The sequence below is a fragment of the Abrus precatorius genome, unplaced genomic scaffold (assembly GCF_003935025.1).
Source record: "Abrus precatorius isolate BTA unplaced genomic scaffold, Abrus_2018 Scaffold2, whole genome shotgun sequence".
In the NCBI taxonomy this organism is placed as follows: Eukaryota; Viridiplantae; Streptophyta; class Magnoliopsida; order Fabales; family Fabaceae; genus Abrus; species Abrus precatorius.
In genome coordinates, this window is record NW_020874362.1 from 18,386,494 (window position 1) to 18,458,582 (window position 72,089).

At 38.0% G+C, this 72,089-nt stretch overlaps 3 non-coding genes across 3 annotated transcripts; 1 reads left to right on the forward strand and 2 right to left on the reverse strand.

Annotated features, from left to right (window-relative positions):
• Positions 1 to 6,027: 6,027 nt before the first annotated feature.
• Positions 6,028 to 6,134, reverse strand: LOC113860366. Its single transcript, XR_003503819.1, has one exon. It is a non-coding gene; the product is annotated as a small nucleolar RNA R71 (small nucleolar RNA).
• Positions 6,135 to 35,750: 29,616 nt separating this feature from the next.
• On the forward strand, positions 35,751 to 35,857 carry LOC113860267. Its single transcript, XR_003503723.1, has one exon. It is a non-coding gene; the product is annotated as a small nucleolar RNA R71 (small nucleolar RNA).
• Positions 35,858 to 52,624: 16,767 nt separating this feature from the next.
• On the reverse strand, positions 52,625 to 52,731 carry LOC113860300. The gene has a single exon (XR_003503755.1). It is a non-coding gene; the product is annotated as a small nucleolar RNA R71 (small nucleolar RNA).
• Between the last annotated feature and the right edge of the window lie 19,358 nt (positions 52,732 to 72,089).

Genomic DNA, 72,089 nt, shown 5'->3' on the forward strand with positions numbered 1-72,089 from the left:
TACAAACATATGGAGAGTATGTGAAAACTATAAACAACAGATTGGAAATTTGGTGTCCATCATTCATTCATTCTCAAAGGGTATCTATACAAATATATGGCTGCATTATTTCCGCTATTTCCTACCTTCAAATCTACTAAGAAATTATATACATAACTGAATTCCATGATTCTTGCTCAATCACAACAAATTGTCTCAAGATAATAGGCTGATGCCACAATACTCGGCAAACTATCAGCAATCAGCCTAACACCCCTCTCAAGTTGGCGTATGCAAATTTTGGATGCACCACTTGGGAAGAAAGAAATCAATTTGACGTTTTTTGAGTGCCTTGGTGAAAATATCAGCAAGTTGGGTAGAAGTAGGAATATAACGAGTTGCAATAGTGCCAATCAAAATTGCATCACTATGAAATGACAATCAATATCGATGTGCTTGGTGCGCTTATGAAAGACAAGATTGGCAGCGATATGCAGTGCTTCTTGACTATCATAGGAAAGCATCATAGGACGTAGGTGACCAATGCCGAGGGAGTGTAGAAGTCCTTTCAGCCACGTAAGTTCACACGTGGTGGTGGCCATTGAGCGATATTCCGCTTCAGAAGAGGGACCGGATACCGTATATTGCTTCTTAGTTTTCTAAGAGATAGGTGAAATCCTAAGAAAAATGATCCACCCCATAAGAGAATGCCATGTTAAGGGGCAAGTAGCCCAATTTGCATCACACCAACCGTAGAGTTGAAGATCATAATCTGCATTGAGCATGATCCCTTGGCCAGGAGTACCCTTTAGATAACGAACCATGCGAAGAGCAGCGTCCTAATGTTCCTAAACAGGAGCTTGCATGAATTGAGCGAGGATGTGGACACTATAAGAGATATTAGGTCGAGTAACTGAAAGATAGATCAAATGACCAACCAGTCTTCGGTATGGGGCTGCATCATATAGAGGACTCTTGTGGCAAGGGGAAGATGGTGATTTTGATCAAGGGGAGAGCAAGCAGGCTTGGCATCCAAGAGACCAATTTCGATAATGATATAAAGAGTGTATTTTTGTTGGCATAAGAAGATACCGGTGGGACTTCTAGCCACTTCAATACCTAAAAAATACTCTAAGAGTCCGAGATCTTTCATGTGAAAGCAGTTACTTAAGTAGGCTTTGAAAAATTGAATAATTTCTTCATTATTACTCGAGATTACAAGATCATCAACATAAATCAAGACATTAAGGTGAATCATCACAGTGAAGACTAAAGAGGGAATAGTCTGAATAGGATTGGGTGAATCCATACTACTGCAAAGCACTTTTTAACTTGTCAAACCAGCAACGAGGGACTTGTTTCAACCCATATAGAGATTTACATAACTGGAAAACTTTAGTGAGATCACGAGACTTGAAACTAGGAGGCAGCTTTATATATACTTCCTCATCAAGCTCACCATGTAAGAAAGCATTGTGAACATCCATTTGATGGATTGTCCAACGCTTAGTAGTTGTAATAACGAGGAAAGTATGAATTGTGACCATCTTTGCAACTGGTGCAAAGGTCTTGCAAAAATCCAAGCGTTCAACCTGGTTATTTTCCAAAACAACAAGGCGAGCTTTAAAGCTTTCAATAGATCCATCTGCATGGTAGTTGATCCGATAAATCCACTTACATCCGATAGCCTTTTCCCAGGAGGCAGAGGCACGACAAACCAGGTCTCATTATCTTCAACTTCTATATCTCTTTCTTAGGCCATTAGCCTTGCAAAACTTTAGGAGGACAAAGTAGCAAACATGACCAGTATGAATTGGTTCCGACCACAAAGTTTTCCATCCTCGAAACAGTCCTCCACCACAAAACTCACCTTACCAACAACATCTAACCCTTGACCTTTAACCTAACCCATTTCAACCTAAAAACTTATAAACCCTTCAACGTCTCATGTCATTAAGAAATTAACCTCAGCTGAACTACAAGCCAAACATGACCAAGGATTATGATACTACTATGACGAGCAATATCGACCAGGTCATCAATGCAGATTCCAATTCATGTTGCTAATTGCTGAAACTAAACAACTAGAGCTGACTAAGGAAGAATTAACTCATATGTTGCAATCACAAACCTAGACCCCACCAGAGCTACCTGACTTATCAAAAAGTCAATCACCCTAAATCAGCCTTCACGCTTTAATAGGCCATCCCATTTTGTAGACATTAAGGGTCCAGCGCTCCATTGGTAATTCTACTGTTTCAATTCTAGTAGATAGAAGAAGTACACATAATTTCATTCAAGATGGCATAACAAGGTTTTTGTGCTTGAAAATCATTCCAACCCAAGGATTCCATGTTTTCGCGGGAAGTGTGGAGCTTTTTTACTCCTTAGTTTATCAAGCGCCACTACAACTAGGAATTAAAAAATTCATGGTTGATGTTTTTGTCCTACCCCCTTAATGGAGCTGAGTTGGTTTTGAGAATTCAATGGCTCAAAACATTGTAGCCTGTTCTCACTGACTATGGCCAATTGACTATGAATTTATTAAGCAAGAGAAGTTGGTTCAATTTTCTCAACAAACTCATGTTGCACCACAAGAAGCCAATATGCATCAGCTTAAAAGAATGCTCTCTAATGAAGGTATCATTGAGTAGTTTCAATTGCACACGGCCAACAATGGCTACATCGACAAACCAACTTTTTCTCGTACCTGAGATCAAAGATACGTTAGCTCATTATTCCCAATTGTTTGATATCCCCCAAGGTATCCCTCCTGCAAGACCAATGTTATACAATCTCTAACACTAGCAAGTGCACTAGGAATTGCAGCAAGTAATGAGTAATTTTTAAGATCAGAATATTGTCTCCACATGGAATTAGGAAATCATTTATCACTTCACAGAACAATAACCATTTGAGCCATACAAAATTGGAAGATTTGTAACATTCAGAAGTCAAGAACAGGAACAATTAAAAGGTAAGAAACTTGCAGTAAAAATAGAGTATGAAAGTTGTGATGAAATGAGATAGGAATAAAGAATAGTTAGGAATTTACTTCACTAGAATATTAATATTGATTCAATTAAACTTCTGTACATTCAAGCAATTGGTTAATTGACAATCAGTTTCACATATAACTAGTCAAAGGTTAATCCCTTAACTCATTACCCTAACAATCCATTAAACCCCCCCTAATCCCTTAGGTGAAGTTCAATTTCACGTTGCATTAAGACTTAGAATCGTAGAATTACAGAATTAAGTGTACTTATCTCTAAGAAACCACTAATTCTGGTAGTTAATTCAAATCTGAGAATCAATTTCAATTTCCATTAGGAAAAGTTCATCTCTTATTAATTAATTGAATTTCCATTCAAAGATCACATAGAAAGCAGAATTAACAACTCAATTAATCCAAGAACTCAAAGTTTAGAAGCAAAAATTGAATCAATACATCAATTCAAGTTTCATCAACTCCTAACTGATGAATCCATATTTTGACTGATATTTTAGCATAATTCTAACACAAATTTATAAGAAAAATATATAAAGAAAGCAGAAAAACTTAGAAAAAGAGAAGGAATTGAATTTTGTTTACATATGTAGTTATTTTAGCAATTGTGAAATTTTTGCTTAGGAATTAAGTTTTTAATCTTGTTTTTGTAGGAATAAATTGAGCAAGGATCATATTCTTGGAAGTTGGATGACAAGGAAGAGGAAAGAAGCAAGTCTAGACTCCAAAAACTCAAGAATAAGAAATTGCAGACTGGGCGTGATCACTATTGTCAGTGAAAGTGATCACTTCAGAGCTCAAAGAAGAAGTGAAGTCTGGGCGTTACCACTTTTATCATTAAAAGTGATAGTTCCAGAGAGGCAAAATATCAGGAAAGCTCTGCGTAACCACTATTGTCATCAAAAGTGATCGTTCTAGAGAGTCTTCAACTTGGCGAACTGCGCGTAGTCACTTTTATCAGAAAAAGTGATAACGCGCAACTACCTTGGCTCTGCGTTGTCACTTTTATCATCAAGAGTGATAGTTCCAGAGAGCTCTCAATATCAGAAAAATGCGCGTGGCCACTATTTCTGGGAAAAGTGTTAACGCGCAACCAAAAACTCTCTGCGTAACTACTATTTCTCATAAAAGTGATAACGTGAAAATCTGGGAAATTTTATAAATACCAGAAGCGATCCGAAAAAAAGGGATTCTGTTCATTTTCAGTTTTTTTTAGTTAGTTTCTGGTTAGAGGAAGTGAGAGAGAGGAGTGGGGATTCAGATCTTGGAGCTTCACGAAGAGGAATTTAGGTGGAGCAAGCTTCCATGGCGTTTCTGAGTTTCTTCTTCTCTTCTTCTCTTTCTTTTTCTTCTTCTGCTGCCATGGCTGTGTAATTCGTTCATAGTTAGGGATTGTAGATCTGAAATGAACATGCTGAATTGATTTGGATCTGGATTTCAAGCTTTGGAATATATTGAGTGATTGATTCTGAACTTCACGTGTGAATTGAATGGAAATTTGATTAACTAAATTCAGAGGAACCTTTGTCAATGGAAATTGAATTTGTTCTTCAGATCTGAACTCATCACCGAGATTTTAGTTTTCTTAGGGATAAGGAACTTTGATCTTGCAATCTTTTGGTTTCTTACACTTAAAGCAACATTGAATTGAATTAGATCTAAGGAATTAGAATGGTTTAATTGAATGTTAGGTACACTGAGTTAAGGAATTAACCTCTGAATAGTATAAAGTGAAACTGATTGTCATTCTTTTCCAATTGCTTGTTAATTCAAAACTTTATTGATTAAACATTGGAGTTTTGGTGAAGCAATTCCCTACTATGGTTTCTCCCTCTGTTATCACATAAACTGTGTGCATTGTCTTGTTTGCTCAAGTTCATTTTACTTTTAATTGTTTCCAGTTTGTGTTATTAGTGTTACCACTCTCCTTACAATTTTGAAAAAGGTTAAATGGTTATAATTCTATGAAGTGATACTTGAATCTAAATTCCCTGTGGAGACGATATTTGGATCTTAATTTTACTCATCACTTGCTGCAATCCTAGTGCACTTGCTAGTGTAGAGCAACAACAAGTTTTTGGCGCCGTTGCCGGGGAATTTTGCATTTCAATATCATTAGTAGTAGAAAAGTAACTAGATTGAGCATTTATTTTGTTGCTTTGCTTTCAAATTGCTTTCTGCATAATTTTACTGCACCTTGTGTAATATTCTGCATAATATTTCTGTCTGCTGCATAGAATTTTTACACCATTGTTATCTTCATAATTTCTGTTTTCATTGTTCTTCATAGTTGTAATTGCCATTCTGCATATTTGTACATGATTTTACAATTCTGCAACTGCTAAATTTAAGTTTCTTTATGCTTTTACTGATAGAATTTGCATGAATTCTGTTGTACATTTCTAAATATCAATTGTGGTTTAATTTTGCTTTAAACTGATTTGTATATGCATGGTAAAAACAAGAATAAATCAATTCTGGTCTTTGATCCTGACATAGACATAACTTTGAGAAGATTGAGAAAAGAGTCTAGAGCAGAAAAAGCCATAGGAAGTGATAGTGAGTTAGAAGCTGTCCATTCTCCAGAATCTCAGAGTAATTCTAGAGTGAAAAGAACATCTACACCCTTGAGACAACCAAATCCAGCAATAGAAATGGCAAAACAGAACAGATTTAGAACATTAGGGGATTATGCTATTCCTAACATGCAAGGTTTTAACTCTTCTATAATTAGGCCAACTATTCAAGTCAACCATTTTGAGATTAAACCTGCCCTATTACATTTAGTCCAACAGGACCAGTTTGCTGGAGGAAATTCTGATGATCCTAACCTGCATATTTCAAATTTTCTGCAGCTATGTGACACCATAAGAATGAATGGAGTTAGTGAAAAAGCTATCAAATTAAGACTATTTCCTTTTTCCTTGAGAGATAGAGAAAAATGTTGGTTACAAGCTCAACCACAAGGAAGCATCACAACCTGGACAGAACTTGTGAATAAGTTTTTAACTAAGTACTTCCCTCCATCTAAAGCTGTTAAGTTGAGAGGAGAAATTACATCCTTTGTGAAGCAAGAAGGAGAATCATTGTATGAAGCATGGGAAAGATACAAAGAACTGCTTAGAAGGTGTCCACATCATTGTATTCCAGATTGGATGCAATTAGAGACTTTTTATAATGGGATGAATGCAGTAACAAGAACAATGGTTGATGCTGCTGCTGGAGGTTCATTAAATACAAAGTCCTTGGAAGAAGCTCAGAGGATTATTGACATGATGGCATCTTCAATGTATCAGAATTCAAACTCAAGGAATCAAGGAAGAAACTCTGGTCATGAAGCTAAAGTTCTGGAAACTTTTCTTGCACAAAATCAGCTACAAAATCAAATGTTTTCAGAACAATTAGCTGCCTTAACACAACAAATCAACAATCTGCAAACAGGGAGTATGCCTACCAGTCAGCTAAGTTGTGACTTTTGTGGAGGAAATCATGCAAATGGTGCATGTGAGGCATCCACAAGTGAACCACAAGAGCAAGTGAATTATATGAATAATTTTCAGAGACAACAGCTATTATATCCCCCTGGATTTCAATTTTCAAATAATAGAACTCAGCAGTATTCTAATTGGAATAATCAATATTCTGCTGCAAAGAATTCTAATTCAAATTTGCCTTTTTCTAATGCAGGTCCAGCAACACAACAGCATTATTTTCAGAGAAATTCGTCCACTCAACCTCAAGGAAATCAAAAATTTTCCAGACCTATGAATGAGAGGTTGATTGAGATGGAAGAGACTATGCTGCAATTCATGAAGGTGACTCAAACAAGCTTCAAAAACCAGGAAGCTTCCATGAAGAAACTAGAGACACAGATTGGACAATTAGCTGAACAATTATCCAGCAGGGATGAAGGAAGATTTCCAAGCAATACAGTAATCAATCCTAAAGAGCAATGTCAAGCCATAACTACAAGGAGTGGAACTGTAGTTGCAAGCCCTAAACCAGCAGAAAAGAAAGTAAATGATGTAGCAGAAAGAAACATTAAACAAGATCTGCAACAAGGAAATTTTAAGCTATTGAAGAAAGACCATTCAGAAGAAAAAGAAAAAGTTCCCATGAATTCTGAAAGGAAAACCAAAAAGCAACTCTTTGAGGAAGCTTGTAAGCCAATAGATCCAGAAAAATACAAGAGGCTGCCCTATCCTCAAAGAGTTCAGAATCCTAAACAAGAGGAACAATTTGAAAGGTTTATGAATGTCTTTAAGAAATTACAAATTAACATTCCTTTTGCAGAAGCTTTGGAGCAAATGCCCTCATATGCAAAGTTTATGAAAGAATTACTTTCCAGAAAAAGAAAGCTAGAGCATGATAAAACAGTACCTTTGACAGAGGAGTGCAGTGCCATTCTCAAGAGAAAGCTTCCTCAAAAGCTGAAAGATCCTGGATCATTTAGCATTCCTTGTGAAATAGGAAACTGTACTATGGAAAGAGCATTGTGTGACTTGGGAGCAAGCATAAATTTGATGCCATTGGCTGTTCTGTAGAAACTTGGCATAGAGGAAGTGAAGCCCACCAACATTACACTGCAGCTAGCTGATAGATCATACACTTATCCATATGGAGTTGTTGAAGATTTATTAGTTAAAGTTGACAAGTTCATTTTTCCTGCTGATTTTGTAATTCTGGACATGGAGGTGGATTCTTGATGAATCCACTTTTTATTATATTTTTACTTGCCTTTTTGGTGCTCCTTAATAGAAGAAATGGACTTAGATAGTGCAAATAATATAGAAATTACATTTGAGTAAATATCATAGGTTTATTAATTTTGGTTAATTTGCATTTAATTACATAGATATAGATTGCAATTTTAATTATCTTGATGATTTTGCAGAATGCCCAAGTTAAATTTGAGAAATATTGGTCCTTGGATGAAAGTTGCCCCCAAAGTAGCCACTTTTGGGAGCAAAAGTGGCAACTACAGCAAGTCTGGGCATTAAAGTTCCAAAGTAGCCACTTCCAAGACCAAAAGTGGCAACTCCAGAAGCTCCAGGGATGCTAAATTGGAAGCATGATGCGCGTGGCCACTATTGCCTCTCAAAGTGGCTACGCGCATCCAAAGTAGCCACTTTCAAGACCAAAAGTGGGAACTTCAGAAGCTTCAGGATGCTGATTTGAAGCCTTCCTGGCGTGGCCACTATTGGCTCTCATAGTAGCCACGCGCACCAAAGTAGCTACTTTCAGCACAAATAGTGGCAACTCCAGAGAAGCGGCATTCCTTCCATCCTGCGCGTGGACACTTTCAAGGCCCAAAGTGGACACTTTCAAAGGCAAAAGTGGACACTTTGTGACATGTCATCCACTATAAATAGATTTTAGGAATTAGGGTACGGGACTTTTGACACTTTACACAATTTTTCTTTGCCAAATTGGGATATTTCTTACGACATTGGAGTCTTGGGTGACAGCCAAGGGTCCTCTATAGGTTTTAATTTCCAATTTCTCCTTTGATTGTTGTTGAATTTACATTAATGATGTTTACGTTCTTGCATTTCTTTCTCTCATTTGTGAAGCCCATCCATATGGAGGGCTAAACTTTCTTGTAATTCCTAGTCAATGCACATGAATCTTGAATTCTTGGGATTAATTGCAATACAAATCTTTCTTTCCTTGAATTTATTAACCCAATCTCTGAATGAAATGGAATTTGCATGAAGGGAACATTGCTTAATGAACCCTAATTTACCTAACGAAATTCTAATTCAAAATTGCTTAATTTTGATTAATCCTTGAGGTTGCTTAATCTTAGAGATAGAGATTGGAGCCCATTAAGATGCTTAATTTTAATTGGGATGTTAGAGTTAGTCTTCGCTTGTTAGATTAACTTAATTCAAGGGAAAGAAAGGGGATTATTGAATCATTTGAAAGAATAATGATAGAACTCATTGCTTGACTAGGGATTACCCATTTTAATTTATTGAGTTTCACTAGTTTACACTTTGCTCTTGATTAAAATTTGGAAATTGACAAACCTTCCCCCAATTTACTTGCTTTAAAATATATGTTCACACTTGTTCGATGTATGTTCCCAACCAAAAATTCCTTGGAGACGACCTAGGATAACACCCTAGTACTGCATTCATTTCTTTACATATTTGATGAGGATTAACGACAATCTTTTGCATGACGAATAGCTCAAATATCGTTTCATCAAATTGGCGCCGTTGCCGGGGAATTATTGGTGCTGAACTTATGTTGAACATGATTGGTGCTCTGTTTTTGTGTTTTGCATGTTAGTACGTTTGCTTCATTTTGAGTTTTTGTATTGTGTTGATAGTCATACGAATTTTATGGTCTGTTTCTGTATTATCATTGCATGATTTTCTGCATCATTCCCTTCATTGTAGTGCCGCAATTTTTCTATTACTCACTTTCAATTTTCTGCACTCATTTTGCTGCATATTTCTCTGTTTTTTTTTCTGCACTTTATGCTGCATAATTCTGCAGAGAGATTTTTAAATTGCTCTTGTTATTTCATTTACTTAATTTGCTTTCAATTTAGTTAGTTGATATCTAGTGCATGACCCGATCAAACCCTGGAGATTTGTATCCATTGGACCAGGAGATTGATAGGACTTTTTATAGGAACCTTAGGACACATAGGGATCACTCTGAACACTCTGAATCATTATCATCACCTACTGCATCTTTGCAATCTGTGACACCAAATTCTATTTACTCTTCTCCATTTTCACTTAACTCTAGTTTTGGAGCAATGGCAGGTGACGAGAGGACTCCTAAGGAGCTAGCTGCACCGGATGTCACATACCAAACATTATGCATCCAATATCCAGATGTGGACGCTCCTTTTGTTTTGAAAACTGGATTAATTCACCTTCTACCTAAATTCCACGGTTTTGCAGGTGAAGACCCTCACAAACACTTGAAGGAGTTTCATATTCTGTGCTCCACCATGCGACCTCAAGGTGTCCCAGAGGAGCATGTCAAATTGAAGGCCTTCCCTTTCTCATTAATGGACACTGCAAAGGACTGGTTGTACTACCTTCCACCGGGATCAATAACAAGTTGGGACAACCTCAAAAGACTTTTTCTAGAGAAGTTATTTCCGACCTCCCGAGCTGCATCCATAAGAAAAGAAATTTGTGGAATTAGACAACTAGAAAGAGAAACTCTCTATGAATACTGAGAGAGGTTTAAAAGACTATGTGCCAGCTGCCCCCACCACCAAATTAGCGATCAATTGCTGATCCAGTACTTCTATGAGGGATTACACCCAATGGATAGGAGCATGATCGATGCAGCGAGTGGAGTAGCTTTGGTAGATAAGACCCCTATGGCAGCCAGGAACTTGATAGAAAACATGGCTGCCAACTCCCAGCAATTAGCAACTAGACAGAATTCCTGTGTTACTAGAGGTGTGCATGAAATTCAAGCTACTGAACCAAACAAATTGGAGCACAAGATTGATGAGCTTGCCTCCATGGTAAAGCAATTGGCTGCAATGCAAAAGAGTGCTGTCTCTGCAACACCTCCACCACCAATTCCAGCTACACTTTGTGGAATATGCTCAGCTGTAGATCATTACACAGACAGCTGCCCTACATTGCAGGAGTCAGACACTCCTGAAGGTAACCCCCAGGCCTATGCTGCAAATATTTACACTAACAAATTTCCTTTTCAGCAGCAGCAGCAACAACAACCAAACTGGGATCTTTCTTCAAACCGGTACAACCCGGGCTGGAGAAATCATCCAAACTTGAGGTGGGGAGGAAATTCCAACCAGCAAAATCAGCAAAGCAACAATTACCAAGCTGGTCAAGGTAGGCCACATCAGCCACGCCAATGGAATGATCAACAACATGGGTAACAACCTCACCAACAGCAGCAAGCATCCTCATCCCAAGCCTCTTCTTGTCAGAAGAATGAGCCATCATTGGTGGAGCTTGTAAAGCAAATGGCCATGAGCAACATTAATTTTCAACAGCGAACAGAGGCCAGTATCAGAACAATTGAGAACCAGATGGGACAGTTGGCTTCCTCTATAAATCAAATTCAGTCCCAAGGTTCAGGCAACCTCCCAGCACAAACAGTCACAAACCCAAAGAATGTCAGTGCAATTACTCTGCGGTCTGGAAAGGTAATGCAAGAGCCTGAAATGCCTAGGGAGAACGAGATCCCAAGCCCCTTGGTTGATGAAAGGGAGGAAGAAAATGCACCCACCACTCAAGAAGTGGTAGAAGAAGCTGAAAGGGCAATTCCACCACCTTTCCCTCAAAGGGTTATGATTGCCAAACCAAGTAAAAAAGCTGAGGAGAGTGACAAAGAAATCTTGGAGACTTTCAGAAAAGTTGAGGTAAACATACCCTTGCTGGAGGCAATTAAACAAATACCCAAGTACGCCAAGTTCTTGACAGATTTGTGTACACATAGAAGGCGTCTGAAGGGTAATGAAAGAATCAACATGGGTAGGAATGTTTCTGCACTTTTTGAGAAACAAAGAACCACAATGCCTGAGAAGTGTAAAGACCCAGGAACATTTACTATTCCATGCATCATTGGTAATAATAGGATAGACAATGCAATGCTAGATCTAGGAGCATCCATTAATGTTTTGCCATTGTCTATTTTTTCGTCTCTATCTCTTGGTCCCTTGCAGCCCACAGGTGTAGTGATTCAGTTGGCCAATAGAAGCACAACACACCCAGCTGGACTTGTTGAAGATGTGTTGGTGAAGGTAAATGACCTCATATTTCCAGCTGACTTCTACATCCTTGACATGCAAGAAGAAGAGTCACTCAAAAATTCTGCACCTATCATTTTGGGAAGACCGTTCTTGAAGACTGCAAGAACGAAGATTGATGTACATGCCGGTTCACTCACCATGGAATTTGGGGATAACATTGTGCGCTTCAACATATTGGATGCCATGAAACATCCGATTGAAGAACATTCTGTCTTCCATATTGACGTATTTGATGCATTAGTGGATGAGAGCTGGACCGAAATTTTGAGAAACTCTTTTCTTAATTTTTCCCATTATGTAGATGCTTTTGTTTGTGAATCTTATGAAAATTCTTTGTATGATACTTGTGCTGAAAATTCTGATTATTTGAATGAAAGTTCTAAAAGTTTTAGTGTTGATGAAGTTGATAGTTCTATAGGGGTGGAATGTGAAGTATTGGATTTAGCAAATACAGTTGAATCTAACCCCTTTGATTTGAATGTTGCAGAAATTTTGTCAAATGAAAATGCTAAATCACTTCCCTCTATAGAGCAACCTCCCACATTGGAGTTAAAGCCTCTACCGGAGCATTTGAAATATGTCTATTTGGAACCAAATGAAAAGCTCCCAGTTATCATCTCCACCAAGCTTGATAGTGATCAAGAGGAGAAGTTGCTAGAAGTGATCAAAAAGCACAAAAGAGCCATTGGGTGGACACTTGCTAATATACCAGGAATTAGTCCCTCCATGTGCATGCATAGAATTTTGTTGGAAGAAGATGCTAAACTGGTGAGACAACCTCAAAGAAGGGTGAATCCCATCATCCTAGATGTGGTGAAGAAGGAGGTCACAAAGTTGCTTCAAGCTGGGATCATATACCCAATCTCTGATAGCACTTGGGTTAGCCCTGTGCAAGTGGTCCCCAAGAAATCTGGACTTACACTGGTCAGGAATGAGAAGAATGAACTGATACCTACCAGAGTCCAGAACAGCTGGAGAGTCTGCATAGACTACCGGCGGCTGAACCAGGCCACAAGGAACGACCACTTTCCACTACCTTTCATTGATCAAATGCTTGAAAGATTGGCAGTTAAATCCCACTATTGCTTTCTAGATGGTTACTCTGGTTATTTTCAAATTTGTATTGCCCCTCAAGACCAGGAGAAAACCACATTTACATGTCCCTTTGGCACCTTCGTTTATCGAAGAATGCCTTTTTGCCTATGTAATGCTCCTGGCACATTCCAGAGATGAATGTTAAGTATTTTTTTTGATTTAGTGGAGCATTGCATAGAGGTCTTCATGGATGATTTCACAGTTTATGGCACCTCCTTTCATGCATGTTTAGTCAATTTAGAAAAAGTCTTGAAGAGGTGTATTGAAACTAACCTTGTACTTAACTTTGAGAAATGCCATTTCATGGTAGAGCAGGGTGTAGTTCTAGGACACATAATCTCTGAAAAAGGTATTGAGGTTGATCCTGCAAAATTGGATGTTATTTCACACCTTCCTTACCCCTCATGCGTGAGGGAGGTTCGTTCTTTTTTGGGCCATGCAGGATTTTACAGGAGGTTTATCCAGAATTTTTCCAAGATTGCAATTCCTCTTTCAAAGCTGCTGCAAAAAAATGTTGAATTCGACTTTGATGAGGACTGCAAGGAGGCTTTCAACTTCCTTAAAAAAGCCTTAACCACCACACCAATTATCCAACCTCCAGATTGGTCAATACCCTTTGAGCTGATGTGTGATGCCTCAAATTATGCAGTGGGAGTTGTCCTTGCACAGCGGGTTGGTAAGGTCCCTCATGTCATTTATTATGCTTCTAGGACCTTAGACACTGCACAATCCAATTACACCACAACTGAAAAGGAATTGTTGGCCATCGTATTTGCATTAGATAAATTCAGATCATATCTGTTAGGATCAAAAGTTGTGGTGTTCACTGATCATTCTGCTTTGAAGTTTTTGCTAAAAAAGACAGATTCTAAACCCAGGCTAATAAGGTGGATGCTCTTACTTCAAGAATTTGACTTGGAGATTAAAGATAGAAGTGGAGCACAAAACTTGGTAGCAGACCACTTAAGCAGAATAGAGGGAGTCCCTAAACTCATTCCCCTCAAGGATGATTTTCCTGATGAACAACTCTTAGAGTTGTGCACATCACATGTACCTTAGTATGCTGATTTGGTTAATTTTTTGGTTTCAGGGATTTTCCCTATAAATGCATCAAAAATTAAAAGGGACAAAATTAAGAGCGATGCCAAACATTATGTGTGGGATGACCCTTATTTATGGAAGTTCTGTAATGATCAAGTGATCAGAAGATGCGTCCCTGATGAGGAAATCCCATCCATACTGCAGTTTTGCCACAATTCAGTTGTGGGAGGACACCTTGGACCTCAAAGAACAGCAAGAAAGGTGTTGGACTCAGGATTTTACTGGCCCTCCATTTTCAAAGACTCTTGGCAAACATATTCTGTCTGTGAGAGCTGCCAGAGGTCAGGAGGAATGATCACCAAGAGACAGGAAATGCCTCAGCAACCTATCTTATATTGTGACATCTTTGATGTCTGGGGTATTGACTTCATGGGTCCCTTTCCCTTTTCTTTTGGTTTCTTATACATTTTACTTGCTGTTGACTATGTTTCAAAATGGGTAGAAGCTAAAGCTACCAAGACTAATGATGCTAGAGTTGTTGCAGAATTTGTTCGCTCCAACCTATTTTGCAGGTTTGGCATCCCATGTGCCATCATTAGTGACCAAGGGAGTCATTTTTGCAACAAGACAATGGAGGTCCTGCTGAGAAAATATGGAGTTCTGCACAAAGTTTCCACAGCCTACCACCCGCAAACGAATGGCCAAGCAGAACTTTCCAACAGAGAAATAAAGAAAATACTTGAAAGAGTTGTACAGCCCCACAGAAAAGATTGGAGTCGCAGGCTAGATGATGCCTTGTGGGCACACAGGACTGCATTCAAAGCACCCTTGGGCATGTCTCATTACAGAATAATCTTTGGCAAGGCTTGCCATTTACCAGTGGAGATAGAGCACAAGGCATATTGGGCAGTGAAGGCTTGTAATATGCACTATGACTTAGCTGGAGAGCAAAGAAAGCTTCAATTACAAGAGTTGGAAGAGTTACGTCTAGAGGCATATGAAAATTACAGAATTTATAAGGAGAGAACCAAGAGATACCATGACAAATTGATAGCCAGGAAAGAATTTTGTGTTGGTCAAAAGGTGCTCTTGTTCAACTCCCGCCTCAAATTCATGCCTGGAAAGCTTCGTTCAAGGTGGATTGGTCCATTTATAGTCACACAAGTGTTTCCTAATGGTGCAGTGGAAATCAAGAGTGAATCCACTACCAAATGTTTCACAGTGAATGGACATCGCGTAAAACATTTAGAGAACTCAGCTCCTTTGGAGGAGATTGAAGAGGTGGATGTGTACTCCCCCATCATTCCCTCCAACCAAGACCCTTGCCATGAGTAAATCACTTCACACGTCGAGCTAATGACGTTAAAGAAGCGCTCTGTGAGAGGCAACTCATAAGTGAATAAGCAATTTTGTCTTTTCATTATTTCTACTTTGCATTCTTTCAATTACATTTTTGTCTTCATTTGAGGTGTAATGAGCTAAGCAACTTCTGATATGCTTCAATTTTGTGTAAATAATTCTTTATGGATGCACAATTTTGTAGGAATTCTAACAGAAGCACCACTTTAGGCACTCATTCTTGCTAGGTGTAATTCATCCTTCATGAAAGTGGCCACTCTCGTAGACTATAGTGACTACTTTAGCTCAAGGTAAGCAAATCCTTCTCTGTAGTTCCTACTTTTAAGAGTGGGAGTGACCACTTTGGCGCCCAGGAGCTCAATCATTTGCGCGTGGACACTTTGAAGCTCCAAAGTAACCACGCGCAAATCTCCTTGCATTGTAGCCTCTCTGGAGTTCCCACTTTGAAGCTCCAAAGTAACCACGCGCACTTGTCTTACAAAATAACTCTCTGGAGTTCCCACTTTGAAGCTCCAAAGTAACCACGCGCAAATGACATGCCACACACCTCCACTGTAGTTCCCACTTTGAAGCTTTATAGTGGCTACGCGCAAATTGGAGTCAAATTTTAGCCTTCCCCACGTTACTTGTTTAAAGTAGGCACATACACCATTTGCACTATTCCCCTTGGGCCCAACCCATAGTAGGCACTAATTCCCTTCAAAGTGAACACGCTCACTATTTCACACACACTCCTCCCACTTCACGATGCATTCGCACCGCCCAACGTCCAGCACGCACTATTTTCATGTCACCCACTCACACCCACTCACACCCACTCACTCCTAAACCCAAAACGCACCTTCCCTCACCACACCCAAGGCTTCAAACAAGGTAATTCTCTCAATTTCTCTCCATTTATGGTTAGGGTTCATAAATTCCCCAATTTGGGGCTTTTCAATTTTACTTGTTTTTTCTTGAAATTGAGGTGTAATTCTTGTATAATTGAGCATTCTTACTTGAATTAGAGAGGGAGAGGTCACTAAAATACACCCAAAGGGGCGTATTAATCCCATTCAAGTGAGCGTTCCCACTTTTGGCCCCAATAGTGGCCACGCCCACTTCCTCTTTGCCGTGACTCTCATTTGTTGTTTTTATTATGCTCCCCTCCCTCATTTTTATGCTCTAAACATGCCAATAATGCTTTTAAACTTCTTGTTCATGTGTGTTAATGCCTAAATTTGGTTCGTGCCTATTTCCATTTAGTTTTGACCCCTCCATTTTGCTGTTTTGCTTTTCAATTCCATGCCATTTTACTTTTGCTGCACTTGATTCTCATGCATATTCCAAAATTAACCATAATTGTTGCTCTTTCTGGGTGTTGAACATGCTTTTCGTGACTTTAATTTCACTAATTGCTGCATTATGATCCTTGAGCTTCAAAGCCTTAATAGTCATATTCTACTATCCATTGGATTGCTATACATAGTGTACGTATATCACACCATTCTTTGTGCTTAATTGCTCTTGTCTATACCATTTGAGCTCTATGTTTGTAGGCTATGATTGAAATTGATTGCCCTCTGGGTCATATGTAGCACTATACACCCTTTTGCACACAAATCACTTAAGATGATATCAAATTATTTTGCAGCCCCTGCACTATTCATTCACATATTCTCTCTTCTCTGCAGAAAATGTCGGGCAATCCTAGAAGGAACACACCTAGAACCAAGAGGAGTAGGACAGCTGAAGCCTCTTCATCTCAGCCCCCTCCTACTCATGACCCAAGGTTTAGGTACCCAGAGCATGAACAATATTTCATAGAGAACATCCTGCGGCGCCAGATCTTCTAGGACAGGAATTTTGAAATCCAGCAGGGGACATTTCCACAGTTTCAGGAGGAGATAGACAGACGTAGCTGGGGACTTTTCACTTCTTGTGCAGGCAATGGGTGGAAGGACATCACCCAGGAATTCTATGCTAATGCCCTATGCCTGGAAGATGACACTTACCCTCCCAGGCACACCATGGTCAGGGGTAAGCAAGTTAGTTTCACTCCAGCCACCATCCAGAGGGTTTTAAACATCCCTCCTCTGCAGAAACAACCTGACCAATTGGATTTCACTGCATTCTGCAAACAAAAGGAAAAGGATTACCAGCCTATACTTCAAGCAATCTGTATTGAAGGAGAAAATTGGGAATTTGATTGTAAAATGCAGCCCAAGAATCTGACTACTAAACACCTTCTCCCTCCTGCCAAGGTATGGAGTATCTTTGTTGTCAGCTCATTCATGCCAGTCATCCACACCTCCACCATTGCAATAAAGAGGGCAGAACTCATCTATGCTATTCTCACTGGCATGCCAATCCATGTTGGGGAGGTCATCAGCAGCGCCATGCTGGAAGTCCTTAAAAGGAGCAGAGATTCTTTAGCTTTTCCCTCTCTAATCACTATGTTGTGCCAGGATGCAGGTGTTGATTTTGGAGACTACCAGCAGAGAATTAGAGCACTTCCTCCCATTTCCACTGCCTTGGTAAAGGACCTATTTAAGCCAAAGAAGTCTTCAGACCCCGGTCTCACCTTGCCACCCGAATACAAGAAGGAGACCCCTGCAACACTCAAGGAGCAGCTGCAGCAAATAGCACAGAGGCAGTCTGCCATCCACTCTGGTCAAACCAGCATGCTCCTCCTCATGGAGACCATGATGCTGAACATTGGCAAGAAGATGGGGATGACTTCAGACCAGATATATCAGGCCCACCGTTTCCCTGCCCCTTTCCTCCGAGCTGCTGTTCAGAATGACTTGCCCCCATTCAATCCCAATGCTCCCAGAGATGTCCGCAACTCCAGTTCCTCAGAGGAAGCAGAAGAAGTAGAAGAAGATGAAGGCGCCACCTCATCCACCTCTGATGAAGATGCCATTTAGTCCACTTTTCGTGTTTTCTTTTATTTCTCTGCTTGTACTTATTTTCTTTTATTTTCCCAAGTAATTAGGAACCACTTGTCCTTTTATTGTCTTTCCGTTCCTGCTTTTATGTTACTTTCCTTCAAACAGTTATGTTACCTCCCTTTTCGTTCTTTTTCTGAACTCTTGTTATCATTGTGCAGAGATGCCCTCAGTTCTATCAAGAGGAGCACCATTTTACCCTGAACTTTGAATACACCATCTATAAAAGGGGGGTGAACTCTTTGTCTCTATTTTGCATTTATTTGTAGCTTACTTTTCCTGCACAGTACTAATAATAATAATAATAATATATATATATATTTTCCTTATTTCATTTCTTCTCTTTTCATTTTAATCTAATTCTCTTTCATATTTTGCTTTTATGCTCTGATTGAATTTCCCATCTAACTCCTACTCATTCTCATTTTTGTACATATTTACTGTCCCTACCATTTTGAACATATTTTCTTGTCGGGTGAACTGTGCTCTCATTTTGCAAGTTATTATCACTTTTACCATGGTAGTGAATTGGGCCTCTTAATTCTTTTTCTGTGTGCATATTACATGTATTGTTGCATTCATCCTCTAGAACTTGTCTTGTTTCTTAATTCAATATGCATTGTGCAATTTTCCATCTAGATGATTGAGGCCTTCTTTGCACATACCCTCCCCCCACCCTTGCACTTCACTTCCCTGTTCCCTACTTCTTGCTTTTGCCAAACTTAGTCAACAAATATATTTCCCTTTCCTTAATAGAGGTATTTCTTTTGAGTTGCCTCAAGATTGAGTGCAAGAAACTAAGTTTGGGGTGTTGATTATGCTTGTAGTTGCTTGAGGACAAGCAATGTCTTAAGTTTGGGGTGGTGGACAGCATACATGTTCATAATACATGTCAAAAAAAAAATGATTGTCAAAGTCCTTGATATCACAAAAATATGAATGAATGAAAAAGGAGAAAAGAAAGAAAGAAAAATATAGCAAGGCATTTGAGTTGAAAAAGGATCTCCACATAAGGTAAATAAAAAAAATTAACTTGGTGAAAGAATGCTTTAACCTTTTAAGCTACATAATTTAAGGCATTCCACTCTAGTTGTTGCACTAAATCACTCAAAAGAACTCCCTCCTCTTGAGTACCCACTTGATCTTGTCACCCTCGGTTAAAATTTGAGCCTATCCTAACCCCATTTGTGACCAACAAAGCCCTCATGATAGGTGGTTCGTTGTATCTAGGCAAAGGAGATTGAGAATATGGGCAAGCCTATGGTAGGGTGAGGCTAAATGCATGGATTAAGGGAAAACACTTAGCCTGAAATGTTGTTGAGTGATGAGTAAAACACCACCTTGTGAGATGGATAGTTTCTTTGCATTATGTGAGTCACATGAAACCTTGCTTGATTCTTTTGTTTCAATTTAGTGGGACTTTGCATGGAATATTTGACATGAATATGATTCCTCTGTTGAATGAGTCTATGGTTGTGAAGATGTTGGAAATGCTAATTAAAGCATGAAGTTGAATTCACTTTTTATTATATTTTTACTTGCCTTTTTGGTGCTCCTTAATAGAAGAAATGGACTTAGATAGAACAAATAATATAGAAATTACATTTTGAGTAAATATCATAGGTTTATTAATTTTTGGTTAATTTGCATTTAATTACATAGATATAGATTGCAATTTTAATTATCTTGATGATTTTGCAGAATGCCCAAGTTAAATTTGAGAAATCTTGGTCCTTGGATGAAAGTTGCCCCTAAAGTAGCCACTTTTGGGAGCAAAAGTGGCAACTACAGCAAGTCTGGGCATTAAAAGTTCCAAAGTAGCCACTTTCAAGACCAAAAGTGGCAACCCTAGAAGCTCCAGGGACGCTAAATTGGAAGCATGATGCGCGTGGCCACTATTGCCTCTCAAAGTGGCTACGCGCATCCAAAGTAGCCACTTTCAAGACCAAAAGTGGCAACTTCAGAAGCTCCAGGACGCTGATTTTGAAGCCTTCCTGCGCGTGGCCATTATTGGCTCTCATAGTAGCCACGCGCACCAAAGTAGCTACTTTCAGCACAAATAGTGGCAACTCCAGAGAAGCGGCATTCCTTCCATCCTGCGCGTGGACACTTTCAAGGCCCAAAGTGGACACTTTCAAAGGCAAAAGTGGACACTGTGGTGACATGTCATCCACTATAAATAGATTTTAGGAATTAGGGTACGGGACTTTTGACACTTTACATAATTTTTCTTTGCTAAATTGGGATATTTTCTTACGACATTAGAGTCTTGGGTGACAGCCAAGGGTCCTCTATAGGTTTTAATTTCCAATTTCTCCTTTGATTGTTGTTGAATTTACATTAATGATGTTTACGTTCTTGCATTTCTTTCTCTCATTTGTGAAGCCCATCCATATGGAGGGCTAAACTTTCTTGTAATTCCTAGTCAATGCACATGAATCTTGAATTCTTGGGATTAATTGCAATACAAATCTTTCTTTCCTTGAATTTATTAACCCCAATCTCTGAATGAAATGGAATTTGCATGAAGGGAACATTGCTTAATGAACCCTAATTTACCTAACAAAATTCTAATTCAAAATTGCTTAATTTTGATTAATCCTTGAGGTTGCTTAATCTTAGGGATAAAGATTGGAGCCCATTAAGATGCCTAATTTTAATTGGGATGTTAAAGTTAGTCTTCGCTTGTTAGATTAACTTAATTCAAGGGAAAGAAAGGGGATTATTGAATCATTTGAAAGAATAATGATAGAACTCATTGCTTGACTAGGGATTACCCATTTTAATTGATTGAATTTCACTAGTTTACACTTTGCTCTTGATTAAAATCTGGAAATTGACAAACCTTCCCCCAATTTACTTGCTTTAAAATATATGTTCACACTTGTTCGATGTATGTTCCCAACCAAAAATTCCTTAGAGACGACCTAGGATAACACCCTAGTACTGCATTCATTTCTTTGCATATTTGATGAGGATTAACGACAATCTTTTGCATGACGAATAGCTCAAATATCGTTTCATCAGACATCTCTGCAAAACAGTGGATACATTAGCTAAGCAATCATCAAATGAATCACCAAAAATAGAAAAATTATCCATAAACACTTCAATGATGTTTTTTACCAAATCAGAAAAAATGAAAAGCATGCACCTTTGAAAAGTGGCAGGAGCATTGCATAATCCAAAAGGCATTCTTCTATATTGAAAAACTCCAAATGGACATGTAAAAGCAGTCTTTTCTTGATCCGTAGGGTCCACTACTATTTGGTTGTATCATGAATACCCATCAAGAAAATAGTAGAAAGAATGTCCAGCAAGTCTTTCCAGCATTTGGTCAGCAAATGGTAGTGGGAAATGGTCTTTTCTAGTTGCATCATTTAACTTTCTATAGTCAATACCCATGCGCCAGCCAGTAACAGTCTTAGCAGGGATGAGTTCATTCTTCTCATTAGGTACAACTGTCATCCCTCCCTTCTTAGGGACAACTTGGACTGGACTCACCCATTGGCTGTCAGAAATTGGATATATTATCCCTGCATCTAGCAACTTCATAACCTCTTTCTTGACTACTTCTTTCATGGCTGGGTTCAACCTTCTTTGTGGCTGCACAACTGGCTTAAATTTCTCTTCAAATAGAATTCTATGCTTACAAAAAGAAGGATTTATACCTTTCAAGTCTGAAATACTCAAGCGAATTACAAATTTGTGTTTTCTCAACTTTCTCAGCAGCTTTTCCTCTTCTTCATCCTTGAGATCATTGTTGATGATGACTGGATTTTCGTGACTCTCATCCAAGAAAGCATATCTCAAGTTAGATGGTAGTTGCTTGAGCTCTAGCTTCTGATTTTTCTTTTCTTTGACTTCCTTTTTCAACTCTTCTTTAACTGATTTTTCTGCAGGATTCAGAATTGGTAGGACTTCTAGTTGCTGCTCAATTTCCATCATTTGTTGTGTTTTACAAATCTTAGAATTTGTATTTCCTGCAGCTATGGTTTCTCTCAACACAGAATTTTCATCAAATTCATTAATAGGATAATGTGTAATAAGAGAATCCAATATATTTACTCTATACATGAATTATCTTCAACTGGATATTTTAATGCTTCAAACACATTAAACACTACCTTCTCATCTTGAACTCGAAGCATAAGTTCTCCTTTTTGCACATCAATAAGAGCTCTCCCTGTTGCAAGAAATGGCCTTCCTAGGATCAAAGGTATGTTTGCATCCACCTTCATGTCCAGAATTATAAAATCTGCAGGAAAAATAAAGTTGTCAACTTTAATTAATAAATCTTCAATAACTCCATATGGATAAGTGTATGACCTATTAGCTAGCTGCAGTGTGATGTTGGTAGGTTTCACTTCTTCTATGCCTAGTTTCTTCATGATAGCTAAAGGCATCAAGTTTGTGCTTGCTCCCAAGTCACACAATGCTCTTCCAACAGTGCACTGTCCTATTTCACATGGAATGCTAAATGAACCTTGATCTTTGAGTTTTTGAGGAAGCTTTCTCTTGAGAATGGCACTGCATTCCTCTATCCAGAGTATTGTTTTGTCGTGCTCTAGCTTTCTTTTTCTGGAGAGTAGTTCTTTCATAAACTTTTCATATGAAGGCATCTGCTCCAAAGCTTCTGCAGAAGGAATGTTAATTTGTAATTTCTTAAAAACATTGATAAACCTTTCAAATTGTTCTTCCTGTTTAGGATTTTGAACCCTTTGAGGATAAGGCAACCTCTTGTATTTTTCGAGATCTATTGGCTTGCAAGCATCTTCAAAGAGTTGCTTCTTGGTTTTCCTCTCAGAATTCATAGAAATTTCTACTTTTTCTTCTGAATGATCTTTCTTCAATAGCTTAAAATTTCCTTGTTGCAAATCTTGTTCAATTTTCCTCTCTGCTGCTTCATTGATGAATCCACATTTTATTAGATTTTTACTTGTCATTTTGATGTTTCTTAATAGAAAAAGTAAACTTAGGAAGTGTAAATAACATAAAAACATCATTTTGGTCAAATATCATAGGTTTCTTAATTTTTGGTTAATTTACATTGATTTACATGGATATAGTTTGCAATTTTGATCATTCGAATAATTGTGCAGGAATTTCTAGACTTTTTGCATGGATTTTTAGCATTTGAGAAAGTTTGAGACGAAAGTGATCACTTTGGATCCCATAGTGAACACTACAGCAAGCTAAATCTAGAAGGGCAGACGAAAGTGATCATTATGAAACCATAGTAACAACTACAGAGGCCTATTTTGAGAAAGTGTTGCGCGCGTTTACTTTGGAACCATAGTAGACACTCTGGAGCAACCAAAGTTATTACTCTGATACCAAAGTGACAACTCCAGAGAGGCCAAAAGCACCAGACTTGCGCGTGGTTACTATAGAGTGAGAGTAACTACTATGGAACACTGCGTGTTATCACTATGATGCCAAAGTGATAACTCAAGAGAGGCCCAAATCACAGGACTTGCACGTAACCACTATGGAGCGACAGTAACTACTATGGAGCACTACGCGTTATCACTATAAAACCATAGTAGTTACTTTGGGCGAAAATTTCTGCACTATAAATAGAATTTGAGAAATTAGGGTACGCAGTTTTTCATAACTTTAGATTCTTTTGCCACTTTGGGAGCATTTTGCAGAGCTTAGGATCCTTGGGTGACAGCCAAGGCCAATCTTAGGGTTTGATTTACAATTTCTCTTCATTTTCCTTTAATTCTTGCATTGATGATGTTGAATTTTCCTTGTTTTCATCTTGAATTTGTAAGACCCATCCTTATAGAGGGCTGAACTTTCTTGTAATCCTTAGTGAGTTCATGGATTCTTGAATTCGTGGGTGTGAATATCAATATAATTCTCTTTTCTTCATGAATTTATATTTCCCAACTCTTTGAATTGAATTAATGGTTGAATGAGAGGGACATTACTTAATTAACCCCAATTCGTTTTCATGAAATTTTTAGCTTAGTTTGCTTAATCCTAAGTTAGTTTCTAAGGTTATGTAATCTTGGGGAAAAGAGTTGGAGCCCATGAAGATTGCTTAATTTGTATGGGACATTAAGGTTAATTCTTGCTTTTTGAGTTACCCTAATTCAAAGGAATAGGAAAAGTATTGAATCTTGAGAGGGATAGGAATAGAATTTTGCTCATTTCATTGATTGGATTCATTAATTTCATCACTTGCCTTTACATTAAAATTGGACTTACACAAAACCCCCTTGTTTTAATTGCTTTTATAGTAAATGTTTACAACGTGTTTAATGTATGTTACAAACCAAAGTCGTTAGAGACAACCTAGGCTTGCATCCTAGACTACATAAATTTTTTTGCATATTTTGATGAAGGTTGACGACAAATCTTTTTGCAAAACGAAACGAAAATTCATTGCTCATCAAATTGGCGCCGTTGCCAGGGACTTTGGTGTTAATTTTGCATTGAACTTGTTAGTTGCTCTGTTTTAGTGTTCTATTTTCAATTTTTCTGCACTATTGTTCTGCCTTTGTTGCATAATTATGCATAATTCTACAGAATTTGTGCTTGTGTGTTGCATATTTTCGTGGCATAGTTTGCAACTTCTTTCTGTTTTGCTATTTAGTGTTAATGCTTCATTTTTCTACACTTATTGTTAGCTGAATTGTTCTGCATTTTTGTTGTTTCATTTAGCTTACTTCTTTTCATTCCTCATAGTTAATTTTTAATGTATGACCAGATCGAATCCTGGAGACTTGTATCCACTTGACCCCGAGATTGATAGGATATTTCATAGTAGCATTAGATTACATAGACATAATTCTGAACATTTTGAGGAACCTTCATCTCCTTCATCTATCTATTCATCACCTCATTCTTTAGAATCTGAATTTGAACAAATGACTGACAATGAAAGAACATTAAAGGAACTGGTTGCACTGGATGTAACATATCAAACTTTATGCATACAGTATCTTGACATTGATGCTCCTTTTGTACTAAAGACTGGACTAATACACTTGTTGCTAAGATTTCATGGCCTTGCAGGTGAAGATCCACACAAGCACCTCAAGGAGTTCCATATTGTTTGTTCAACCATAAGGCCACAAGGTGTGCCCGAGGAGCATGTTAAATTAAAGGCTTTCCCATTCTCTCTGATGGATGCAGCCAAGGATTGGCTTTACTATCTTTCTCCAGGATCTATTACTAGTTGGGATAACTTGAAAAGGCATTTCCTGGAGAAATTTTTCCCAGCATCAAGAGCTGCGTCCATAAGAAAGGAAGTTTGTGGGATAAGGCAGCTTGAAAGAGAAACCCTTTATGAATACTGGGCAAGGTTCAAGAGACTATGTGCCAGCTGCCCCCATCACCAAATTAGTGATCAATTGTTGATACAATACTTTTATGAGGGACTGCACTCTATGGACCGAAGCATGATAGATGCCGTAAGTGGAGGGGCGTTGGTTGACAAAACTCCGATTGCAGCCCACAACTTGATTGAGAACATGGCTACCAACTCCCAACAATTTGCAATAAGGCAAACTTCTTGTGTTACCAGAAATGTGAGTGAAGTACAAGTTGCTGAATCTAGTAAACTGAAACACAAGCTTGATGAATTAGCATCCATGGTGAAGCAATTGGCTTCCATGCAAAAGAGTGTTGCTGCATCTTCACATCCTCCACCATCCGTTCCAGCCATGTTGTGTGGTATTTGCTCAGCTACCGACCATTACACTGATAGCTGCCCTACACTACAAGAGTCTGACACTCTAGAAGGTAATCCTTAGACTTATGCTGCAAACATTTACACTAATAAATTTCCTTTTCCAAATTTGCAGTAACAGCCAAATTAGGATCTATCTTCCAATAGATACAACCCAGGCTGGAGGAACCATCCAAATTTGAGATGGGGAACAATTCTTAACAACACAACAAGCAGCAAGGCACTCAATATCAAGCACATCATACTGGCCCAAATAGATCCCATCAATCCCAACATCAACCACAACAAGCCCAGCATCATCACCAACCACCTTCTTCACAACCAAGTGCATCCCAGAAAAATGAACCATTATTTGAGAAGCTCATAAAGCAATTGATCATGAACAACATCACATTCCAGCAGAGAACCGAGGCTAGTATCAAAACTTTGGAGAATCAAATGGGACAGTTGGCTTCCTCTCTGAATCAACAATCTCAAGGCTCAGGGAACCTCCCTGCACAAACTATTATGAATCCCAAAAATGTCAGTGCAATCACCCTGAGATCTAGAAATGTGATGCAAGAGCCCACAATGCCCAAGGAGAAGGAAGACTCAAGATGTACTCCAGCTACAATTGGTCAAAATAGAGAGGAAAAGACTCAAGAACAGTCAAGACCTACACCTACTCAGCAAAAGGTAGCAGAAAATATTGAAAAAGCAATTCCTCTCCCCTTTCCTCAAAGAGTCATCCAGCCAAGCAAGAAATATGAAGAGATCGACAAAGAGATCTTAGACACCTTCAGGAAGGTAAAGGTGAATATACCTTTGCTGGATGCAATCAAGCAAATACCCAGATATGCCAAATTCTTAAAAGATTTGTGCAAGCATAGAAGGTGTCTTAAGGGTAATGAAAGGGTAAATATGGGTAGGAATGTTTCTGCACTTTTTGAGAAACAAAGAGCTACAATGCCTGAGAAGTGCAAAGATCCAAGAACATTTACTATTCCATGTGCCATTGGTAATAACAAGATTGATAATGCCATTCTAGATCTAGGAGCATCCATTAATGTTATGCCATTGTTTATTTTCACTTCACTATCTCTTGGCCCTCTGCAGCCTACTGGTGTGATTATTCAGTTGGCCAATAGCAGCACAACACATCCAGCTGGACTTGTGGAGGATGTGTTAGTGAGGGTGAATGACCTCATTTTTCCAAATGATTTTTACATCCTTGATATGAAAGAGTCAATAAATAGTATTGCACCAATCATTTTGAGAAGACCGTTCTTTAAGACTGCAAGAACAAAGATTGATGTGCATGCTGGGTCACTTACAATGGAGTTTGGAGACAGTGTTGCCCGCTTTAACATACTGGATGCTATGAAACACCCAAATGAAGAACATTCTATTTTCCACATTGACCTTCTTGATGAATTAGTAGAGGATAGTTTGTCTGAATTTCTAGGAGGAGACTCTTTTCTTAATTTTTCTGATTGTGTAAATACTTCCTTTTGTGAATCGTGTAATAGTTCTTCTCTGTGTGACATTTGTGCTGAGAATTTTGATTATTTGAATGCAAACTCTACTACTTTTAATGTTTATGAAACTAAAAATTTCATAGGGTTAGAATGTGATGTATTGAATACAACAAGTATAGTTGAATCTAACACCTTTGATTTAAATATTGTAGAGATTTTGTCAAATAAAAGTGCCAAATCACTTCCTTCTATGGAGCAACCTCCCACATTGGAGTTGAAGCCCCTACTGGAACATGTGAAATATACTTACTCAAAAGCCAATGAGAAACTCCCGGTCATTATTTCCACAAAGCTTGAAGGCGATCAAGAGGAGATATTGTTGGAAGTAATTAAAAGGCACAAGAGAGCTATTGGATGGACTGTAGCTGACATTCTTGGTATTAGCCTCCTCCTGTGCATGCACAAAATTCTGTTGAAAGAGGAGACTAAACTAGTGAGGCAGCTTTAGAGGAAAAGGAAGAGAATGAGAAAGAGGAAGAGGAAGCCACAACTCTAAGAACTAGAAGAGCTGCACTTAGGAGTATATGAAAACTCAAGAATCTACAAGGAGAGAACCAAGCAGTATCATGATAAATTGATAGGTAGAAGAGTGATCTCTGTAGGTCAAAAAAATGCTTCTATTCAACTCACGCCTCAAGTTCATACCTTGAAAGTTGCATTTCAGGTGGATTGGTTCATTGACAATTACACAAGTATTTCCTAATAGTGTAGTGGAAAGCAAGAGCGATTCCACTAGGAAAAGCTTCATGGTGAATGGACATAGCTTGAAACATTTTCTGCAAAATTCAGTTCCCTTGGAAGAAGTTGAGGAGATTGACCTACAATCACCATGCACCAACCTCTATCCCAACCCTTGGCCTGCATAACTCACTTCATATGTCAAGCTAGTGACGTTAAAGAAGCGTTGTGTGAGAGGCAACTCACAAGTTGTTAAGAATTTTAGTTGTTCTTTACATTCAATAAGCATTTTCATATTTGAGCTGAGATATGTGATGAATTTGACATGATTTTCCTGCATATTCTCAAATCTTTACAGTGGACAATTGTAAATCTTGGATTGGATTCAAGCATAAATCAAAGGAAGTTCAAGTGCAGAGATATAGTCACCCCTGCCTCACAACAATGACCTTTAGGGGAAGAAGTTTCAATTTCACCATCAGGGGTAACCACTTTCATTCCATAGTAGTCACTTTCAAGCTAAGGCAAGTGATCCCACTCTCTGTAGTTTTCACTTTCATTCCATATTAATCACTTTAAAAAGCTTTTGGGACTAATGAGTCTGGGCGTAATTACTTTCATTTAATAGTAAACACGCGCAGAGGCACTAGGAATTAAAGGGGTTCTATGTAGTTGTCACTTTGATTTCATAGTAACAACTACAGAGACACCCCTTGGGGCACACATGCTGCGCGTAGCTACTTCCATTTCATAGTAACTACGCGCACCTCACTCTGGAATTCTGTAAAAATGGCCCCTCTGTAGTTGTCACTTTTGCCCCATTGAAAAATACAAACGTGCGTGTCTACTATGGTTTGAAAGTGATGACGCCCACAGCCTATATAAATTGAAAGTGACTACTCCAGCCCCCACTCTCACTTAACCTCTGAACGCTCTCACCTCCATTTCCAATTTTTTTTTGAAAAAATCCCCTTTCATTCACACTAGTCTGTGCTAAGACCCATTCATTTTCATAATTCTACACTTGTCTTAGGTTTCCATCCAGGTAATTTTCCAATTTCCCTTCTTTTTACATTAGGGTTCTTCGTTCAAATATTTTGGGTTTTTAATTCTAGGTTTATAAATTGAAATTGCTTGGGGAAATTGGTATTTTGTTTGTTAAAGTATGTATTGCATGATTAAAGGGGACTGAGGGTGTTTATTTGGGACAATTTGTACATTTCACCATTGCTCGAACCATAGAACATTCACCGTTCCTTGTGTAGTTCTCACTATTGTTTGGGAATTCCAAATTGGGGTTTTGTTAATTGTAATTATTGGGTCCAAACTTTCATTTGGAGTGTGATTGTCCAATTGAGAACAATTGCAAGTGTTCATGTTGGTACAGGTGCTGTATTCTGTCATCGTCGACCCTAGGGTAGTCACTCCTATTCGAAATTATGAATGCTTGTGTGTTCTGATGTGGTAGCAACCATCCTAGGCTTGTATTTATAGACTTTGAGCATACTGGCATGATTGCAAAAGGGTTTAGAATGTCATCTTACTTTAACTCAATGCATTGTGGATGAATAAACCCCAGCGTGATCACTGTCAGTTGGGACTTTTGCTTCAAAGCCTTTGCACTGCAATTGTACATTCTATAGTTTAAAGTACAGTTGTCTGATTGGAAAGAATTGAGAATGCTAAAGTACCACTGCTGTCATTTTACATTGTGTTTTGCATGTTTTGCTTTGAGAATGTTTCTTTCTGCATAGTCTATTTTGGTTCCATTACTCCCACTATGTTTTGCATGTTTTATATGTTCTGCACCCTAGGGTAACCACTTTGCACTATCTTTTTAACCATGTCCTCACAACAATTGCATCATTTTGCTATCTGTCATTGTGGTCCTGATTGCAAACAATTACTTTTGGACTTTAATACTTCCTTGAACCATTATACTACCTTACCTTTGCATCTCTGCATCTGGTTGCACATTGTGTAATATGCCTAATCCCTGTTGAGCTCCACTGCACACACACACTTCTTAGTTACTACCCTACTTGTGTGTGATCATTTTATGTTGCAACCTTTGATTGCATAATGCTTATTTTGAAAGTTTGATAACACATGATTCCTGATTGCATTACAATTTGTGATTAATTTTCATGCTTTCATATTTTCCTATCTAATACTCCATCCTAACACCCATTTTGGTTTACTCTTCCACTGTCAGTGTGAACATTGTTTTGTTTGACATACACCTTGGTTGCATTATATCAATGTACATTCCACTCAGATTTTCTCCTTTCTTTCCGCAGCAACTATGGTCAACACACCAAGGAAGAACACTCTAAGGTCCAAGAGAGCCAAAACAGTTGGTGCATTTTGCTCTACACCACCACCTAACCATGACCCTAGGTTTCGGTCATTGGAGCATGAAGAATACTTCAAAACAAACATCCTGAGGAGGAAGTTGGTGCAGGACCGCAACTTTGAAATTCAAGAAGGCACTTATCCCCAATTTGAAGAGGAGATTCAGAGGAGAGGATGGGACCTTTTCACGACCTATGCTAGTAATGGGTGGAAGGAAATCACCTAAGAGTTCTTTGCCAATGCAACGAGGGTTAAAGGCAACACTCTCCCTCCTAAACACAGCATGGTGAGGGGAAAACTGGTCAACTTCACCCCTTCCAACATCCAGAGAATTTTGAATATTCCAGCTGTGCATAAATCAACTGGCCAACTAGACTTCACCACCTTCAGCATCCAAGAGGAAAGGACTACAAGACTATCCTTGAAACCGTCTGCAAGGAAGGTAAGAATTGGGAATTTGACTGCAAGATGCAACCCAAAAACTTGACCACAAGGCACCTCATCCCTGCAGCAAAAGTCTGGAGTATCTTCATTCTCAGCTCTTTCATGCCAATCCTCCACTCCTCTACATTAGTAGTGAAGAGAACATAGCTCATTTATGCAATTCAGACAGGCATGCTCATCCATGTGGGTGAGGTAATTAGCAGTGCCATCATGGACATCTTGAGCAGGAGCAGAGATTCCATGGGTTTTCCATCCATCATCACCATGCTATGCCAAGATGCTGGGGTAGATTTTGGAGACTACCTGCAGAAAATTAGAGCAGCTCCTCCTATTTCTACAGCAATGGTGAAGGACTTCTTCAAAGCTAAAAAGACTGCTGACCCAGGACTATCCCTACCAGCTGACTACAAGAGGGATACTCCAATGAGGATGAGGGAGCAGATGAAACAGCTTGCTCTGAGGCAGGACTCCATTTATACTGGACAGAAGGCCCTCATGACACTTATGAACACGATGCTACTGATCATAGGGAAGAAGTTAGGGATGACTACCACGCAACTTTATGATGCCCCTACTTTCAGTGCCCTTTACCTACGAGCAACAATCCAGAGTGACCTTTCGCCCTTTCCGCCCACTGCCTCTGCCATAGCTGAAGCAGATGAAAGCAGCTCCAGTGCCTCAGATGAAGACCTCCCAGCAGCAGAAGATGATGATGATGATGATGATGATGACTCTGCCTTTTCCAGCTCTGATGAAGATGCTATTTAGTCTTAGTTTCTTTTTCACTGCACTCACTTTTCACTTACCTTTTGCTATTTCCCTATATTTACTGCTAACCATTATTTCCTTGTAAATATCGCACATTCCTGTTTCCATCTCTACTGCTTTACTTTCATATTATCACTCTTGATCTGAACATTTCTGACATTTTCACTTATATATATCTATTCCATTTTCTGGCTTTATATTTGCTCCCTATACTGAATTTTGTGTATATTTGTGCAAAAAATGCCCTCAGTCCCATCAAGAGGAGCATCAATTTGACCCTTAAGTTGTGATTCTTTCTATGAAAGGGGGGGTGATCTCTTTGCCTCTGTTTCCATTGTTCTTAATCTAATTTTCTTGCACAGTGTTAAATGAAAATCCAAAAATATTGTCCTCATCTCTCTTTTACTTTAGTCTAGTTTTGTAATTCCATAGTTATATTCTGATTGCACTTCCCATTCAACTCATGATCATTCTCTGTTTTTGAATATTATCGTTCCTACCATGCTGCGCATATTTTCTTGTAAGGTGAACTGTGATCACATGTTGTTAAGTAATTATCGCCTTTTACCATGGTAGAGAATTGAGCCTCCACATTCTTTTCTGTGTGCATTATAACATGTATATTTGCATTCAATCCTCTAGAACTTGCCCTGTTTCTTAATTGAATATGCAATGTGTAATTTTTCATCTAGATGATTGAGGCTATCTTTGCACACACCCACCCACCCTTCAACATCTTTGCACCTAATTTCCCTTGTTCCACATTCCTTCTTTTGCCAAACTTAGTCTGCAACAACATTTTCCTTACCTTAAGAGAGGTATTTCTTTTGAGTTGCATCAAGAGTGAATGCAATAAACTAAGTTTGGGGTGTTGATTATGATTGTAGTTGCTTGAGGACAAGCAAGTGCTCAAGTTTGGGGTGGTGAGCATTTTACATGTCAATATTACATGTCAAAAAAAAATTTACTTGAATTTGAAGAAGAGAATGATTGTCAAAGTCCATAAAAAAAATGATGATGATGATGAATGAATGAAAAAGAAAAAGAAAAAGAAGAATACAACAAGTCATTTTGATAGAAAAAGGATTCTCTACATAAGGCAAAGTAAATGAAAAATATGGTGAAAGAGTGCTTGAATCTCACTTGCTGCATCATTTAATGCATTCCACTCTTGGTTGTTGTACTCACTCACTCAAAGGAATTCCCTCCTCTTAAAAACCCACTTGAGCTTTTGACCCTCCTTAATTAAAATTGAACCTAACTTAATACATTTGTGACCAACAAAGTCCTCTTGATAGGTGGTTCATTGTATCTAGGCAAATGAGATTGAGAATATGGGCAAGCATATGGTAGGGTGAGGCAAAATGCATGAATTGAGGGAAAACACTTAGCCTGAAATATTGATGAGTGAAGAGTGAAACACCATCTTGTGAGCTAGATAATTTCTTTGCATTGTGTGGATTACATGAAACCTTGTTGGATTTTTGCTTCAGTTTAGTGGGACTTTGCTTGAAAATAATTGATTTGGCCGTGAATTCTTTGTTGAATAAATCCATGATTTTGGAAACATTGGAAGTGACAATTAGAGTCTGATCTTGGAATGAAAATTTTGAAAGAAAATTTTTGGATAAATCCAACCCTCTTGTAAGCGACTTTATTGAATTTTGATTTGCTTGAGGACAAGCAAAAGTTTAAGTTTAGGGTTCTGATGAATCCACATTTTATTAGATTTTTACTTGTCATTTTGATGTTTCTTAATAGAAAAAGTAAACTTAGGAAGTGTAAATAACATAAAAACATCATTTTGGTCAAATATCATAGGTTTCTTAATTTTTGGTTAATTTACATTGATTTACATGGATATAGTTTGCAATTTTGATCATTTGAATAATTGTGCAGGAATTTCTAGACTTTTTGCATGGATTTTTAGCATTTGAGAAAGTTTGAGACGAAAGTGATCACTTTGGATCCCATAGTGAACACTACAACAAGCTAAATCTAGAAAGGGGCAGATGAAAGTGATAACTATGAACCAAAAGTAACAACTACAGAGGCCCATTTTGAGAAAGTGCTACGCGTGTTTACTTTGGAACCATAGTAGACACTCTGGAGCAACCAAAGTTATCACTCTGATACCAGAGTGACAACTCCAGAGAGGCCAAAAGCACTAGACTTGCGCTTGGTTACTATAGAGCGAGAGTAACTACTATGGAACACTGCACGTTATCACTATGATGCCAAAGTGATAACTCAAGAGAGGCCCAAATCACAAGACTTGCGCGTAACCACTATGGAGCGATAGTAACTACTATGGAGCACTGTGCGTTATCACTATGAAACCATAGTAGTTACTTTGGGCGAAAATTTCTGCACTATAAATAGAATTTGAGAAATTAGGGTACGCAGTTTTTCATAACTTTAGATTCTTTTGCCACTTTGGGAGCATTTTGCAGAGCTTAGGATCCTTGGGTGACAGCCAAGGCCAATCTTAGGTTTGATTTACAATTTCTCTTCATTTTCCTTTAATTCTTGCATTGATGATGTTGAATTTTCCTTGTTTTCATCTTGAATTTGTAAGACCCATCCTTATGGAGGGCTGAACTTTCTTGTAATCCTTAGTGAGTTCATGGATTCTTGAATTCCTGGGTGTGAATGTTAATATAATTCCCTTTTCTTCATGAATTTATATTTCCCAACTCTTTGAATTGAATTAATGGTTGAATGAGGGGGACATTGCTTAATTAACCCTAATTCATTTTCATGAAATTCTTAGCTTAGTTTGCTTAATCCTAAGTTAGTTTCTAAGGTTATGTAATCTTGGGGAAAATAGTTGGAGCCCATGAAGATTGCTTAATTTGTATGGGACGTTAAGGTTAATTCTTGCTTTTTGAGTTACCCTAATTCAAAGGAATAGGAAAAGTATTGAACCTTGAGAGGGATAGGGATAGAATTACATGAATAAACTAAGGATTGCTTATTTCATTGATTGGATTCATTAATTTCATCACTTGCCTTTACATTAAAATTGAAATTACACAAAACCCCCTTGTTTTAATTGCTTTTATAGTAAATGTTTACAACATGTTCAATGTATGTTACAAACCAAAGTCGTTGGAGACAACCTAGGCTTGCATCCTAGACTACATAAATTTTTCTGCATATTTTGATGAAGGTTGACGACAAATCTTTTTGCAAAACGAAACGAAAATTCATCGCTCATCATTCATCATTAACTTTCTTTTCTGCAGCTTTTGGACTTGCAACTATAGCTCCACTCCTTGTAGTGATGGCTTGACATTGCTCTTTAGGATTTACTACTGTGTTACTTAGAAATCTGCCCTCATCTCTGCTGGACAATTGCTCAGCTAGCTGTCCAATTTGGGTTTCCAGTTTCTTCATAGTGGCTTCTTGATTCTTCAAGCTTGTTTGGGTCACCTTCATAAACTGCAGCATGGTTTCCTCCATCTTAGTCAACCTTTCATTCATAGGTTTGGAAAATTTTTGAGTTCCTTGAGGTTGAGTGGATGGATTCCTCTGAAAATAAGACTGTTGTGTGGCTGGACCTGTATTAGAAAAAGGTAAATTGGAGTTAGAATTCTTGACAGCAGAATATTGATTATTCCAATTAGAATACTGCTGACTTCTATTATTTGAAAATTGAAATCCAGGAGGATATGAGGATTGTTGTCTCTGAAAATTGTTCATATAATTCACTTGTTCCTGTGGTTCACTTGTAGATGCCTCACATGCACCATTTGCATGGTTTCCTCCACAAAAATTACAGTTTAACTGACTGGTAGGCATACTCCTTGCTTGAAGATTGCTAATTTGCTGAGTCAAGGCAGCTATTTGTTCTGAAAACATCTGATTTTGTAGCTGGTTCTGTGTAAGAAAGGTTTCCAAAACCTTAGCTTCATATCCAGTGTTTCTTCCTTGATTTCTTGAGTTTTAATTTTGGTACATTGAAGATGCCATCATCTTAATAATTCTCTGGGCTTCTTCTAAAGACTTTGTGTTTAAGGACCCTCCAGCAGTGGCATCCACCATTGTTCGTGTTGATGTATTCATTCCATTATAGAAAGTTTCCAATTGCATCCAGTCTGGAATACAATGATGTGGACACCTTCTCAACAATTCTTTGTATCTTTCCCAAGCTTCATACAAGGATTCTCATTACTGCTGCACAAAGGATGTAATTTCTCCTCTCAGCTTAGCAGCTTTGGATGGAGGAAAATACTTGGTTAGAAATTTATTCACTAGCTCTGTCCAAGTTATGATGCTTCCTTGTGGTTGAGCTTGCAACCAGCATTTGGCTCTATCTCTCAAGGAAAAAGGAAATAATCTCAGTCTGATGGCTTCTTCACTAACCCCATTCATTCTTATGATATCACATAGCTGCAAAAAAGTTTGAAATATGTAGGTTAGGGTCATCAGAATTTCCACCAGTAAACTAATCCTATTGGACTAAGTGTAACAGGGCAGGTTTAATCTCAAAATGGTTGGCTTAGATAGTTGGCCTAATTATAGAAGAATTAAAACCTTGCATGTTAGGAATTGCATAGTCCTCTAATGTTCTAATCCTATCCTGTTTTGCCATCTCTATTTCTGGATTTGGTTGTCTCAAAGGTGTAGGTGTTCTTTTTACTCTAGGAGTGTTCTGAATTTCTAGAGAATAGACAACTTCTAATTCACTATGACTTCCTATGAATTTTTCTGCTCTAGCCTCTTTTCTTAATCTTTTTAAGGTTATGTCTATGTCAGGATCAAAGACTAGAGTTGATTTATTTTTATTTTTACCACGAATATAGAAATCAAAATGCAACAAAATTAAACTACAACTCGATATTCAGAAATGCACAACAAAGATTATGCAGAAAGATATCAACAAAAGCATATAAAATTCAAGTCTAGCAACTGTAGAATTCAATAGAAGATGATGCAGAGAAATGAAAAATGAAATTATGCAAAAAAAATGCAGAAAACAGCATAAAATAGTGCAGAAAACTACACAAAATGCAAAAAAAAATCATGCAGAAAAATTTGGAAGCAAAACAACAAAAATAAATGCTCAATCTAGGTACGTCTCTACTACTAATGATATTGAAACACAAATTCCTCGGCAACGGCGCCAAAAACTTGTTACAATCTCTAAACACTAGCAAGTGCACTAGGAATTGCAGCAAGTAATGATTAATTTTTAAGATCAGAGTATCGTCTCCACAGGGAATTAGGAAATCAATTATCAATTCACAGAACAATAACTAGTTGAGCTATGAGAATTTGTAAGAGTTGTATCATTCAGAAGTAAGAAATAAGAACAATTAAAAGGTAAAGAACTTGCAGAAAATAGAGTATAGAAATTGATGTTGAGATTAGAAATGAATGAATGATAGTTAGGAATTTATTTCACAAGAATATCAATATCAATTCAATTATGCCTCTGAACATTCAAGTACTTGGTTAATTGACAATCAGTTTCACATATTAATAGTCAAAGGTTAATCCCTTAACTCATTGACCCTAACAAACAACTGAACCACCTTAATCCCTTAGGTGAAGTTCAATTTCAAGTTGCATTAAGACTTAGAACCGTAGGATTGCAGTATTAGGTCTCCTTATCCCTAAGAAAACCCCAATTCTGATTGCTAACTGATGAATCCACTTTTTATTATATTTTTACTTGCCTTTTTGGTGCTCCTTGATAGAAAAAATGGACTTAGATAGTGCAAATAATATAGAAATCACATTTTGAGTAAATATCATAGGTTTATTAATTTTTGGTTAATTTGCATTTAATTACATAGATATAGATTGTAACTTTAATTATCTTGATAATTTTGCAGAGTCCCCAAGTTAATTCTGAGATATCTTGACCCTTGGATGAAAGTTGCCTCCAAAGTAGCCACTTTTAGGAGCAAAAGTGGCAACTACAACAAGTCTAGGCATTAAAGGTTCCAAAGTAGCCACTTTCAAGTCCAAAAGTGGCAACTCCAGAGAGCTCCAGGGACGCCAAATTGGAAGCATTTTGCGCGTGGCCACTATTGCCTTTCATAGTGGCTACGCGCATCCAAAGTTCCCACTTTCAAGTTCAATAGTATCAACTCCAGGAAGCCACTCTCTGAAGCATGATGCGCGTGGCCACTATTGCCTTTCAAAGTGGCTACGCGCATCCAAAGTTCCCACTTTCAAGTCTAATAGTGGCAACTCCCGAGAATTGACGAGAATTGCGCATGGAAACTTTCAAGGCCCAAAGTGGACACTTTCAAAGGCAAAAGTGGACACTTTGCTGACATGTCATCCACTATAAATAGATTTTAGGAATTAGGGTACGGGACTTTTTTGACACTTTACACAATTTTTCCTTTGCCAAATTGAGACATTTTCCCAGAACATTGGAGTCTTGGGTGACAGCCAAGGGTCCTCTATAGGTTTTAATTTCCAATTTCCCTTTTGATTTTGGTTGAATTTGCATTAATGTTACTTACGTTCTTTCATTTCTTTCTTTCATTTGTGAAGCCCATCCACATGGAGGGCTAAACTTCCTTGTAATTCCTAGTCAATGCACATGAATCTTGAATTCTTGGGATTAATTGCAATACAAATCTTTCTTTCCTTGAATTTATTGACCCCAATCTTTGAATGAAATGGAATTTGCATGAAGGGAACATTGCTTAATGAACCCTAAATTACCCAACGAAATTCTAATTCAAAATTGCTTAATTTTGATTAATCCTTGAGGTTGCTTAATCTTAGGGATAGAGATTGGAGCCCATTAAGATGCTTAATTTTAATTGGGATGTTAAAGTTAATTTTTGCTTGTTAGATTAACTTAATTTAAGGGAAAGAAAGGGGATTATTGAATCATTTGAAAGAATAATGATGGAACTCATTGATTGACTAGGAATTACTCATTTTAATTGATTGAATTTCACTAGTTTACATTTTGCTCTTGATTAAAATCTGGAAATTGACAAACCTCCGCCCAATTTACTTGCTTTAAAATATATGTTCACACTTGTTCGATGTATGTTCCTAACCAAAAATTCCTTGGAGACGACCTAGGACAACACCCTAGTATTGCATTTATTTCTTTGCATATTTGATGAGGATTAACGACAATCTTTTGCATGACGAGTAGCTAAATTCGTGTTCATCAAATTGGCGCCGTTGCTGGGGAACTTTTGGTGCTGAACTTATGTTGAACATGCTTGGTACTCTGTTTTTGTGTCTTGCATGTTAGTGTGTTTGTTTCATTTTGAGTTTTTGTGTTGTGTTGAAAGTCATACGAATTTTGTGATCTGTTTCTGCATTATTGTTGCGAGATTTTCTACATCATTTTCTTCATTCAAGTGCTGCAAATTTTTCAATCACTCACTTTCAATTTTCTGCACTCATTTTGCTGCATATTTCTCTATTTTTCTGCACTTTTGCTGCATAATTCTACAGAGAGATTTTAAATTGTTCTTGTTATTTCATTTACTCAATTTGCTTTCAATTTAGTTAGTTGATATCTAGTGCATGACCCGATCAAACCCTGGAGATTTGTATCCATTAGACCAGGAGATTGATAGGACTTTTTATAGGAACATTAGGACACATAAGGATCACTCTGAACACTCTGAATCATCATCATCACCTACTGCATCTTTGCACTCTGTGACACCAAATTCTGTTTACTCTTCTCCATTTTCACTTAACTCTAGTTTTGGAGCAATGGAAGGTGACGAGAGGACTCTTAAGGAGCTAGCTGCACCGGACGTCACATACCAAACATTGTGTATCCAATATCCAGATGTGGACGCCCCTTTTGTTTTAAAAACTGGACTAATTCATCTTCTACCTAAATTCCATGGTTTTGCAGGTGAAGACCCTCACAAACACTTGAAGGAGTTTCACATTGTATGTTCCACCATAAGACCTTAAGGTGTTCCGGAAGAGCATGTCAAATTGAAGGCTTTCCCTTTCTCATTAATGGACACCGCGAAGGATTGGCTCTACTACCTTCCTCCCGGATCTATTACAAGTTGGGACAACCTCAACAGACTCTTTCTAGAGAAGTTCTTTCCAGCCTCCCGAGTTGCATCCATAAGAAAGGAAATTTGTGGAATTAGACAGCTAGAAAGAGAAACTCTCTATGAATACTGGGAGAGGTTTAAAAGACTATGTGCCAGCTGCCCCCACCACCAAATTAGCGATCAATTGCTGATCGAGTACTTCTATGAGGGATTACACCCAATGGATAGGAGTATGATCGATGCAGCGAGTGGAGGAGCCTTGGTAGACAAGACCCCTGTGGCAGCCAGGAACTTGATAGAAAACATGGCTGCCAACTCCCAGCAATTTGCAACTAGACAGAATTCCTGTGTTACTAGAGGTGTGCATGAAGTTCAAGCTACAGAACCAAACAAATTGGAGCACAACATTGATGAGCTTGCCTCCATGGTAAAGCAATTAGCTGCAATGCAAAAGAGTGTTGTCTCTGCAACACCTCCACCACCAATTCCAGCTACACTTTGCGAAATATGCTCAGCTGCGATCATTACACAGACAGCTGCCCTACATTGCAGGAGTCAGACACTCCTAAAGGTAACCCCCAAGCCTATGCTGCAAATATTTATACTAACAAATTTCCTTTTCAGCAGCCGCAGCAACAACCAAACTGGGATCTTTCTTCAAACCGGTATAACCCGGGTTGGAGAAATCATCCAAACTTGAGGTGGGGAGGAAATTCCAACCAGAAAAATCAGCAAAGCAACAACTACCAAGCTGGTCAAGGCAGGCCACATCAGCCACGCCAATGGAATGATCAACAACATGGGCAACAACCTCACCAACAGCAGCAAGCATCCTCATCCCAAACCTCTTCCTGTCAGAAGAATGAGCCTTCATTAGAGGAGCTTGTGAAGCAGATGGCCATGAGTAACATTAATTTTTAACAGCGAACAGAGGCCAGTATCAGAACAATTGAGAACCAAATGGGATAGTTGGCTTCCTCTATAAATCAAATTCAGTCCCAAGGTTCAGGCAACCTCCCAGCATAGACAGTCGCAAACCCAAAGAATGTCAGTGCAATTACTCTGCGGTCTGGGAAGGTAATGCAAGAGCCTGAAATGCCTAGGGAGAAGGAGATCCCACGCCCCTTGGTTGATGAAAGGGAGGAAGAAAATGCACCCATCACTCAAGAAGTGGTAGAAGAAGCTGAAAGGGCAATTCCACCACCTTTTCCTCAAAGGGTTATGATCACTAAACCAAGTAAGAAAGCTGAGGAGAGTGACAAAGAAATCTTGGACACCTTCAGAAAGGTTGAGGTAAACATACCCTTGCTGGAGGCAATTAAACAAATACCCAAGTACGCCAAGTTCTTGAAAGATCTGTGTACACATAGAAGGCGTTTGAAGGGTAATGAGAGGGTTAACATGGGTAGAAATGTTTCTGCACTCTTTGAGAAACAGAGAACCACAATGCCTGAGAAGTGTAAAGACCCAGGAACATTTACTATTCCATGCATCATTGGTAATAACAGGATAGACAATGCCATGTTAAATCTAGGAGCATCCATTAATGTTATGCCATTGTCTATTTTTTCTTCTCTATCTCTTGGTCCCTTGCAGCCCACAGGTGTAGTAATTCAGTTGGCCAATAGAAGCACAACACATCCAGCTGGACTTGTTGAAGATGTGATAGTGAAGGTGAATGACCTCATATTCCTAGCTGACTTCTACATCCTTGACATGCAAGAAGAAGAGTCACTCAAAAATTCTGCACCGATCATTTTGGGAAGACCGTTCTTGAAGACTGCAAGACGAAGATTGATGTACATGCCGGTTCACTCACCATGGAATTTGGGGATAACATTGTGCGCTTCAACATATTGGATGCCATGAAACATCCGATTGAAGAACATTCTGTCTTTCATATTGATGTATTTGATGCATTAGTGGATGAGAGCTGGACCGAAATTTTGAGAAACTCTTTTCTTAATTGTTCCCATTGTGTAGATGCTTTTGTTTGTGAATCATATGAAAATTCTTTGTATGATACTTGTGCTGAAAATTCTGATTATTTGAATGAAAGTTCTAAAAGTTTTAGTGTTGATGAAGTTGGTAATTCCATAGGGGTGGAATGTGAAGTATTGGATTTAGCAAATACAGTTGAATCTAACCTCTTTGATTTGAATGTTGCACAAATTTTGTCAAATGAAAATGCTAAATCACTTCCCTCTATAGAGCAACCTCCCACATTGGAGTTAAAGCCTCTACCGGAGCATTTGCAATATGTCTATTTGGAACAAAATGAAAAGCTCCCAGTTATCATCTCCACCAAGCTTGATAGTGATCAAGAGGAGAAGTTGCTAGAAGTGATCAAAAAGCACAAAAGAGCCATTGGGTGGACACTTGCTAATATACCAGGAATTAGCCCCTCCATGTGCATGCATAGAATTTTATTGGAAGAGGATGCTAAACCGGTGAGACAACCTCAAAGGAGGGTGAATCCCATCATCCTAGATGTGGTGAAGAAGGAGGTCACCAAGTTGCTTCAAGCCGGGATCATATACCCAATCTCTGATAGCACCTGGGTTAGCCCTGTGCAAGTGGTCCCAAAGAAATCTGGACTTACATTGGTCAGGAATGAGAAGAATGAAATGATACCTACCAGAGTCCAGAACAGCTAGAGAGTCTGCATAGACTACAGGCGGCTGAACCAGGCAACAAGGAAGGACCATTTTCCACTACCCTTCATTGATCAAATGCTTGAAAGATTGGCAGGTAAGTCCCACTATTGCTTTCTAGATGTCTACTCTGGTTATTTCCAAATATGTATTGCCCTTCAAGACCAGGAGAAAACCACATTTACATGTCCCTTTGGCACCTTCGCTTATCGAAGAATGCCTTTTGGCCTATGTAATGCTCTTGGCACATTCCAGAGATGCATGTTGAGTATTTTTTTTATTTATTTAGTGGAGCATTGCATAGAGGTCTTCATGGATGATTTCATAGTTTATGGCACATCATTTCATGCATGTTTAGTCAATTTAGAAAAAGTCTTGAAAAGGTGTATTGAAACTAACCTTGTACTTAACTTTGAGAAATGCCATTTCATGGTAGAGCAGGGTGTAGTTCTAGGACACATAATCTCTGAAAAAGGAATTGAGGTTGATCCTGCAAAATTGGATGTTATTTCACAACTTCCTTACCCCTTATGCGTGAGGGAGGTTCGTTCTTTTTTGGGCCATGCAGGATTTTACAGGAGGTTCATTCAGAATTTCTCCAAGATTGCAATTCCTCTTTCGAAGCTGCTGCAAAAAGATGTTAAATTTGACTTTGATGAGGACTGCAAGAAGGCTTTCAACTTCCTTAAAAAAGCCTTAACCACCACACCAATTATCCAACCTCTAGATTGGTCAATACCCTTTGAGCTGATGTGTGATGCCTCAAATTATGCAGTGGGAGCTGTCCTTGCACAGCGGGTTGGTAAGGTCCCTCATGTCATTTATTATGCTTCTAGGACCTTAGACACTGCACAATCCAATTACACCACAACTGAAAAGGAATTGTTGGCCATAGTGTTTGCATTAGATAAATTCAGATCATATCTGTTAGGATCAAAAGTTATGGTGTTCACTGATCATTCTGCTTTGAAGTTTTTGCTAAAAAAGACAGATTCTAAACCCAGGCTAATAAGGTGGATGCTCTTACTTCAAGAATTTGACTTGGAGATTAAAGATAGAAGTGGAGCACAAAACTTGGTAGCAGACCATTTAAGCAGAATAGAGGGAGTCCCTGAACTCATTCCCCTCAAGGATGATTTCCCTGATGAACAACTCTTAGAGTTGTGTACATCACATGTACCTTGGTATGCTGATTTGGTTAATTTTTTGGTTTCAGGAATTTTTCCTATAAATGCATCAAAAATTCAAAAAGACAAAATTAAGAGCGATGCCAAACATTATGTGTGGGACGACCCTTACTTATGGAAGTTCTGTAATGATCAAGTGATCAGAAGATGCGTCCTTGATGAAGAGATCCCATCCATATTGCAGTTTTGCCACAATTCAGTTGTGGGAGGACACCTTGGACCTCAAAGAACAGCAAGAAAGGTGTTGGACTCAGGATTGTACTAGCCCTCCATTTTCAAAGACTCTTGGCAAACATATTCTGTCTGTGAGAGCTGCCAGAAGTCAGGAGGAATGATCACCAAGAGATAGGAAATGCCTCAGCAACCTATCCTATACTGTGACATCTTTGATGTCTAGGGTATTGACTTCATGGGCCCCTTTCCCTCTTCTTTTGGTTTCTTGTACATTTTACTTTCTGTTGACTATGTTTCAAAATGGGTAGAAGCTAAAGCTACCAAGACTAATGATGCTAGAGTTGTTGCAGAATTTGTTCGCTCCAACCTATTTTGCAGGTTTGGCATCCCACATGCCATCATTAGTGACCAAGGAAGTCAGTTTTGCAACAAGACAATGGAAGTTCTGCTGAGAAAATATGGAGTTTTGCACAAAGTTTCCACAGCCTACCACTAGCAAACGAATGGCCAGGCAGAACTTTCCAACAAAGAAATAAAGAAAATACTTGAAAGAGTTGTACAGCCCCACAGAAAAGATTGGAGCCGCAGGCTAGATGATGCCTTGTGGGCACACAGGATTGCATTCAAAGCACCTTTGGGCATATCTCCTTACAGAATAATCTTTGGCAAAGCTTGCCATTTACCAGTGGAGATAGAGCACAAGGCATACTGGGCAGTAAAGGCTTGTAATCTGCACTATGACTCAGCTGGAGAGCAAAGAAAGCTTCAATTGCAAGAGTTGGAAGAGTTACGTCTAGAGGCACATGAAAATTCCAGAATTTATAAGGAGAAAACCAAGAGGTACCATGACAAGTTAATTGCCAGGAAAGAATTTTGTGTTGGTCAAAAGGTGCTCTTGTTCAACTCCCGCCTCAAATTCATGCCTAGAAAGCTTCGCTCAAGGTGGATTGGTCCATTTATAGTCACACAAGTGTTTCCTAATGGTGCAGTGGAAATCAAGAGTGAATCCACTACCAAATGTTTCACAGTGAATGGACATTGCCCGAAGCATTTTTTAGAGAACTCAGTTCCTGTGGAGGAGATTGAAGAGGTGGATGTGTATTCCCCCATCATTTCTTCCAACCAAGACCCTTGCCATGAGTAAATCACTTCGCACGTCAAGCTAATAACGTTAAAGAAGCGCTCTGTGAGAGGCAACTCACAAGTGAATAAGCAATTTTGTCTTTCCCTTATTTCTCCTTTGCATTCCTTCAATTACATTTTTGTCTTCATTTGAGGAGTAATGAGCTAAGCAATTTCTGATATGCTTCAATTTTGTGTAAATAACTTTTAGTGGATTCACAATTTTGTAGGAATTCTAGCAGCAGCACCACTTTGGGCACTCATTCTTGCTAGGTACAATTCATCCTTCATGAAAGTGGCCACTCTCATAGGCTATAGTGACTACTTTGGCTCAAGGTAAGCAACTCTTTCTCTGTAGTTCCCACTTTTAAGAGTGGGAGTGTCCACTTTGGCACCCAGGAGCTCGGTCATTTTGCGCGTGGACACTTTAGAAACCAATAGTGGCCACGCGCAAATCTCCTTGCATTGTAACCTCTCTGGAGTTCCCACTTTGAAGCTCCCTAGTCACCACGCACACTTGTCCCACAAAATGATTCTCTGGAGTTCCCACTTTCCCAATCCATAGTCACCACGCGCAAATGGAGTGCCACACACCCCCACTGGAGTTCCCACTTTGAAGCTCCATAGTCACCACGCGCATATGTCTACACACACATCCTCACTGTAGTTGTCACTTTCTTGGATGAAAGTCACCACGCGCAAATGGAGTGCCACACACCCCCACTGGAGTTCCCACTTTGAAGCTCCATAGTCACCACGCGCATATGCCCACACACACACCCTCACTTTAGTTGTCACTTTCTTGGATGAAAGTCACCACGCGCAAATTGGAATCAAGTTTAGCCCCTTAGGTGCTCCCACTTTTCTTGTTTGGAGTAGGCACGTACACCATTTGCACTATTTCCCTTGGGCCCAACCCAAAGTAGTCACTAATTCCTTTGAAAGTAAACACGCTCATCATTTCACACAAGCCTCAACACCACACAACGTCCAGCACACAACCATTTTCACGTTCCCATTTCACACACCTACTCACACCCATTCACACCCACTCACACCCACTCACTCCTAGTCCCAAAATGCACCTTCCCTCACCACACCCACGGCTTCAAACAAGGTAATTCTCTCAATTTCTCTCCATTCATGGTTAGGGTTCATAGATTCCTCAATTTGGGGCTTTTCAATTTTCCTTGTTTTTTATTGAAATTGAGGTGTAATTCTTGTTTAATTGAGCATTCTTACATGAATTAGAGAGGGTGAGGTCCCTAAATTGCACCCAATGGGGTGTATTATTCCCATCCAATTGGGCGTTCCCACTTTTGCTCCCTATAGTGGCCACACCCACTTCCTCTTTGCCATTACTCTCATTTGTTGTTTTTGTTATGCTCCCCTCCTTCATTTTTATGCTCTAAACATGCCAATAATGCTATTAAACTTCTTGTTCATGTATGGTAGTGCCTGAATTTGGTTCGTGCCCATTTCCATTTAGTTTTGTTCCCTCCATTTTGATGTTTTGCTTTTCAATTCCATGCCATTTTACTTTTGCTGCACTTGATCCTCATGCACATTACATAATTAACCATGATTGTTGATCTTTCTGGGTGTTGAACATGTTTTTCATGACTTTAATTTCACTAATTGCTGCATTATGGTCCTTGAGCTTAGAAGCCATATTCTGCTTTACATTGGATTGCTATACATGGTGAACGTATGCCACACTATTCTCTGTGCTTAATTGTTCTTGTCTGTACCATTTGAGCTCTATGCTTTGCCCACAGAATGCCTCTTTTTATGGAATGGAATGTGTTTGTAGGCTATGTACCATGATTGACATTAGTTGCCCTCTGAGTCATATGTAGCACTATACACCCTTTTGCACACAAAGTACTTAGGATGGTATCAAATTATTTTGCAGCCCCTGGTTTGATTGCTTGCTTTTGTGTGTTACCATGGAAGGTTGACCCAATTTCCCTGCACTACCCATTCACATATTCTTTCTTCTCTACCCTAGAAGGAACACCCCCAGAACCAAGAGGAGCAGGACAGCTGAAGCCTCTTCCTCTCAGCCCCCTCCTACCCATGACCCCAGGTTTAGGTCCCCAGAGCATGAACTGTATTTTAGGGAGAACATCCTAAGGCGCCAGATCGTCCAGGATAGGAATTTTGAAATCCAGCAGGGGACATTTCCACAGTTTTAGGAGGAAATAGACAGGCGTGGCTGGGGACTTTTCACCTCCTGTGCAGGCAATGGGTGGAAGGACATCACCCAGGAATTCTATGCTAATGCCCTGCGCCTTGCAGATGACCCTTATACCCCCAGGCACACCATGGTCAGGGGGAAACGAGTTAGTTTTACTCCAGCCACCATCCAGAGGGTTTTAAACATCCCTCCTCTGCAGAAGCAACCTGGCCAGCTGGATTTCACTGCATTCCGCAAACAGAAGGAAAAGGATTACCAGCTAATACTTCAAACAATCTGCATTGAAGGAGAAAATTAGGAATTTGATTGTAAAATGCAGCCCAAGAATCTGACCACCAAACACCTTCTCCCTGCTGCCAAGGTGTGGAGTATCTTCGTTGTCAACTCATTCATGCCAGTCATCCACACCTCCACCATTACAGTAAAGAGGGCTGAACTCATATATGCTATCCTCACTGGCATGCCCATCCATGTTGGGGAGGTCATCTGCAGTGCCATGCTGGACGTCCTGAAATGGAGCAGAGATTCCTTAGCCTTTCCTTCCCTCAGCACTTTGTTGTGTCAGGATGCAGGTGTTGATTTTGGAGATTATCAGTAGCGAATCAGAGCACTTCCTCCCATTTCCACTGCATTGGTGAAGGATCTGCTTAAATCCCAAAAATCTTCAGACCCAGGCCTCACTCTCCCAGTAGAATTCAGGCCCGAGCCAGCTCTTCCAGTCAAGGAACAGCTACACCAGATAGCTAAGTGGCAGACTGCCTTCCATGCTAGCCAGAACGCCATGCTCCTTCTACTGGAAACCATGTCGCTGAACATTGGCAAGAGGATGGGGATGACTTTAGAACAGATCTACTACTCCCCCACCGTTCCTGCATCTCATCTCTGAGCTGCTGCCCAGCATGACCTACCTCCATTCAATCCCAATGCCCCTAGAGATGTCCGCAACTCTAGTTCCTCACAGGAAGCAGAAGAAGTAGAGGAAGATGAAGGCGCCACCTCATCCACCTCTGATGAAGATGCCATTTAGTCCACCTTTCGTGTTTTCTTTTATTTCTTTGCTTGTACTTATTTTCTTTTATTTTCCCAAGTAATTAGGAACCACTTGTCCTTTTATTGTCTTTCCCTTCTTGCTTTTATGTTACTTTCCTTCAAACAGTTATGTTACCTCCCTTTTGTTCTTTTTCTGAACTCTTGTTATCATTGTGCAGAGATGCCCTCAGTTCCATCAAGAGGAGCATCATTTTACCCTGAACTTTGAATACATCATCTATAAAAGGGGGGGTGAACTCTTTGTCTCTATTTTGCATTTATTTGTAGCTTACTTTTCCTGCCCCGTACTAGATAAAAGACAAAAATATTTTCCTTATTTCATTTCTTCTCTTTTCCTTTTAATCTAGTTCTCTTTCGTATTTTGCTTTTATGCTCTGATTGCATTTCCCATCTGACTCCTACTCAATCTCATTTTTGTACATATTTACTGTCCCTACCATTTTGAACATATTTTCTTGTCGGGTGAATTGTACTCTCATTTTGCAAGTTATTATCACTTTTACCATGGTAGTGAATTGAGCCTTTCTTCTTCTTTTCTGTGTGCATATTACATGTATTTTTGTATTCATCTTCTAGAACTTGCCCTGTTTCTTAATTCAATATGCATTGGGCAATTTTCCATCTAGATGATTGAGGCCTTCTTTGCACATACCCTTCCCCCCACCCTTGCACTTCACTTCCCTGTTCCCCACTTCTTGCTTTTGCCAAACTTACTCAACAAATATATTTCCATTTCCTTAATAGAGGTATTTCTTTTGAGTTGCCTCAAGATTGAGTGCAAGAAACTAAGTTTGGGGTGTTGATTATGCTTGTAGTTGCTTGAGGACAAGCAATGTCTTAAGTTTGGGGTGATGGACAGCATACATGTTCATAATACATGTAAAAAAAAAAATGATTGTCAAAGTCCATGATATCACAAAAATATGAATGAATGGATGAAAAAGGAGAAAAGAAAGAAAGAAAAATATAGCAAGGCATTTGAGTTGAAAAAGGATCTCCACATAAGGCAAATAAAAAAAATGTGGTGAAAGAATGCTTTAACCTCTTAAGCTACATCATTTAAGGCATTCCACTCTAGTTGTTGCACTAAATCACTCAAAAGAACTCCCTCCTCTTGAGTACCCACTTGATCTTGTCACCCTCCTTGGTTAAATTTGAGCCTATCCTAACCCCATTTGTGACCAACAAAGCCCTCATGATAGGTGGTTCATTGTGTCTAGGCAAAGGAGATTGAGAATATGGGCAAGCCTATGGTAGGGTGAGGCTAAATGCATGGATTGAGGGGAAACACTTAGCCTGAAATGTTATTGAGTGATGAGTGAAACACCAACTTGTGAGATGGATAGTTTCTTTGCATTATGTGAGTCACATGAAACCTTGCTTGATTCTTTTGTTTCAATTTAGTGGGACTTTGCATGGAATATTTGACATGAATATGATTCCTCTGTTGAATGAGTCTATGGTTGTGAAGATGTTGGAAGTGCTAATTAAAGCATGAAGTTGAAATGAAAATCTCTAAAAAAATTTTGGATAAATCCAACCCTCTTCATTTGATTTGCTTGAATTTTGATTTGCTTGAGGACAAGCAAAAGTTTAAGTTTGGGGTTGTGATGAATCCACTTTTTATTATATTTTTACTTGTCTTTTTGGTGCTCTTTGATAGAAAAAATGGACTTAGATAGTGCAAATAATATAGAAATCACATTTTGAGTAAATATCATAGGTTTATTAATTTTTGGTTAATTTGCATTTAATTACATAGATATAGATTGCAATTTTAATTATCTTGATAATTTTGCAGAGGACCCAAGTTAATTCTGAGATATCTTGACCCTTGGATGAAAGTTGCCTCCAAAATAGCCACTTTTAGGACCAAAAGTGGCAACTACAGCAAGTCTAGGCATTAAAGGTTCAAAAGTAGCCACTTTCAAGTCCAAAAGTGGCAACTCCAGAGACCTCTAGGGACGCCAAATTGGAAGCATTTTGTGCGTGGCCACTATTGCCTTTCATAGTGGCTACGCGCATCCAAAGTTCCCACTTTCAAGTCCAATAGTAGCAACTCCAGGAAGCCAGGGATGCCACTCTCTGAAGCATGATGCGCGTGGCCACTATTGCCTTTCAAAGTGGCTACGCGCATCCAAAGTTCCCACTTTCAAGTCCAATAGTGGCAACTCCCGAGAATTGACAAACTTACGAGAATTGCGCGTGGACACTTTCAAGGCCCAAAGTGGACACTTTCAAAGGCAAAAGTGGACACTTTGCTGACATGTCATCCACTATAAATAGATTTTAGGAATTAGGGTACGGGACTTTTTTGACACTTTACACAATTTTTCCTTTGCCAAATTTAGACATTTTCCCAGAACATTGGAGTCTTGGGTGACAGCCAAGGGTCCTCTATAGGTTTTAATTTCCAATTTCCCTTTTGATTTTGGTTGAATTTACATTAATGTTACTTACGTTCTTTCATTTCTTTCTTTCATTTGTGAAGCCCATCCACATGGAGGGCTAAACTTCCTTGTAATTCCTAGTCAATGCACATGAATCTTGAATTCTTGGGATTAATTGCAATACAAATATTTCTTTCCTTGAATTTATTGACCCCAATCTTTGAATGAAATGGAATTTGCATGAAGGGAACATTGCTTAATGAACCCTAAATTACCCAACGAAATTCTAATTCAAAATTGCTTAATTTTGATTAATCCTTGAGGTTGCTTAATCTTAGGGATAGAGATTGGAGCCCATTAAGATGCTTAATTTTAATTGGGATGTTAAAGTTAATTTTTGCTTGTTAGATTAACTTAATTCAAGGGAAAGAAAGGGGATTATTGAATCATTTGAAAGAATAATGATGGAACTCATTGATTGACTAGGAATTACTCATTTTAATTGATTGAATTTCACTAGTTTACATTTTGCTCTTGATTAAAATCTGGAAATTGACAAACCTCCCCCCAATTTACTTGCTTTAAAATATATGTTCACACTTGTTTGATGTATGTTCCCAACCAAAAATTCCTTGGAGACGACCTAGGACAACACCCTAGTATTGCATTTGTTTCTTTACATATTTGATGAGGATTAACGACAATCTTTTGCATGACGAGTAGCTAAATTCGTATTCATCACTAACTCATATCAGAGAAGCAAATCCAACTTCCATTGGTAAATGGTCCTCTTTCATTAACCATAGGAATTTTCATTCACAGAGTGCAATAACAGCAGAATTAACAATTCAATTAATCTACGAACTCAAATTTTAGAAGAAAACGTCTAGTCAATACATCAATTCAAGTTCCATAAACTCATAACTACGAAGAATTAAGCATACATTGCAACAGAGAAAAAGAAAGAAGGAGAAGAAGAGAAGAAATGCAGAGAAGCCATCTCCACGAGCTCCAATCCAATGCCTCTTCTTGGAGCTTTGAAATTCAACCCTAATCCTCTCTCTCACTCTCTCTCAAGGAGAATCTAACAGAAAAAATGGAAAATGAACAAAAGACCCCAAGTTCTGAGCTTAAAATAGGTATTTATAGAAATCCCGATTATGTGCATTATCACTCTTGCTGATAAGAGTGGCCACGCAGGAGCTTATGTAGTTGCTGAAAACTGGAACTATCACTTTCGCTACTAAGAGTTACAACGTAGGAGGTCGAGTGGTTGCGCGTGATCACTTTCGAGAGCAAGAATGACCACACACAACTTGCCTTGATACACTCCTCTCTGTAACATCCACTTTCGCTGGTAAAAGTGGTAACACAGAGCTTGCTGAAATTTTGCCTTCTCTGGAACACTCACTTTCGCCAGCAAGACTGTTAACGCAGAGCTCGCTAAAATTTTGCCTTCTCTGGAACACTCACTTTCACCAGCAAGAGTGTTAACGCAGAGCTTGTTCTTCTGGGTAACTCTTTGGAACACTCACTTTTGCTGGTAAGAGTGACCACGCCCAGACTCCCTTTCTCTTTTAAGCTCTGGAATGATCACTTTCACTGGTAAAAGTGTTAACGCCTAGTGTGTATTCCTCTTTGATGTCTGGAGTGATCACTTTCACTGACAATAGTGATCACACCCAACTTGTATTCCATTGTTCTTGTGTTTCGGAGTCCAGAATTGCTATTCTTCCTCTTTCTTTCCATTGATCTTCCATTTCCATGACTTTTGCTCAGATTATTCCTACAAAAACAAGATTAATTTCTTAAGATCTAAGCATAAATTCCACAAATGCTAAAATAATTACATATTAAAAGAAAACTTTCAATCATTCTATTTTTCTGAATTTTTTTGCTTTTCTTATATATTTTCCTTATCAAATGGGTTAGAAATACACTAAAATATTAGTAAAAATATGGATTCATCAAAGACCCCAATGCTCACATTGCAAATTTTCTGGAGATTTGTGATACTTTCAAGATTAATGGAGCTACTGATGATGCAATCTGCTTGAGGCTATTTCCATTCTCTCTCATGAGCAGAGAAAAACAGTGGTTGAACTCTCTCCCGTGAGTATCTATCACTTCATGGGAGGCCATGGCAGAAAGTTCTTAGCAAAGTATTTCCCTCCCACAAAAACTGCCAAGATGAGGAATGATATCTCTTCCTTTTACCAGTTGGAGTCAGAGACTTCATATGATACATGGGAGAGGTTTAAGGAATTGCTACGGAAGTGCCCACATCATAGGATTCCAGACTGGCTTCAAGTGCAAACCTTCTACAATGGGTTGACCCAGCCACAAGACAAATGATAGATGCTACAGCTCGGGGCACTTTGAATAGCAAGACACCAAGGGCTGCACAAGAACTGTTTGAAGAAATGGCAATGAACAGCTATCTGTAGTGACCCAAAGTCACAAAAAACTCTAATACCAACTTTATAACCTGACAGTTCAGAAAACACCAAAATCTGGTAATATTTTTTTTTCTTCCTTCATAGAGTTTACAAGTATAATCCCCTTTCTCTGAGAGAGAGTTAACATGCATATAACTTCCTAATCTCATCATTCCATAACTCAATTTCAATAGTATAGCAATATCAGATCATCACAGCTCAACATCTGAAAACATCCAAATATATTAAACTTCAATTCAGCGAAATAGTCAAGTACTTAATAAACAAAACGGTCAACATAATCCAAATACAACATAACATAAATAGACCAACTTCCTAAGAGCAGTTCCCCTAATACATAAATAAATAAACAGACATCAATAATAAGGCGAGTAATCCTCGATGGGATCAGACGCTTCAGAAGATGTCGGGGAAGCAGAGCTAGAGGAAGTAGTCACGTTATGACCTCCACCATTCTCCTCCATCATTCCAGTTGTGCGAGGAGGTGAACGAGTAGTAGTAGGTGGAACAAAGGTAGATGGGTATGCAGGGTGCCTATAAGATGGCATAGTAGTATACCTAATGGAGGATTCCACCACATGGATATCCCTCTCCATTGGCACAGGTGGGGAAGTAGGAGTCATAAAAGGAAATGGCATAGGCGCAGGGGCTGGTCTAGCAGTAGGAGTACGGGGGTCAATCAACATAGGTGTCGGGGAAGCAAACAAAGCAGGATAAGGTAACTGAGTGTCACCAGGAGGGACAGAAAAAACAATCTCAACAGGGGTGTTGGCAGTATACTGGGTGATCCACGAACCTCCACTCTCCAATCTATGAATCACTCGTGCGAATCCGCAGAAAATACTCTGCTGAGCCGCAGAGTCGAACACCCACATATCCTCCTCAAAAGGAAGGACCCACACCTTTACCTTGTTCCTGTCTATCTATATATATAAAAGAAGAGCAATACAAGACAACACAAATAGAGTGGTGAGTTCTCCAAACACAAACATTATTCAATAGCCATACCCCAAGGAAGGCGGCGTCATAGTCACAATTCAATCCATCTATCAACATTCAGCATCATCAATGTTCAATCATATAATAGGGTGATAAATATAATCATAATCATAGCCAATCACACAAGTATTCAATCATTTCTAATAGTAATGCACATGATGCATGAATGTAGGTTTCGATCTCACCCATATAGTCACTCATATGTTAATAGCATGCAAATGATGCATAGGGATCCCATTCCTCTATAACTAGCGACTTGCCCAACTTTTAGCATAGAGATAGATAGATAGATTCAAGTCGTATGGCGATCGGAGGACTCCATTCCCTACTCTACACAGTGATATCATAGATAGAAATAGAATAATAGCACATCATTGATGTGTAGTGCCATCCGACACGTTCAGGAGTAGACCTCTATGACCCTAGTATTATGGAGTTCACGTCAGGTTTGGCTAAGGTCTTGCAAGCGGGTCATAACCCGGCTACAGGGAGCTCAGCTGCCATGTGCCACTTAGGTCAGATGTTCCCCCTTTTGCCACCCCCAGAAGGTTTACTTTGGACCAAACTTCTAATACCTACAGTTGTGCCTCTGTAATGCCATCAAGTCGTTTCACAAGATAATATATGATGCATGGAGTAGCATTTTTTTGCTTTCTTGTGATAGTTTTCTCATTTCATTTCATTTAGCCACTTGGGGCTATTGCAAGTCACCATGGACTTAGAATCATAGCATATAGCATACAGCTAGAAGTCATCATAGACTTAGCAACATGGATAGATAATTTCCATGAGTCACATGCCTTAGCATGGATAGATAGATACCATGAGTTTCATAATAAATCTCACTAAGTTCGTAATAATTTCAAGATAATATATTTCAGGAACTCAGAGCATAACATAGATTTCTCATCATAATTTCATAATCTCATGGTTTTATAATTTCACACTCATGGATAATTTTAGTGCATTACATAATATATTGGACCACAGCTTAGGCAAATCATTCAAGCCTTCATAATTCATTTCTTTTTTCTCAATTTACTCTTTCTTTCATATTTCAAGTCCAATCTCTCTTTCAATTTAGCACAATCTCATTCCTCAATCCTTGTAAACTCACCACTCAAGTACATCCTAACCTTTACATTTATTTCCATCAATCTCTAACACCTTCTAAACCATAAATCATTCCACTCAAACTCTTGCTCTCTTGATTTCTTCCTCTCGATTTTTCTCTCCATGAAAGAACAAATCATCAAACTTAATTCCTCTCTAAACCATCAATTAAACAGGTTAATTCACAATAGTCCAAGGGTATTACCTCTCGATTTTTCACTCTTTTCTTACATTGTCACTTGCTGATTTTTCGTTCTCAATACTCAACCACTCACAAAACAATTAGATCATAGCACTTCTAATAATCCCAATCATATTCATGGTCCATTTCCATCAAACAGCCCTCAAGGGCACTAGATCATCAAGATCACAACATTATATAATCATTTTTGCTGCAGCTTAATATAATTCATCAATTCTTTTAGAGTGAAATGTAAATGATGCATGTGATGCTCTCAAATAGTAATTCCATAGCATGATTCATAATGGATAGTAAGCAATCCAAGTTTTCATCCAAGCATCACTTCAAACATACCTCAAAGTTTTCCAAACACAATTATCAAGGATGAATAGTACATACCTCACATCATTCACATTTTTCCAGTAATTCACTCAAGTAAATTTCATGAATTTCCACATCAAAATCAAGTAAATTCAAGTCTTGTACTAATTTTCATCCAAGGTCAATCATGCAAAATTTACAAGCAACCATCAACCTCTCAAACAAGTAATTTCATGGTTCAATCAAATCAAGTCATGGCAAGACACTTTCAATTTCATTTTTGCTTCCTTACACAAGACAAGGCATACAAGATATTTTCTAATTTTTTGCAACACTTTAAATGCCAAAACCGAGACCATCCAAGCAATTTTCCCTTTTTCTTTTATGAAATTAATTCCAATGAATCATACCAATCCTTTTCAAATATTCCAAGGTTTCAAAATATATAAATTTCAACCTTTTTCCTCATAATAATCAAAACTGTCCAGCCTTTTAAAACTCATTTTTTGTCAAGTTCAAAATAAGCAAAATAGGGAAAAATCAACATGCAAACACAAGGTTTCATTATCCAAGTGCAGAACTTTTATTTTCAAAAGATGTTCATAATTATAAGGACAAAACGGAGACAACACAAGGCCAATTTAGCATTCAAACTCTTAGAATCATGAAAGAAACTCTTTTTATAAAATCAAGCTTGGTAACAAGATGTCAAAGACATACAGGCTCACGGTTCTAAGGTCTCAAAGGGTAGATTATCATTTATTCAAGAGATTTAGCAAGGCAACCTCAAAACTGAGACATGCACAAGGGATTTCCAACACATTTCAAGCTCAAAATTTCGTACAAAGGAAGAATACCCCATGCAAGGGTCAAAAACTCAAACTTTCTAAAAGATTTCTTCATGCAAAACATAAACCGAGACTTTAGAAGTGAGGGAAGTGATTTACAAGGTGAAAACTCAACATGCAAATGAAGGGAATTGTCATCCAAGCTCATGGTTCCATGGCTACAAGGGTAGATCATCATTTGAACAAGAAATCCAGCAAAATAAGTGTAAAACCGAGACATGCACAAGGAGGAAACAACATGCAATTGTCAAAAATGCAAGCTTTCAAGGGGATTACCTCATTCACACATAAAACCGAAAAGTTAGAGGTAATTAAAGTGAAAAATTGAGTGGAACTCAACATGCAAATGGTACAATGAACTTGTCTAGAATTTTTGAAGATAAAAATGAAATCTTTTCAAGGTTTTCACCAGTTTAACCAAGGGAAAGTAAATAAAATGCATAAAGGTGAGAACTCCCCCTTGCCTCTGAGTTTTGGGCGTGAAATGATGGGAGAAAGGGCTGAAAATGGTGGATCTCTAAAGGGAGCTTGTTGAACCAAAAAAACAGCAACAAGGATCTTCAAATTTCTCCTCCAAAATGAGCTCCTTCCACACGAAAATTGGAGGAAAGGTGGAGGAAGATGTTGATGATGTAGAGGTGGTGTGTTTGGGTGGTTTGGATGAGGAATTTGTGAGGTTTGTGGGCTTGAGCCTCTCGGTTTTCTTGAGAGAGTTGAGAATGAGAAATGAGAAAGCAAGTGAAGAGAATGAGAGAGTTTTCGGATTTTGGGTAGTAAAGTGAGTAAATGGTTTAGTTTGCCAATTTATATGGAGGGTTTAAGTTTAGATTGGCCAATTGCCACTAAACACTTACGGTTTGGCTTACTTGGCAAGGTTCCAAAGTTTAAAAACTGCACATGGCTTAATTGGTGCAAATTGAAGTGAAATTGGTACAAATGGTGCAAGAAAAGGGTGTTACAGTTTTTTATGTAGGAATAGTGAATTTTTAGGGAAACTTGCAAGCAAAGTTAGTACATTTTGGCAAGCAAAATGCATGAAATAGTTTAGGGCTGCATGCACACGGTTTTGGTGGGGCAATTTCCAAAAATTAGTACAAAATTCCAAGGTTAAGATTTTGGGCAGCAAATGCATGAAATTTGATTGCCCAGAAAAGAATGCAACATGACTAGGTTGACATGTGGACGAGACATTTGATGTGGTGCTAAATTCAAGAAAAGGTAATTGATTAAAGTAATCATGGTGTTGGTATTTGATGGCACGAGCTTTTGCTACTCGTTATGCACAAAGATTGTCGTTAATCCTCATCAAATATGCAAAGAAATGAATGTAGTACTAGGGTGTTGTCCTAGGTCGTCTCCAAGGAATTTTTGGTTGGGAACATACATCGAACAAGTGTAAACATAGATTTTAAAGCAAGTAAATTGGGGGGAGGTTTGTCAATTTCCAGATTTTAATCAAGAGAAAAATGTAAACTAGTGAAATTCAATCAATTAAGAAGAGTAATCCCTAGTCAATCAATGAGTTCTATCCCTATTCTTTCAAATGATTCAATAATTCTCTTTTCTTCCCTTGAATTAAGTTAATCTAACAAGCAAAATTAACTTTAGCATCCCAATTAAAATTAACCAATCTTAATGGGCTCCAATTACTATCCCTAAGATTAAGCAATCTCAAAGATTAATCAAAATTAAGCAATTTTGGATTAGAATTTCGTTTGGGTAATTTAGGGTTCATTAAGCAATGTTCCCCTCATGTAAATTTCATTTCATTCAAAGATTGGGGTTAATAAATCCAAGGAAAGAAAGAGTAATATTGCCATTAAACCCAAGAATTCAAGAACCATATGAGTTGACTAGGAATTACAAGAAAATTTAGCCCTCCATATGGATGGGCTTCACAAATAAAAGAAGGGAATGCAAAAACGTAAACAACATTAATGTAAACTCAATGAGAATCAAAGGGAAATTAGAAATTAAAACCTATAATGGACCCCTGGTTGTCACCCAAGACTCCAAAGCTCTGGAAAGAAAAATGTCCTAATTTGGCAAAGAGAATGAAAGAAAAATAAAAGTTCAAGTCCCCGTACCCTAATTCCTAAAATCTATTTATAGTGGAGGACATGTCAGCAAAGTGCCCACTTTTGCCTTTGAAAGTGTCCACTTTGGCTCTTAAGAGTGCCCACGCGTATGTACGTTGGCTTGCAAATTCTCTGGAGTTGCCACTTTTCATGCTGAAAGTAGCTAGTTTGGACGCGCGTAGTCACTATGAAAGGAAATAGTGTCCACGCGCATCTTGCTTCCCAAATGGCATCCTTGGAGCTTTCTGGAGTTGCTACTATGAAGGTTGAAAGTGGCTACTTTGGGGTCAACTTTCATCCAAGGGCCAAGATTTCTCAAAATTAGCTTGGGGACTTTGCAAAATTATCAAGATAATTAAAATTGCAATCTATATCTATGTAATTAAATGCAAATTAACCAAAAATTAATAAACTTATAATATTTACTCAAAATGTGATTTCTGTATTATTTGCACTATCTAAGTCCATTTTTTCTATCAAGGAGCACCAAAAAGGCAAGTAAAAATATAATAAAAAGTGGATTCATCACAACCCCAAACTTAAACTTTTGCTTGTCCTCAAGCAAAGCAAATCAAAATTCAAGCAACTTAAATAAAGAGGGTTGGATTTATCCAAAAAAAAATTTTTTCAAAAATTTTCATTTTAACTTTATGCTTTAATTAGCACTTACAACATCTTCACAACCATAGACTCATTCAACAGAGGAATCATATTCATGTCAAATATTCCATGCAAAGTCCCACTAAATTGAAACAAAAGAATCAAACAAGTAATTACGATTCAAGAGCTATTAGCTAATATACAAAAATCGGGGCGTTACACTATCAATGGAGCTCCACTCGATCCAAACCTACGAAATCTGCTGGGATCTATAGTCTTGATGCAGTAACATCCTTGACAATGCAAGTTGAAGCCTTAGGGAAGAAGATTGATGGTTTATCTATTAACCATCAAGTTACTCTGGTAATGAGAAGTGATATTTACGGAGGAGGCCACCCTAATCATGAGTGCCAAGCTACTCAAGAAGAACATGCCAATGTAATAGGAAATAGACCACCTTACCAAAATTATAATGGCATGAATAATTCATGCTGGAGGAATTATGCCAATCCACCATGGAACAACAACTAACAGCCAATGCAGAACAACACACTCTAAGGATTTCAACAAACTTCACATCCACCACCGCCCCCAACTGAAAAGAAGTCAAACCTTGAGGAGTTGATGACCAAATTCATTCAAACTTCAGAATCTCGGTTCCAATCCACCGAGATAGTACTAAGAAATCAACATGCCTTTAATCAGTTGGGTCAAATTTCTAGACTCATCTTAGAAAGACCCCACGGGAGCTTGCCTAGCAATACTGAGACTAATCCTAAGGAGCAGGTCAAGGCAGTAACATTAAGAAATGGCAAAACATTACAAAAGAAGGGGAAGCAAGAAGTAGAGAGAGCTGCAGTTGAAGAGGAGACTGTGGAACAGCCCCCTGCTATGAAAGAGTTCATACCTCCACTCCCCTACCTAGCAAGATTGAAGAAGGACAAGGATGATGAACAATTTGGTAAATTTCTTTCCTTGTTTCGTCAACTTTATATCAATTTACCGTTTGTTGATGCTTTGGCACAGATGCCCAAATACGCAAAATTTCTAAAGGATCTACTGTCCAAAAGAACAAGCTGGAGGAATTGGCCACGATAACTCTAAATAAAGAATTCTTAGCAATCCTGCAAAACAAGATGCCCAAAAAATTAATGGATTCAGGGAGTTTTACTCTTCCTTGTCTCATTGGTAGATTGATAGTTGATAAGGCTTTGGCTGATCTAGGTACTAGCATTAATTTGATGCCATATTCTGTTTTTAAGAAATTAGGTTTGGGAGAACCTAGGCCAACTAGGATGAGTATTCAATTAGCTGATAGGTCAGTTAAATATCCTAGAGGTATTATTAAAGACGTGCTTGTAAAAGTAGACAAATTTATTTTTCCTGTTGATTTTGTAATTCTTGATATGGATGAGGATACTGATGTCCCCTTGATCTTAGGTCGCCTTTTTTTAGCTACTGCGAAAGCCATAATTGATGTGAGTGATGGAAAGCCACTTTCAAAACTCCTGAAGTAATGAAAAAGTCCTTAAAACAAGATGATTCCTATTTCTTCCTTAATGTAATTGATGACTTTGTTTCTAACTGTGCACAGGAACTCTTGATGTCAGACCCATTGGAAAGGAGCTTAGTTCATGAAGAAGGAAAAGATGACATGAGCATGCTAACTCGAGAACAGTGGTGTCATTTAGAATCCACTGGACCCTTGTTGAGAAGGAGGAAATTTGAAGTTCTAGAGCAGAATTTAGAGAAACAACCCAACCCGTCCACTGATGAATCACCAGATGTAGAATTAAAGGTCCTACCTGAACATCTGGAGTACGCCTTTTTGGAAGATGGTTGCAAGTTATCAGTTATCATTGCTTCAGATTTAACACAAGAGCAAAAAGACCAGCTGCTGAATGTACTTCGAGAGCACAAGAAAGCAATAGCATGGAAGATCTTTGACATAAGAGGGATTAGCCCTTCTTTTTACACTCACAAGATTTTGATGGAGTCTGATTACTCGATGCTGGAATGATCTACCCCATCTCGGATAGTCCTTGGGTGAGCCCGGTGCAAGTCGTTCCACAGAAAGGGGGAATGACTGTGGTGCCCAATGAGAAGAATGAGTTGGTGCTTACTAGGACTGTTACTAGATGGAGGGTTTGTATTGACTACCGAAAACTGAATGATGCCACAAGGAAAGACCACTTCCTTCTCCCATTCATTGACCAAATGCTGTAGCGTCTTTCAGGCCATATGATTTACTGTTTCTTGGATGGGCTCTCAGGATACTTCCAAATTCCTCCTTTTTCTCATAAATTTGCAGTACTTCATTGTATTGGGAACATGGAAGAAATAGCCGCGGAGGGATTTCCAGTTGCTTCATGAACTTAATAAGCTTCTCTTCATGCTCTTCATTTCCTTGACGTGCAGAACATCGTGTCTTGCTGCTGTACTTAGGTTTCTCCCTTGAATATACAATGATGTAATATTTATATTTCAACTACTTAGGAAATGGCTTTAACTCAGATGCAGGGGGCAGCTTTAAAGAAGGAGGCAGTGTAAAAATTGGAGCTGAATATGTCGTGGATGCATCATGATTTACTTTTTCAGAATCTGCAATAGCTGCATCAAAATCACCATAAACATATGTATCAATCTCAACACAAATGCTACATTTTGCAGAATCATTACATGCATCGTAAGTAAAGGAATCAGAATAATTGGCTAAGTTAGGATAATCAATATAATATGAAAACTCAGCCAAATTATCATCCACTAAAGTATCTAACAAATCAATCTGGCAAACTGAATGAAATGAGTGAGGAACAGTTTGCTCAAAATGTTCTACTGCATTAGTAGCAGTAGCATGAGGAGTAGAAGCAAATTCTACACTTGCTGAACAGCAATCACTTCCTGGAGCGGTAGCATTAGGATCTTCATCCATTAGTTGCTGCTCTTGAGAGTTTTGAATGGCCTTTCCTAATCTTAAGGTGGTGGCACTAACATTCTTTAGATTGACAACTGGTTGTGTAGATAGATTACCAGAACCTTGAGATTGGAAGTGATTCAAAGTGGAAGCCAACTGTCCAATCTGATTTCCCAAGTTTTGTATAGTTGCTTATGTTCTCTCCTGGCAATTCAGATCATTAACTGCCATTTCCCTCATCAATTCTTCCAAGGAAGGCTCACTCTTGCAAGGTGCAGCAATTTGTGGGGGAATTTGATGTTGTTGCTGCTATGTAAAATTTCCCCATTTCAAGTTCGGATGACTCATCTTGTAACACCCTAAATTTTCTTCACTCTATAAATGATTGTTGAATTATATAAACCTTATTGAATAAAATATAAGTAGAATATAGAGACTCTAGAACTAAAATTTTCTTTAACAAAATTTATCAAAATGAGTCTGATCGGTAAAGAATCGAGTAATATAAAAAGAAAATAAATATGTAAACTTTTTAAGACTATCTATGATAATTTTATATGATTTTAAAAAGATCCAAAAATGGAACATAAACAAAATTGTAAAATTTGACCAAAATGACCAAACTATCCCTAAAAACACCTAGAATGGAGGCCCTTTTTGGGCAAACAAATGAATGAGATAAATTCTAAAATTTTTATGGTAAGTTATTGGGCCAAATAAGGTTATGTAAATTCAAGAAGCAAGCCAAAAATCCAAGTACAAAATTCAAACCAAATTCCTCAAAAATAGCCCACATGTGATATGGAAAATGACCCATTTTGTGCCAAAAACTTGCAAAATTTGTAACCTATCCAACCCAATTCAATTTGCACGTTTTCTTGGCTTGAAAGAGAAGCCAATTGACCAGTAAATTAAGCATGAAAGAAGTTGGAAGGAATTAGCCAATAAGAACGAAAGGCAAGTCAAGCAAGTCAAGGTTTCATGATTAAGATTTTGAATAAGTGCAAGACTCAATTTCCATCTAATTTTGAACTTAGGAACCATGACTACCCAGCCAAATGGGACTAGAAGATACATTCTAAAGTAACTAAAAGAATTAGAAAGCAACCAAGAGGATTTGAGTACAATTGGATAAGGAATCTTAAGGACAAGAGTCATGATGGAGGGCAATTTTGGCATTAGGAAAGATGGCCATGTGTAGACTTATGAGAGAAGCTTTAATTGGACCCCAAATTAAATCTCCACACTTGCTACAAGAGGGAGTAACTGTGAGGGGCCAAGGGAGGGAGAGAGAGAGAAAGAAGCCAGATGTTTTTATAAACTCCTTACTTAGAAAGAAGGTTACTTTCACATAAGAATGGAGCAACCATGCAAGGGAGAGAGAGTTTCCAAACTAAACAATCTTCAGCAACCTTCAAACACTTCTACAATCAGTCTCACACCTATCTCTTGAACTCCATGAAGTTGAATCATCCATCAACTTACCATAAAAATCCTAAAGTAGACAATAAACCCCACAAAATCCACAAAGCAATCAACTTTCTTGATGGAAGCCTTGATCACGTGGAAGAGGAGATCAAAGGAGGTGGAAGATCAATTTCAAAAGGAGTAAAAGAGTAAGAGAAGGAAAGAAAGAGGACTTCCCAAAGATGAAGCCAAGAATCAACCAAAAATCAAGTAAGGAGGGAGTACTATTTCATAAATTAAGGGAATACTTTGTTAAATGAACTTTTGAGTCAAAGGGGAGCCTTTAACCCTTTTTGTATGATGAAAAATTGATTGAAAAAAAAATACACAAGAAAACCACTAAAATATCAAAAACAGAAAGTTTTGTAGGAAAATCGAAATTAACTGTAAAATAATATTTTAATGGAGTTTTGTTAATAAATTTGTTTGCTATGTGTTATTTTCATGAATCCATGATATATTTATGTGGATTTATTCTTTGGAATTGATTAGATGGACTTTGGGAATTTTCTATGAAATTGCATATTTTCTGTCATGGATAAATATGGGTTTTCTATAAAATTTGTTTTTAAGGGTGTATTCTAAAAATTTTCTCTTTGATATATGTTGTGTGATTTTATTTGAGGATAATTAAGTAAGATATATGATTTTCTCTTTGGTTTGGATTAGATTGGAGTTAAAAAGTATTTTTAGGACATTATTGAAGATTTTCATATTAAACTTTAATATGAAATGGACTAAAATTGGAAATTTACTATGAGGAGGACCTATGGAACCTTGAACATATTTGGAACCTCTGGACTATATGAGAAATATGATGAAAACAAATATCTAAGATTAAATTTGAAAGATTGAACCTTAACATGATGATGGACTATGATTTTGGACTAAAATATACCTTAAGAGTGCAAGACACTTGACCACATGTGTGGTAGAACCAAGAGAATATTTTAGAACTTGTGGAGACATGATTCAAGACCCATAAACTCATTAGAAACGTTCTGAACAATCTAAGAATTACCAAAAATTGAGAAAAGGACATTTTTGCAATTAACTTAAAGTAAAAGGACTAAAATGCAAATAATGTAACATATGAGAAAACCGTTGCAAAAATTATTTTTAGTATTTTATTCTTGTGTATAATTATATTTTGAAACTTTTCCCACTGGTTTTACTTTATTTGGATTTAAATTGAATTAGTTATAGTTTTTCTAAAGTTCTGCTACATGAAAATAGTATTCTTAGGGCAGTATGCCTTGATTCAATTTCGTTTTAATACCTTTATTTGGTGTTATTTTACCTTTATTTTTGTATAAAAATAGACTTATTAATGGAACTTTTCTCACTACTTTAATTTAATTTGGATTTGAAACAAAATATATATGAATTTTTGAATATTATGATGTGTGTTAATAATTTTCTGAGAACAGCTAACTATAAACTCTCTTCGTCTTAAATTACATCCATAATATTATTTTATTTATATTTTTTTACACAATTAGACTTCATAGGGAAACTATGCTCACTGAGTTTGCAGAAATTGAAGTTAAATTTAAATACGTATGATTTTCTCAATATGCTATTGTATGAGGGTACTATTTTGTGCATACTACTGAGAAACCTATTTTCTTTTTAAAATTTATAAGTGGTGTTATTTTATTATTATTTTTTTATGAAAATAGATACCATAAGGAAATATATCCACTGGTTTGATGAATTTTGGACTTAAAATAAAATAGTTATGACTTTTCTATTTGAATGATTCTGAGAAGTATGTTATTAAGAGTGACAGATAATGTTCAGGACTTGTTCTAAATTCTGGAAGCCATAAATTTTTAATTATATTTTTATATGAAACTAGATAACTAAAGTGAAATAATTCCACTAATTTCATGAGTTTTGGTGATGAATTGAATAAATTATGATTTTTCCAATATGTTGTTGTTAAATTGTGCTATTCTGTGACATGAACTGAGAAATTAAAGGACGAATTGATGTCTGGGAATATTTTTATTTTTGAAATATTTTTACATGAAATAGACATGTTAATGAGAATAATATCACTGGTCTTATGTGTTTTAGATGAGAATTGAATTTATTATGAATTTTACAATATGCTGGTTGTTTAGTGAAATGATCTGAGAACAACAGAGGTAAACTGAAACTTGATTAATTCTTTGGAAGATTTTATATTTTGACTGTAATTTTATATTACAGTAGACATTTAAAGGAAGAAAACCTTCATGATTTCATGATTTTTGGACTTGTATCGAATTAGTCATGAATTTTACAATTTAGTTCATGAAATCTGGAAAATTTTGATTGTTAGCCATGTCCATGTAATTGATTGTTCTCTTGAAATAGAGATGTTATAATGAACCTATTGGACAATTAATGGCTATGATATTATTTGTGTTGGGATTGTGAAAGAGGTTGAATACGCCATGGTACAGGCGAGGAGCAAATAGTGTTGGTCTTACCATAGGGGATAGGAGAGTGCCCAAGACTTATAGGGGACCAAGTCTAGCTAACTTGTGTCGTAGGCAATGGGAACTTTGCTAGCCTATCCTGATAGACACTAGAGCATACCAAGATTGGTTTGAGTGTAGGCTGTTGGTAGTGATCATAAAATGAGAATTGTGCACTTATGTTCTGTCTCTGGTAAAAGGAGAAGATGTACCTATGACACTAGCCGAATTGCAGACACAAAACTCCCAATCTCAACCTAAAAATAAAATGTTGGATAATTAATTAATTACTCTATGGAGAATTAACAAACAAAAGACATTAAATGATTGTGATTTGATGCTTTAATATTATTTTGTTCATTGAAGCACAAGTATGGGGTACTTGATATTGTTGATGCATGTTTTGTTCATTTAAGCATATGTATTGCCTTGTATTATTGTTTATGAATGTTTGTACTCACCCCTCTTCTTTGTTTTGTGTCCTTTGACAATCTTATGGATACAGAATGACTCTCCTCTAGATGGATCAAAGGAATAGGTGATGAGATAATTAGGGAGTAGCTTAAGATTATTGCAACTAATTACATATTTAGTGATTTGTTTTTAAGGGTCACTATGTAGACCTTTAGTTCTTTTATGATGTAATTAATTGAATGACAAGAAGAAACTTAGAAGGGTTGTAACCTATTGAGCACTATAATATTATGCCATTGTATGATATTAGTGCTTTTGTGTAAAATAGTTAGTTGATGCTATAGACATAATTGACTCTTATATATGTTATAAAAAAAAACTTGGGTATTTTCCTAAGAAGGATTGGCTCTACTATTTCCCTCCAGTTGCAGCCCAGAATTTGATAGAGAATATGGCTGCCAACTCACAACAATTTGCAACAAGGCAAAATTCTTGTATTACCAGAAATGTGAGTGAAGTCCAAGTTACTGAGTTTAGTAAGATAGAACACAAGCTTGATGAAGTGGCATCCATGGTAAAGCAATTGGCTTCCATGCAAAAGAGTGTTGCTGCATCTTCACCTTCTCCACCATCCATTCCAGCTATGCTGTGTGGCATTTGCTCAGCTACAGACCATTACACTGATAGTTGTCCTATACTGCAAGAATCTGACACTCTAGAAGGTAATCCTCAGGCTTATGCTGCAAATATTTATACTAATAAATTTCCTTTTCCAAATTCGCAGTAGCAGTCCAGTTGGGATCTATCTTCCAATAGATACAACCCAGGCTAGAGGAACCATCCAAATCTAAGATGGGGGAACAATTCTCAACAGCACAACTAGCAGCAAGGCACTCAATATCAAGCACATCATGCTGACCCAAATAGATCTAATCCACCCCAACATCAACCACAACAAGCCCAGCACCATAACCAACCATCCTCTTCACAACCAAGTGCATCCCAGAAAAATGAACCATCACTGGAGGAGCTCATGAAGCAATTGACTATGAACAACATCACTTTCCAGCAAAGGACTAAGGTTAGTATCAAGACTTTGAAGAACCAAATGGGACAACTAGCCTCATCTCTGAACCAGATGCAATCTCAAGGTTCAAGAAACCTCTCTGCACAAACTGTAGCAAATCCTAAAAATGTGAGTGCAATCACTTTGAGGTCTTGAAAAGTGATGCAAGAGCCCACAGAAAGAGAAAGAAGACCCAAGCTGTGCTTCATCTACAACTAATCTAAATGGAGAGGAAAAGGTTTAAGAACAACTAGAACCTACATCTGCCCAACCAAAGGTGGTAGACAATATTGAAAGGACAACTCCTCTCCCATTTCCTCAGAGAGTTGTCCAGCTAAGCAAAAAGATTGAAGAGGCTGAGAAAGAGATTTTAGGGACCTTCAGGAAGGTAGAGGTGAACATACCTCTACTAGATGCAATCAAGCAAATACCCAAGTACGCCAAGTTCTTGAAAGACCTATATACCCACATGAGGCAACTTAAAGGTAATGAGAAGGTAAATATAGGTAGAAATGTTTCTGTACTCTTTGAAAAACAAAGGTCCACAATGCCTGAGAAATGTAAGGACCCAGTAACATTCACTATCCCATGCATTATTGGCAATAATAGGATTGAGAATGCCATGTTAGATTTAGGAGCATCTATAAATGTCATGCCATTGTCCATTTTTACTTCACTGTCTCTTGGCCCTCTGCAGCCTACAGGTGTGGTTATTCAGTTAGCCAACAAAAGCATAACAAACCCAGTTGGGATTGTTGAAGATGTACTAGTTAAAGTAAATGATCTCAGCTTCCCAGCTGACTTTTACATTTTGGATATGCAAGAGTGAGAGTCAATGAAGAGTGCTGTACCAATCATCCTAGGAAGACCATTCTTGAAAACCGCAAGAACGAAAATTGATATACACGCCGAGACACTTACCATGGAGTTTGGAGACAACATTGTGCGCTTCAACATTCTGGACGCCATGAAGCATCCATTGGAAGAACACTCTATTTTCCAAATTAATTTGTTGGATGATTTGATAGATGATCAATTTTCTGAATTTTTAGAAGAGGATTTTGCTCTTAATTTTTCTGATTTTATAGACAATTCCATTTGTGAATACTGTAATAATTCTTCTATATGTGACAATTTTATTTCTAACATTTTAAATGTGAATTCTGCAAATTCTAATATTGAAGAAATTGGAAAATCAATAGGGGTAGAAAGTGATTTATTGGCTTCAACAAGTACAATTGAATCTAACCCCTTTGATTTGAATGTTGCAAGAATTTCTTCCACTGAAAGTGCCAAGTCACTTCCCTTTGTGGAGCAGCCTCCCACACTGGAACTTAAACCATTGCCAGAGCATCTGAAATATACCTATCTAGAGGCAAATGAGAAGCTCCCAGTGATAATCTCCACCAAGTTGAATATTAACCAAGAGGAGAAACTCCTATAAGTGATTAAGAGGCACAAGAAAGCTATAGGCTGGACCCTTGCTAATATTCCTGGAATTAGCCCCTCTCTTTGCATGCATAGAATACTATTGGAGGAGGGTGCTAAGCCAATGAGGCAGCCTCAAAGGAGGGTAAATCCCATCATTTTAGATGTGATGAAGAAAGAAGTCACCAAGTTGTTGCAAGCTAGGATTATCTACCCTATATCAGATAGCACTTGGGTCAGCCCAGTCCAAGTGGTTGATAACCATATCGCAAAGGTACCAAAAATAACTAAATTCCTCGCAAAAATATGTAGTTTAGGGAGCAACCTAGGTCATCTTTCACAAGGATGCAAACACACATTGTTTCAATATCAATTATGCAGAAAACGTTTATGTTTGGGGGAGTTTTATGATTAAATGTAGAAGATTAAATTGCAGAAAATCAAACGCAAGGAATTAAATGCAGAGAATTAAACGCAGGGAATTAAACGCATGGAATTAAATGCAGAAAATCAAACGCAGATTGTAATACACGTAATCAAATACGATCAATCTAAAAATATCAAATCGAGATCCAAAACACACAAATCCAAAGCCGAGAATGAAAATTGAATTGTTTAAATCTCTTTCGCATAACAAACAATTAATCAATTGCTTATTATACGATTAAGAACAATGCACAATTCAATCGAACAATGCTTTCTATGCAATCGCAAAAGTGTGAGATCAGAAAACAAACTCGGAGCATAAAAAACGTCTTGAACAAATGCGATCTGGACTTCAGCAGCGTAATTGAGAAGGAAACATGGAAGAAAATGTCTTAAACTTGCAGAAACTTAATCGCCTTTCAGATGTAATATGTAGAGTAATGAAAATTCGAAGTGAAAAATGCAAGAAAAGAAGAGAATGGGTAAAAAATTCAGAGGTTCTATTGGAAGCGGGAAAGTTATTACAAAACTGAAAAACAAAAAAATGAATTAAAGGTACTTCCAAATCAACCCCTGGTCTCTATAAATAGTAGTCCTAAAACAGCAAAACCAAATGGGCCAAAGCTGGGCCGAAAATAAATACAACAAAACCGCAAAACAAAAGCAAAATAAAAGCTGTACAAAAGTCAAACTAAAAGTCTAAACTTCTAAAATTCATAGAAAATAGCTCTGGACTCCAAATAGCACGATCTATATGTCCAAATTGACCACAAAACACCTCCTTCCAGCAGCCAAGTTGTGGAGCATCTTCCTTTTGAGCTCCTTCATGCCAGTAGGCCATTCATCTACATTGGCTGTAAAGAGAGCTTAACTCATATATGCCATCTTCACTAGCATGTCCATTCATGTGGGAGACATTATCAGTAACTTCATCATAGGAATCTTAAGCACCAAGAAGGACTCCCTTGTATTCCCATCCATTATCACCATGCTCTGCCAGGATGTTGGGGTATACATAGGTGAATACTAGCAGAGAATTAAAGCAGCCCTATGCATCTCCACAGCCATGGTGAAAGACATTTTTAATGCTAAGAAGACGACTGCTGACCCAGGCCTCTCCTTACCTGCTGAATATAGGAAGAGAACCCAGTTAAACCTCAGAGAACAAGTCAAGCAAATAGCATTGAGGCAGGATATGATCCATGCTGGCCAGAAATCAATGCTGACCCTCTTGGAAACTATGTCGCTTAACATAGGAAAGAAGCTGGGCATGACATCAGACCAAATTTATGACACCCCTACATTCACTGCACCTTTCCTCAGAGCAGCAGTTAACCAGGATTTACCTCCTTTCACAGCCACCACCCATGCACCTACAGCTAAGAAAGATGACAGCTCCAGTTCTCCAGAAGAGGAAAAGGAAGAAGATGATAAGGATACTAATGACAACCTTTCATCCTCCAGCTTACATGAAGACCTTATTTAGCTCCATTTTCTTTTTTGTCATAAACTTTTCTGTCATTTCCCTGTATTTATTAACTACTACTTTCCCTGTAATTATCGTACTTTACTACTTTCAGTATCATCTCTCCCTTTATTTTCTTGCATTACCCCCTTGAACAATATTTGCCGCTTTCATATATACTGTTTATAGTTTAGTTTCCATTATTATACTCTGTGCTGAATCCACCCTGCGTCTTTGTGCAGAGAATGCCCTCAGTAACATCAAGAGGAGCATGAATTTCATCTCTGAGTGTGACTCTGAAAAGAGGGTGATCTCTTTGCCTCTGTCACATTGTCTTAATCTGTTTTTCCTGCATAGTTCATAGATAAAATACAAAAAAAAAAAAAAACATTGTCATTATTTCTTTATTTTTAATGAAGTTCAGTTTTGTAATTCTGATTTTATATTCTGATTGCACTTCCCATTCAACTCTCAATCATTCTCTATTTTGTAAATAATCACCATTCCTACCATACTGAGCATATTTTCTTGTAAGGTGAACTGTACTCACATGTTGCTAAGTAATTATCATCTTTTACCATGGTAGAGAATTGAGCCTTAAAATTCTTTTCTGTGTGCACATTACATGTAATTTTGCATCTATCCTTTAGAACTTGCCCTGTTTCTTAATTGAATATGCATTGTGCAATTTTTCATCTAGATGATTGAGGCCTTCTTTGCACATACCCACCCACCCTAGAACACCCTTACACATAATTTCCCTTGTTGTACATTCCCTTCTTTTGCCTGACTTAGTCTGCAAACATAATTTTCTCCCCTTAAGAGAGGTATTTCTTTTAAGTTGCATCAAGAGTGATTGCAAGAAACTAAGTTTGGGGTGCTAATTGTGACTGTAGTTGCTTGAGGAGAAGCAAGATCTTAAGTTTGGGGTGGTGAGCATTATACATGTCAATATTACATGTCAAAAGAAAAAAAAATGCTTGAATTTGAAGAAAAGAATGATTGCCAAAGTCCAATGAATCACAAAATTGAATGAATGAAAGAAAAAGAAAAAAAAATATATAGAAATACAGCAAGGCGATTTGATAGAAAAAGAATTCCATATAAGGAAAAATAATGAAAAATATGGTGAAAGAATGTTTGAACCTCATAAATTGCATCATTTAATACATTCCCTTCTAGTTGTTGTACTCATTCACTCAAAGGAATTCCCTCCTCTTATAAACCCACTGAAGCTTTTGTCCTTCCTTGATCAAAATTGAACCTAACCTAACCTCATTTGTCACTAACAAAGCCCTTATGATAGGTGGTTCATTATATCTAAGCAAATTGAGAATATGGGCAAGCATACGGTAGGGTGAGACAAAATGCATGAATTGAGAGAAACACTTAGCCTAAAACATTA